General features: G+C 44.3%; 1 protein-coding gene across 7 annotated transcripts; it reads right to left on the bottom strand.

Moving 5' to 3' along the window:
- Positions 1–11,487: 11,487 nt before the first annotated feature.
- FGF1 (fibroblast growth factor 1) lies at positions 11,488–64,710 on the bottom strand. 7 transcript variants are annotated; one of them, XM_082213532.1, is made up of 5 exons: positions 64,620–64,710; positions 58,908–59,080; positions 24,292–24,493; positions 15,338–15,441; positions 11,488–13,760 (listed from the first exon to the last, which is right to left on the bottom strand). In XM_082213532.1, exons 3-5 carry the CDS (start codon positions 24,458–24,460, stop codon positions 13,566–13,568), a joined length of 468 nt encoding a protein of 155 aa, XP_082069658.1. In that variant the 5' UTR covers positions 24,461–24,493; positions 58,908–59,080; positions 64,620–64,710; the 3' UTR covers positions 11,488–13,565. The 7 variants fall into 7 exon arrangements, with proteins under 7 accessions (XP_082069658.1, XP_082069659.1, XP_082069662.1 ...); XM_082213533.1 differs by having other exon boundaries at positions 58,908–59,062; positions 64,616–64,678; XM_082213536.1 differs by lacking the exon at positions 58,908–59,080 and having other exon boundaries at positions 64,620–64,642.
- Positions 64,711–66,367: the final 1,657 nt, after the last annotated feature.

Raw genomic sequence — 66,367 nt, 5'->3', positions numbered from 1 at the left:
TTTCAGCGGGTAAGCGGGAAGTTTGGGCCACGGTGTCCAACTCGATACCCAAATAGACTAGGGATGTGGCTGGGCCCTCTGTCTTGCCGGCGGCTAGGGGTACCCCTAATTCGCCGGCTAGGGATGTAAAAGCCTTTAGCATAGTGGAGCACCGTACTTTACTGTCTGCGGCCAAAATAAAATCGTCAAGATAGTGTGATACACCAAAAGACCCTGTTCTGTTGCGTAGGGCCCAGTCCAGGAATGTGCTGAAAGATTCAAAGGCTGCACATGCAACGGAGCAGCCCATGGGCATAGCCTTGTCAATGAAATACGCGCCGTCAAATTTAAAGCCCAGCCATTTAAAGTCGTCTGGGTGAACTGGGAGAAGGCGGAAGGCGGACTCGATGTCGCATTTTGCTAGGAACGCCCCCTGACCGAATCGACGGATCATTTTTACAGCCTGATCGAAGGAGGCGTATTTCACTGTACAAAGCTCCTGAGGAATCGCATCATTAACAGAACCCCCTCTCGGGTAAGAGAGGTTGTGAATCATGCGGAATTCCCCCGGTGCCTTCTTTGGCACGATGCCCAGCGGGGAAAGGTGAAGCCCCTGAAAAGGCGGTTCAAGAAAGGGACCTGCAACCCTGCCTGCCCGGATTTCTTTCTCTATTTTCTTTCTGGCTATGTCAGGCCGTTCCCTAACAGATTTTTGGTTATCCGCCTCCCTGGAGTTGGGTGGGGTGGCCACCGGGATCCTAAATCCCGTAGAAAACCCCTCCCAGAGGTATTTCCCCGCGGTTTTGTCTGGGTATTGTTCCAACAGGAGTTTGAGGGGCTGCAGGCGAATAGGGGAGAATGCCAAACCTAGATCAGTGTTACTGGCGATTGCCGGGACCTTGACGGGATGCACCGGGGGCACCTCTGGGATTGTTAAGGAAGTACCCCCTGCCCCCCCGAAAGGGCTGAGGCCTATTCTTGAAGCACGCGGAAGCGGGGTGATTACCCCAGCATTGCTCGCATTCATGTATATACTTACAGAAGGGGCGAGAGCACACGCCCCTGTTGAACTCCCAGCATTGTCGACGCTTCTTTGGCTCAATCTTACCCACTTTAGCTGCCTCCTGACTCTTCTTCTCGATGTAGGGGTTCACATCCTCGCCCCAGTAGTTGGGATCTGTGAGGTCCCATCGAGTGGTGGGATGGAGAGAGGCATTCCTCCGGAAGTTCTCGTCGTACGTTAATGCGGCGTTTTCACCTGCCAGAGCCCGAGCTCGCCTCACATGAGCCTGGTAAGCCACTAAATCCATGGCGCGGTGGGGGTACGCTGCACAAACTACACCCATGAAAACCTGGTACCCGTCTAACCAGTTCTCAAATGTGCGCTCTGCCCTGGGTGTTCTATACCTCCTTCTACCATAAGAGCGTCTTTTCTCACCTTTTCCTGTAATTTTTGTCGGGGGGAGCAGGGTAAACATATCCACGTAATCCCCGTTGAGGATCTTATTCCTCTTCCTTTGTGACAAGTGGTTTCCCAGGATGAAGTCCGTGGGCTGATTGGTAGCAACCTTAACGTCCTCTACCAATGCCCCATCCTTCCAATACAGCACCCCATTAAAAACCTTACGGTGGGAATTGGCCCTCCTTTCATGAGCCCATAGGGGGATCCCATGATTGGATTCGCCAATACCCCAGTAGCCATCCATTGGCCCTTCAGAATCAGAATCTGAAGAGGACGTACCTGATTCCTCCTCCTCGGTGTCAGAATGCCTGCTCCTCTTCTTCTTGGCCGATGTGTGCTTCTTTTTGGACTTCCTCTTACCCCCTTGCGGAACACTGGCAGTGGTGTCGGCCGCTGGTAGCGATGGCTGATTCAGACCCGGTTCCCCTTCGGAACCAGAACCCACGCTGTCCTCGGTGGAACTGTGTGTCTGATGCTCCTGAAAGGCACTTGGGATACCTATAGCTTGAGAGATGGTGTTACTGCCCCTCCCTTTCTTGGGTGCCTTCCCCTTACCTTTGCCCTTTGCTGGGGCCTTGGCTTTACTGGTAGTTTGTGTTGCTTTTTTAGGGCGGGCAGACTGCGCCCGCGTACTGGGTCGGCCGCTAGCTGTGACAGCGGCCTGAGCACTGGCTGCCCAGGCAGCCGGTTGGGCACCGGCTGCTGATGCGACCGGTTGAGCTCCAGCCGTCGCTGCAGCCGAGGAATCTGACAGCCCCTGGTTGGGGGGGGGAGTATCAGGTATTACGTCCTGTGATGGCTCTAGTGCGGGCAGCGCCGAAGACCCAGGTCTATATTGCCTATAAAGAGTTTCGAACATCCTGAAAAACTGATGTAAAGATTGGGGATCAGACGGTAAGGCTGTAGTCTGTGCGCCACCATTACTTGTGGAGGGGGCCGGCTGGTTGCCGGCAGTGGAGGGCTGCTGGTTTTCACCGGAAGCCATGACTGCTGAGCAAATTTAGAATGCTTGAGCAGATCAGACACTACCTGCAAATCTTGTGGGCGTGTATGATGAAGAGATATTATTTATCTATCTGCCTCCCGCAGATGGGAGTCGGCCAAGTTCAGTACTTTCTACACTGGCCACAGCTCGGGAGAAGGATCCGACTTCTAACAATTGCAACTTTTTTTTTTTTTAATTATTTATTTATTTATTTAATTTTTTATTAATTTTTTTTAATTTTATTTAATTATTTATTAATATATGTAAATTATTTATTTATTGTGCGTGTGTATATATATATGTATATATATATATATAGGCAGATTAACCCTAAATGTTATTTATTTATTTATTATTTGTTAATTTATTTATATTATTTTCCCCTTTTCTATAATTACTATTTATTTAGATGCACACAGAAACAAGTAAGGATATCAGATAGTTAACACGTTCCCTCCAGGACCTCAATTGCTTGCTGTGTAATTGAAAACAGTGTGATTGCAACTACTACCTTGGCTAAGACTAGCTGTGACCAGACAGGCCCAGCTGTTGATAACAGAGGGATTCAGGCAAATAAAACACAGAGCTCAGACCGATTGTGAGAAACCCCTCAGTCGCCTAGGCGCCTCGAAATATTGATGTTACTATTTATTTAAAAGTATCACTTCCCCCGGCAGCAGGAGCCCAAGGCAGTGTAAAGTTAGTTATTATAATTATTCCTTCCCCAGTCGTGAAACACAGACAGTAACAGAAAAGGAGCAAAAGTTAAACAGAAAGTTAGCTTGCGATCTAAAATTGCCACACCTAAAATGGCCGCCGATACTCCGCCCTTGGGCCTTCCCAAGATGGCTACCGTTAATGCCCTAATCCAAAATGGCCGCCCGCACGAGCACCACGTGTTCCCACCAAGATGCTTGTTTTTCCAACCTTTCCCTGAACAGAAATGGCGGCCGCGGCTTCACCACCCGCCCCAAAGGAGGTGTGCAGCTACCGATGCCCCGGCAACCCAGATCACCAAAAATGCGCGGGCGAATTGCGGGTGGAGGAGGGAGGGTTTCAGAACAGAAAACCAACCACCGGGAAGGGACCCACAGCACAGGGGACAAGAAGGGGAACGCGCGGTACAGGGGACAAGAAGGGGAACGCGCGGTACAGGAGGGGGGAGGTTTCCAGAGAAAGAAAACAAACCGCTGGGAAGGGACCCACAGCACCACGGGGGGGATAGGTGAAAGGGGCACGCCGGGAGCGCGACAGTACGTTACCCCCCTTCACTCAAATTTGGATCGAGGCGCAGTCCGCTCACACAGCCGTAGACCCGTAGGAAGGATGTCGCCTGCTGACGAGTTAGCCGGGATCGAGCGGCTGCCGGCTGCTCACACACGGAAAATATTCGCAGCGCCGCTGCTCCAAGACCTCTACCTTCCTCGCCTGCGCTCTCACGGGGGATCGGGATTCCCCACTCCGGTAAATCCCGAGAATCCGCTAGTGATTTTTTGCTCGGAGAAGCAGAAGGCTGAAGGTGAGGGCAGCCGATCGCGGCTAGAGACAAAGCCCACGCTAGAACGAGTTTGCAGCAAAGACCAGGTGAGCGATCAAACCTCTCAGCTGGTCGGGAGTGAAGAGGGCGGACCCTGGGCGTGCCCGGCTTAAAATACCTTAAGCCACGCCTCCCCCCGGCCCGCCGATAGGCGGGCGGGGTCGCGAGCACGCCCAGGGATTCCCCCAACTCTCGCGGGGGCCAAGGTTAGCCCCCGCGCTTGGGGAGGAGGGGCTAGACCGCAACACCCTCTCCTCCCCATAGTCGGAAATGGCTTTATATTTACACAAACACTCATATGTACACACAAACACAATGAAAAGGTCTTCATGATTAGGGTGGGAGAGAGGAATCAGTTGTGTGTTCTTCCTCAGATCAGAGGACAGCTGGTCAATTACACATTGCAAAAAGAGAGAGGAAATGTCTCACCAAACAAGAGAAATAATTCCTATAATTTAAACAGAAATACAATACATCTCACCATAGTGGGTAAGAGTAGAGATGACTTGTGTGGCTGCTTAGTCACCTGCCCAGTTGCTAACTGGGTGAGCAACGTCAAGGCTGCTGCCCTCCTTTCTTGTGGTTCTTTATCTTTAAACTGAAGCAAACAGTCCTTAAAATAGAAGACTTCCTTAAATAGAGCAGCCCTTCAGATAGGGGACAACTTCAAACTGTCCTCTGTAAAGTAGAAAACATGGCCATCCTCCTAGCAGGGACAGATTTAGGGCTGTGTGATAGGTGTGCATGTACTGGGCACAGAGCAGAGGGTGCTGGGCTTTGGGAAGGAGGCATGAGGGCTCTGACAGGGTCCTAGTGCCCTCATATCTCCTTCCCAAAGCCAGGGGCCTCCTTACCTGCCTTCAGAGAAGGCAGTGCAAGAGCTGGGACTGGGGGGCGCATGCCAAATTTTGGGATCACACAGGGTGCCATAATGCCCAAGTCAGCCTCTGCTCCTAGATGATCAACTAACTCAATCCAGCAACATAGATTTAGTTCTCCAAAGAACTGAAATCCCATAGTTGCCAAAAAACCTCTTTCTATGTTAGGCTCCTTGTTTAGATTTGGTAGATGGCTTTGGTATATAGAAAAGGTCTCACAACATGTTTGTTTGATTAATGTAATGTTTGCCTTCACCATATTCTTATGAATCTATCTGTCTTGCAAGTGGAATGGTGACTGGACCACTTTCAGCAAAGTTTCGGAGAGGAAATTTGATCTTCTTTAAAAAGAGAGAGAGATTCTACACTATCACTGAGCTATGTAGCTCAGTGGCAGAGCATCCAAATAACAATAACAACAATAAAAATAAAATCAAGAAATATTAGGAAAGAACCATAGTTCCTTATTTGATGTGAGGAATTACATTTTGTGTATTTGATGCATAGCCCTCCAGCCAGCCTCCATTGCTCTAACCCCAAGCTCATCAATGCTTTTATTTTCAGATCTGGAAGATATTCTCTGTTTTTCTGGTGGTGTGGTCCCTACATTGAAACAATTTGGATCTTAGGCAAAGGGCCCCGAGGAGAAGGGAGGCTGGGGGGAAACGAGATGGGTTGGGAAGGATGGAGTGAAAGAAGCTCATGGGATTCCAGGTAGAAAAGACAGATTGGAGGGATAAGGTTGACAGGCATTGAGAAAAGTACTGGGAGGAGAGTGTGGATATTATGAGAGGAAACCTGGGAGATTGTGGTAGGAGATTGCTGGGCTGGTAGAAGTAGCATTAGGGGAATATTACAAGCCACAGGAAATGTGTGTGAAGGAAAAATGAATGCAAGCACTGACCCAACACTCTGTCTCCTCCAAGATTTTCTGCATGTGGTCTTTAGGCCTGTTTAATTTTCTTTCCTCCTGACAGCTGAGACTGTATACTGGTTTCCATCCCTCCCAAAGTATGCTTATAACCTGGAAGACTTGAAAAAGAAACGTGAAGATTCTTGCTTCCTGCTTTGGGGAGCCAGTAGGCTGTGAATGTAAAAAGGTCAGGTGTGATGAAGAGAAGTGGGTGGGAGTGGACTCTTGCTAGCTCCTCAGGCTTTCTATTGTGTGTGACAGAAAACAGAAGCTTTGGAAGTGAATGAGGAACTCCCCTCCATTTTCCTAAAAAAAACATAGAGGGCTTCTCTAAGGAAGGTAGAGGGAGCCCCTTTCTAGTTCCCCCTGGAACTGACCTGAGTGTTGCAGTTGTCGCATGCACTGCTTGATGCTTTCCACATACAATGGTACCTTTGGTTACGTACTTAATTCGTTCCGGAGGTCCGTTCTTAACCTGAAACTGTTCTTAACCTGAAGCACCACTTTAGCTAATGGGGCCTCCCGCTGCTGCCGTGCCGCCGCGCAATTTCTGTTCTCATCCTGAAGCAAAGTTCTTAACCCAAGGTACTATTTCTGGGTTAGCGGAGTCTGTAACCTGAAGCGTATGTATCCTGAAGCGTATGTAACCCGAGGTACCACTGTAATGGACTAGCCACCGTGCAGGCAGCATCTCAGTGTAGCAACTGTAATATGTGGACCACCATACCTCAGATTGTGTCTTCCTTGGACTGAGAATCACCTCGTAGGTGGAGGTGTTGTCACCAGTAATGATCAGTCATCTCTCTTTCCCACCCTCAAAATGTTTTATCGGGAAGCTTAAAATGCATTTTCTCTTCACCTGCTTGTCTATCAGCCGGCATACATCGCCTGACAAAATTTTCTCTTGACAGACCACTGGAATTATTTGTGGATTTTTTGAAGGTCTGATTTGCTAGGAATGAAAAGGTAAGGTGGAATTTTTCAACGTAGGAAATAATTAATACTGTCATCAGTTGAGATGCAACTATTGTTATTGTACTTTATTGTGGCAAAATATGTGCTTAAAGGCATAAACTAGTTGGTAACCTGCTTGTGAAACCACAATTAGTTCAATATATGTTTACACATGTAAAGGACGAGCACACTCATGGATGAATGAGTATGGGTGCATTCAGTATGAATGCACCCACCCATTCATGTTTTTTTATTCTTGTAATAAGAGACCTACACATGTTAGGCACTTTCACAAGAGCAGGAAGACTCATTACACATCCACATCAGTTCAAACACTTGGCTACCTAGGCATAGCATGTGAAGGAAATTCAGTTTTCCCATGTGCACATTCACTGAGTAGCCCTAGAGAGGTCATTCTGTGAGTTGCCAGCTGTTTTCTAAAATGGCTCCTGTGCCTTTAACAGGTACATGAGACACAGAACAATTCAGTCTCCAGTGCGGGGGTGGGGTGGGCAGGGAAGGGGGGGGTTCAGGCACTGGTTTTCTGTTTGTCAAGCAACTGCTAAAGGCATGGGAGCCCTGACAGAAAAAAGTCAGCAACCCATATCTTTCATTGCAACTGGTCCTCAAGGTAAGGTTACCAGATTTCTTTCAATTAATCTGGGGACACTTCATTGAAATAAATTGGAATGATAGGATTTTGTCAGCGGACTGATTTGTAAATCTGAGGACTGTGCCCGGGAAACGGGGACCTCTGGTAACCTTACCTCGAAGGCAGGTAAGGGGAACACACCCATCCCAAGCTTAGGGTTAATTTAACTCCTAAGGCTTAGCGGGAGAAAGAGAGGCCTCTTTTTTAATTGCCCCTAGATAGCCTCCCATATATAGGCTGAACAGATATCTGGACCAGCTCCATTTATGTGGATGTTTTGTGTGCATCCAACTGCAGAAAGCTGACCTGTAAGAAATCCCCCCCCCCATGCCAATCCGCTTGAAGTTCTCTGAGTATAGGACCCAGTAATTCTGTCTCTGTGTTCCTTTTCTACAGATTGTTTCTTCATCCTCATTATTCAGTTACCAGCTTGTCATGGGCTTTAGAGCTGCAATTTATATGTCCAGCCAGCTTTTTCTTTATTACACCGAGGGGCCCTCTCTATCCTGGGGCTGTGGGAGGGTGTGTTAACCTCTCTGCAAGAGCTTTTACATTCCAAACATCCTGTGCTGCTGCAGTCTTGTTCAGTTTTTTCCCTTCAGGTGCTTGAAGATCCTCTACCCTCCAACACCCTCCTCCTGTGCCCCATTCATACAAAATATACTCACTTTCTTACCTCCCCCTTCAGCCCAGCAGCTTGAGAACTATCCTGCCCCCCACACCCCCATTTTCCATCATTAACAGATATTTAGTTCCGATAATCTATTAAATCAATTTTTTAAAAGGAAGGTTTTGTCATCTTTCATCTCTTCATCTGAGCTGGAGGAGGGATAAACTCCTTAAAACCGTGTATGGCCATATTCCAGCGCAGATTTAAGCAGCCTTAAACCCATTGAAATTGATGGGCTTAGGCAGGCTTAAATCCGTTTTGGATAATTTGTGGCCTATAGCTTTAGCTGGCAGTGCTGTTCTCTCCTGTTCATCCATCTGGAGCAATTACTGGGGATTATTTTTCAGGCAGGAGTGTTGACATTTCCCCCCAGTTGGGTGTCAAGTATACACGTGAGGTTAGCAATAGCCAGGCTTCAGATGTCTAATGAAAGGAATGCCCTGAGGTTAATGAGGTGCTGGGAAACAGCAGAACTAAATCCGATATTACCGTTTTCCAGCTTTCGGATTTAATTAGAAGTTCCAATCACCTGTGCACACAGACATTTCTGTTTGCACCCAATTGGCAACCTGGTTCTTTGAAAGAGAGGTGTGTGTGTGTGTGCGCGCGCGTGTGTGTGTGATGGTAGCAAAACCTGACTATATATACTGGTTAGCTGTAGATGGCCCATAAACTAGTTCTAGCAGTTTCTCGTGCCGTGTTCCAAATCTGTTAACCTCTGTACTACTACTGTATCTTCCTTTCATAAAGACTTCCTTGCACTTTCCTTTGCCTTTTCCCTGTGGCACCAAGAGTTCCATTTGCATTTTAGTGCACCGTTTTGGTCCTTTGCGAAAGTTGCTGCCGCTGTGTCCTTGCACTTCTTTTAATCCCAGGGCTTCCAGCTATTATCCATCAAAATTAAGCTGTTCCGGCATCAGGTTAATGGACATGAACCTTATCAAGGTGAATGAATTATGGAGTTAAATGCTAAGTCATTTATGTAAAGGATGGCTCATATCCAAGAGGGCTAAGATATTTGGATACCTGCTTTTCTAACTGCACTGCAAAACCGACAGGTGCATGTTCATACAATCACAAGTGTCCTGATGTAAGTCTTCTAGCCAAAAAATAACTGCACTGTGAATGAAGTGATCCATGTTTTTGCTGCTTAAGCATTTTCAAAACATGCCTACAGTCTGCATACATGTATTGCTTTGATCTACTCAGAATAAAGTCTCAGCTCAAGGAAGGCACAGATCAGATTGTAGGATGCATTCTGCACCATTTCAAACCATGGGTTTTATTGACTATTCCTCTACATAAACAAAGCAAAAATGGGCATACAGAAAAGTAGAGGTCAGGGGCAAGGGTTTTTATCTAGCCTTCTCCTGACAAACCATTTTCTTTGTTTAAGGATGTATTGTCATAGGGAAGTTTTCATCTGTGGCCAGAGGTTCCTCATCCTTTTATTGTATAAATATTGTATAATTTTTTGTATAATTATAGTACAACACTGTTTTATTGCATAATTATAGTACAACACTGTTGATTTGGGATTGCCATTTGTTCCAATCTATCGCAAAAGAGCAGGTTTTCCCTTGGAAAGGAGCAGGACAAGGAGAAAATTGCTCGGATCCGCGTTTTCTAGGCAGTCCACAAGTGCAAACATGGACAAGCTCATGGTCAGTTCCCAGGAGTTTGTATAAGACTGTATGGAGGAGCATAAACAGAGCAGGGAAGCTCCTCTTGGTTGGATTACATCAGATGAGAGTCTCCAGCAGGCCAGGTGGAGCAAATGCACATAGATAGAAAAGACAGCTGGGCATTTCAACAGAAACGCTTAATCCCTGGAGAGGATGATGACTGGGAACAGGGAGGGGGTCTTGTACAGAAGGAGTAAGCGAGAAGAAAATTTGGCAGGAGTTTACAAACAGAAGAAAAACAGAATGGTGGGAAAGAAACACTGATCTCATTTGACAAAGGAAGTGCTTGCTGCAATGTAGTACTGTTGAATTGTATCTTATAGCAGTAAAAAGAAAAGAAAAGAAAACCCTGCACGCACACACTGGAGAAAAGAAGTTTCCAGCAAATAAGAAAAGTGCCTTGTGAATCAGAGGCATATTTCTCGCAGACTCTGGTTCTGTGGAACTCTGTTCCTTTGCTGAGGAAAAGTTTCTATCTTGGGACAGGAACGGATTTCCTGAATTGTCCTCTGTCCAAGAAATAACAACATACCCTTCCTTTAGCTGCTATCCTGGAAATACCTCCCACATGCTAGGACTAGAGACAGGATGTTAGGTAAACTGGACTTGCACCCTGACACGTGTTGTTTTTCCCCTTGTAGGCTTTGCTCAAGCTCAGGATAGGAACACAGGGAACTGCCTTATGCTCAGTCAGACTCCTGACCCATCTTGCTCAGGGCTGTCTAAACCAGCCTTTCTCAACCTGTGGGTCCCCAGATGTTGTTGAACTACAACTCCCATCACCCCTAGCTAGCAAGGCCAGAGCTCAGGGATGATGGGAGTTGTAGTCCAACAGCATCTGGGGACCCACAGGTTGAGAACCGGACTGGCAGAAGTTCTCCAGGGTTTTGGGCAGGGAATCTCTCCCAGCCCTACCTGGGGATTGAGCCTGGGACTTTCTGCATGCAGAGCAGATCACCACTGAGCCACGGCCCAGACTATGATCACTGTAGTCTGATCTGAAATCCTTCACAAATACCAGGCTAGTGATGCTGGGAAGCTTTTCCTTGTCACATGCAGCTTAGCTCACAGCCTTGCAACATCTGGAGCTAGTGCTTGGAATGCGAGGGACCCAGGACTGGGGCAATTATTCCAAGTTGTTTTGGGTGGGCTTATTGGCACAGGTGGCTGTCACTTTCCTCCCATTAAAAACGTGAGTATTGCAATGGAAGACGGTTCTCTGTTTATCTCTCTGCCTATCTCTCTCCACCCCTTGCACCTATGGTTGTTATAGGATCCCAGGCCTGTCCCAAACCAAAGCAAGAAAATAATGAGACACAAGAACGCATCCCTGCAAAAAAGCCACTATTTCATCTATTGAGGAATGTTATTAGCAAATGGGCCTAAAGGATTTCAGAAACCTGCAGTGATGGTTTAGGAGCAGATGGTCCAATGGGTAACACAGAGTGCCCTATGTTTGGGTTTGTTCTGGAACCAAGTGTGACTTTTTAGAAACACTCAAGTAATGACATGAATAACCCTTACTGGTGTGAGATGTAGGAACTGACAGTGGGGAAGCACTGAGGGTGTCCTTTGGTAGTGCCAGATATGTTGAGGTACAACAGAAAACAGATTGCCAGCAAATTAGTGTATCACAAAAGCTTTGATTTGAGCACTTTTAGCCAATTGATTTTTGTTTTTTGATACACTTTAAATTTTCTCTTGTATGCTTTTATAACTGTATGCCACTTTGAGATATGTTTGTAGCAAGCGACAATTAATGTAATTAGTAATGATAAAATAAAACTCAGGAAAGGCAGAATGTTTAATCAGAAGTTAATCTGCATGCTTTGCTGCTGTGGAAAACACACTGGGAAATCCGGAAATAAGAACAGCAAGATAGCATAGTTTACCTCCCTTGGAACTAAAAACTTTGGCATGCCAAATATATGGCTGATCAAGCAGCTTTTGAAATTCAGTAAGATAATACAGATTACAGTACTAATACCTAGGGAAGAAAGTGATTCATCTGTCATTTTGCAACTGGTCAATTTGCAATTGTATCCCCAAACCACTCTAGAATGTGCAGATGTTACATTCAGATGTTATGTTTATTAGTCTTGTCCTCTCCTTCAGCATAGAGCTTATGCCTGTATTGTAGGCAGATAAATAGGCTCTTTTCAGAAATGATGCTGAATGCATGTAGCTGGGAATGGGGGGGGGGTTAGGTCAGGGCCAAAGTGCATTATTTTGCTCCCACTTTTGTGTGTTTAGTCAACACTGAATGCAGCATCTCTGCAGCCCCTATAATGATCTAGATTCTGCAGTAATGGCATGCAAACAGGCCCACCCTCCTTCAAAATCGTGGAAATCAATGGAATTTAAAGAGGTCAGGAAACCTGGGATATGACCTGCAAATCACAACAAGGTTCCATGTGTCTTGCAAGGACAGAGAAAAGAGCAAGTTTTCTTAGAAGGTCGTTGGAAATTCGGTTATTTAACCACACAGTCATTGCATACAGTTAAGCTGGTTGTTTTAATGCCTGCAGCAAGTAAATGAAATATGAAATATGTGGCAAAATATGACTGCAGATGAACAATGAATTCCTATCACACTTCTCTAAGTCTGTTCCCTAGGGAAATCTGCTTTCTACCAGAGCTCCTTGCCCCCACCACTCCCCAAAAACATCAGGCAACTAAAGAGCACGTTGTTCATTGGTTCTGACATAGCTGATCATGTAACGGTGACTGGTGGAATAAAGCCCCATCAGCCTGGAGCTCCAAGCCCAGCTGCAACACTTGTCCTAACTGGGGGCTCTTATGATGGCTGCACCTACCCATAAGCAGTGCTGGCCTTTATCACATGGCCTGTGGGCCTAGCCAGCTCCAGATCTCTGGTTTGCCTGGGGTTTTCTGGGGCTCAACAGACTGTGCTGGTCTCGAGGGGTGGGGCTAAGTGTCACCATCAGCACAGTGCAGACCACATCTTTAATGCCACACTGAAATCAGCAGGATTTGGGCTCATGGTTAAACTTTCATTGCTTCCAACTGGAGTTACATTTGTATATAAATGTTCCACTGTGTTTTTATATTTGTTCTGTGTTTGCTCATTTTCCTTGCCAAAGTATTCAAGATCTTGTCTTATGCAGTGCTTTTTTTCTTAAAAAAAAATGTTTAGGGGTACTTTCATTTTCCTGCTCATATTGAAATACTGCCCCTCAACGAGGCCAAACTTAGATTCACAAAATGTTTAGGGGTATGCGTACCCCTGCGTCCCCACCAGGGAAAAAAGCACTGGTCTTATGTAATATACACAATATTGATTGTCTACAGTTAAAATGGCCTAATAATGTAGATTGTATACAGTCTTATTAATAAATAAATATATATTACAGAAATATTACCAAGAACCAGAGCAATGTTACTTTTTAAGAAGCAAGGATCCTGGTATTATAAGCACACAGTTAAATTTGTTTTAAATAATAGGATAGCTTTCAGCATTGTTGGTTATGATTCCATGTGATACACAAGGATTATGAAAAAGCTGTCTGGAAGTTAGATCATATGGTTTAAATGCGGGTTTCAGAAAAAGGGGAGCTTTGCTACATATATGACCGTAGAAGCTGAACACCAAGGCACGTTCTGTTGTATGACTATTAAGTGACCTGGTTCATTTTGGAGGCAGTGCGTCTGAGATGCCTGTGCACTCTGCTTGTATACATGCATGTTTTATGGAATTGCTTTGCATTTCCCCCATCTCCCACATCTTTTTCATGTTCCCCAGCAGGAGGGAGAATCGAAGGAAAGGAAAGGGAAAAGTCTACTGGCTGCTTCGGTCTAAGGAACATATTTTGCTACGTGGGGAAACTATCTAATCAGGTGAAACTGGCAGGGGAAGGAAGAGGATTGCCTTTTGGCCATAATGAGTCCGCGGTCCCAGTTTGCTTTTCCCATTCTTCTTCAAGCCGACAAACCAGTTTTTATCTGCGTGCATCTTTGATGTGTAGGTATTGTAATGGTTTTCTTCCATTCTCTCCAGGAACAAACACTCTTCCGTTGGCAACTGCTGAAGAAAAGAGAAAGAGAGAGGTGCATTCATAATGGGAAGCAAATGAAGCAGCTGAGTTCTCCGTCAGCAATGAAGGATGGTGCTGGCTTCTGCATCAAGCAAGTGCTCTCTCACACTTTTCAGTGCATTTCCCCATCACGTTTTTCATTGGTAAAAGTCTGGTCTTTGGGGGAAAACAGGTGTGTTAATTGTGCAGCCTACATTTGCTGCAGTGTGACTGATAGTGAGAGTCTGGAAGTGCCCTTCTGAGTCAACAGTGCGGTGCAGCAGCAAAAGAAGCTAATGCTGTTCTAGGCAGCATCAACAGAAGTATAGTGTCCAGATCAAGGGAAGTAATAGTACCGCTCTATTCTGTCTTGGTCAGATCACACCTGGAATACTGTGTCCAGTTCTGGGCACCACAATTTAATAAGGATGTTGACAAGCTGGAAAGTGTGCAGAGGAGTGTGCTTGGCAGGGGGTTGGACTCGATGGCCCTTGTGGTCTCTTCCAACTCTATGATTCTATGATTCTAACCAAGATGATCAAGGGTCTGGAAACTAAGCCTTATGAGGAGAGCTTGAAGGAGCTGGGAATGTTTCTCCTGGAAAAGAGGAGACTGAGAGGAGGCATGACAGCCATATTCAGATATCTAAAGGGTTGTCATATGGAAGAGGGAACAAGCTTGTTTTCTCCTGCTCCAGAGGGTAGCATCCAAACCAGTCACTTCAAGTTACAAGAAGGGAGATTCCATCTAAACTTTCTGACGGTAAGAGCTGTCCAGCAGCGGAACAGACTCCCTCAGAATGTTGCGGACTCTCCTTCCTTGGAGGTTTCTAAGCATAGATTGGATGGCCATCTGTCATGGATGCTTTAGCTGAGATTCCTGTATCACAGGGGGTTGGACTGGATGACCCTCAGGGTCCCTTCCAACTCTACAATTCTCTGATTCTGTGTTGATCCATGTGATTGGGAAACCTGGATGGAACATAGGAAGCTGCCTTATAGGAAGTCAGACCATTGGTCCATCTAGCTTAGCGTTGGTCCATCTACACTGTCTGGCAGTGGCGCTCCAGGATTTTGTCAGCCTAGCCCTAACTGGAGATGCTGAGATTGAACCTTGAACCTTCTGCCTGCCACTATGATGCTCTGCCACTGAGCAACAGCCAAGATGGCAGCACTAACTTTTTGGCTCCACCTATCTGTTGTTCTGCAGGGTTGTTTCTTTTCAGCCCCTTCTCTATCCTTCCACCACTCCAGCCTGCTGAGTAAACAGCACATACAACATCTCTGACGCTTGTTTATCCTAGGGTTAAATTTGGCTCAGTGTCCCTAATGGCATCACCCTCTGTGATTTGGCAGCTGGAGGAAGAAGCAGCATTGCTCCTTCCAAATACAAAATCCAATATCTGGAAGTATTTTGGAACATCGCTTCTCATTATTTTATTTATTTTTCCAGAAATAAAGCTGGGCAAAATGTGGCAACCCAGCTGCAAAAACAACAAACAATGTCTATTTGCTGCTCGTGGGCTACAATATATCTGCAAACCTCAAAACCTCCCCCAGTCCCAGTCCCACAGAAACCTCATACTTACCGAGCCATATAAACGGCCATTGGCATCCATGGCCAAGTAGTGCCCAGACTCTGTGCTCTTTATGTACACCTCACCCAAATTTTCCGCACTTAGCAGCAGTTGAACTGCAATAGAAAATAATAGTAAGAACAGCAGCAGGAAGGTAAAGCAGTGGTCCAGAGAAGTAGGAAAGGATGTGCTAGCTTCTCTAAGCTCCTTGGAGGAAAAAAAGAATGTGGCATGGGTGTAGCAATTGAGACCTGCAGCAAACTATTGCAGTGTGTGGACTGTTCCTTGCTCAGCTTTCCAGTCTTTTGTAAAGTCATTCATTACAAATATATCTGTTTCCTTCTTCTCCATGGTTGCATAAAATCCAAATGTGAGGGGATCATTTAGTCTTTTGGTATGACTCCTTTCACATTTCTGGACCAGTCATCAGCATTTAATGCCTCCCCTTAAATATGAACCATCTCACAGAAAAAAGTAAGTTAGAATGGCTAGCCCAGTGTGCCAGGACAAAAGTTATGAAGGGGAATATGCACCCATGCCAGAGGTTCTTCCAGTGGCAGGGAATTATTTTGTTAAGTCACATTCAGATGACTCAATCAGATGAACCATTCCCCTGCTGAAGGAGAACTTGACAACCCTCCAGGATCACTTGGGCTGTGCAGTAGCTCTGAATGCACAGCTACAAGTAGATGTGAGAATTGCAGCCAACAGCCATTTATGAAAACAAGAACTGCTTCCTATGGGAGGTTGGGGGTAACGATTCTTAATTCATATTCATGTTGCTGTTGTTGTTTTAAGAAATGTGATCTTGCAAGATAAAAGATGATGCTGAATCCTCTAATGACTTTGTCTTTGAGAAAAAGTTGGCTGCTCATGCACAACTCATGACAAACACCAAACAGAGAAAGAGAGAGGAAATTACATAATATTGTCAGGGGAAAACTGACTTTATTTATATTAAAATTATTAAACCAATCCTTTATTTTATATAATAAACTCCAGTGGGTAATTTGGGGTCAGTAACAATGAGGTGAGGGGACACAGGTGGCGTTGTGGGTTAAACCACACCAATGAGGTGTGGGTTAAACCACACCAATGAGGTGTGGGTTAAACCACACAGGTGGCGTTGTGGGTTAAACCACTTGCCGATCAGAAGGTTGGCGGTTTGAATCCCCAAGACAGGGTGAGCTCCCATTGCTCAGTTCCAGCTCCTGCCAACCTAGCAGTTCAAAAGCACATCAAAGTGCAAGTAGATAAACAGGTACCGCTCCAGCAGGAAAGTAAATGGCATTTCCGTGCGCTGCTCTGGTTTGCCAGAAGCGGCTTAGTCATGCTGGCCACATGACCAGCTGTATGCTGGCTCCCTTGGCCAATAAAGTGAGATGAGCGCCGCAACCCCAGAGTCGGTCACATCTGGACCTAATGGTCAGGGGTCCTTTTACCTTTACCTTTAACAATGAGGTATGGGGTTTTTTTGCCATAGATATCCATTAGCCACCTTCTCTCTCTGTCTCCCATGATCTTCTTGCTTCCTTTCTCTGTCTCCCATTTTTTCTTTACTTTGCTTTAAAAGGGACACCTAGCAACAATCTGGCAGTGGTGCCACTGGTTGCAATCCACCACCCTGTACAGCAGCCCTGTTCATGTCTGCTCATCCAATTCAGCATGACTTTTTCCGAGGCAAGTGTGTTCAGGATTTGCATGTGTGCAAACACAGACATACAGAGGGGGAGAGAGAGAGAGCGTGCATGAGAGGAAGGGGTGAAAGAGAAGATTATGTTTCCCCTAGTAGCAGCCCATGCCTCATTAAAGAAGACCTCTTTCTACTTTTGTGGCTGTTTTGTGGTGTGAGTGAGAGGATGGACTGCTTATCACTAAAAGAAACAATTGCTGTTTGTACACATCATTCCATGTAAATGGGCTCTGTTCACTTCAACAGAGTCAGGGCTCTGGCCCTGTACAAATGTCATTACAAAGATTAGTTCAATAGGTTGTGGAAAGTGAGGGCACCACCCAAGTTTACTTACGTCGCCAGCTCAAGACTTGTCCTCTGTAACTAGGGTTATTCCGCTGGCACATACCCCTTTAAGGAGTTTCCTCTGTAAATATTTTTTCATCAGGATGTCCAAGTTTAATAGCTCATTTACGCTAAGCTCATTTCTGGCACAAGCTAGCAAACATACACCCTTTAGAAAGCAACACTGGCTACACGCAACATTTTTCCGAGGGGGGGGGAATCATTGAGAAGACTATAGTGCGCCAGTGATGCATGGTGGGAGGGGTGTGTGTGTGTGTGTGTGTGTGTGTGTGTTTTCACATGGAGCTAATGCTTTTCCTAGTTCATAGCTGTTCTTCCTCTTACAGCTTGCTGACCTATTAGGGAGTAGGAATCAATCCTTGTTACAACACAGCTGGACACTGGGAAGGCCTGGAAAATCTTTTGCTACCACAAAAATGAAGCAATGGCTACTGTGTTATATGGCCTTTTCAAAAGGATTAGACAAATTCATGGAGAAGAGGACCTCCAGCATCTGGTGGTGGTGGCTAAATGGGACCTCTGTGTACATAAGCAGCATCCCCCTCAATACCAGATGATCAGAATACACAATAGAGCAGGGAACCTTTGACCCTCCAGATGTTGCGGGACTCCAGCTCCCATCAGCCCCAGCCAGCATGGCCAGTGGTCAGGGCTCAGAGTTCAACAACATCTGTAGGACCACATGTTTCTCACCACTGTAATAGAATAAGGCCCCGCTTTTCTCCCCACTCCATTTTTAAAACAAAAAATATTTGCCAATATAATAGAAAGTAAGAGAAAAATAAACACTGCCAGCTGACTATCTTCAGGGTCAGTTTCAGGGAACAGCATTGGGTGGTTGACTTTTGGCTCACCGGCAGTTGTGCTGTGGGGTATCATAGGGTATTATCTGGTCCCCAATGCTGTTTAACATCTATATGAAGTTGGAAACAGTCATCAGGAGATTTGGAGCAAGGTGTTACGAGTATGCTGTTGATACCCTTTTTGTTACCATCTGAATCAGGGGAGGCTGTGCACAATTTAGTCTTGGTGGTGTGCTGGATGAGGACCAATAAACTGACTCTGAATCTTGGCAAGACGGAGGCACTGTGGTTGGGTGGTTCCCAAGTCCAGATAATTTATCAATTACTTGCTTTGCATAGGGTTGTATTTCCTCTGAAAAACCAGGTTAGTCGACTGGGGGTGCCTCTATATCCATCTTTGTTTCTAGACCCAGGTGACCTCAGTGGCCAGGAATGCCTTCTACCAGCTAGGGTACATAAGATAGGTAAAGCCATTTCTGGACCACAATAGACTGACTATGGGCTGGTAGCCTATTGGACTACTGCAATGCACTCCATGTGTGGCTGCCCTTGTGGTAGGTCAGGAAGCTGCAGCTAGTGCAAAATGCGGTGGCTGTACTGCCCACTGGAGCAGAATATTGTCAGCACAGTGTTCTTAAAATCTAAGTGCAGGTCTTTTGCACCTGCTTCCAGGGCGACTCTTGGAGTTCTTGTAAAACACATAAGTCTAGAGTGGATTCTGTTTTTCTTTGTTCTGAACAATGTTCCCCTTCCCCTTCTACACACACACCTATCTGTGAAATCAGTGCATTGTGAGTGTGTGTTCCAGTGCATAAAAACAATATTGTTGTGAAGTGGGGAAGATCTCAGCTTAAAATATTTATCTATCTATGTGTGTATACTTGCCAACTCAGGATGGCATTCAGGGCATCTGATGAAGTGAACTCTCAACATAAGAAATTTGACTAGCACTACATCCCCTCTGAAGCCTATTCTTGATATATCTGCAATTAATGGTAGAGGAGTTCCTGCCATATTCTTTATGTTCTGCTGTGAGCAGCAAACCTTTTCTGAGGTCCACAGAACTCCCTGAAGGCAGTGGGACTGACTGATGGCTTTACTTTGAACAACAAAACCTATTTCCCCTGTGCCATGTAACTGCTTTTGAGTGTCTGCTAAGTTTGGAAGACGTTATGCCCTTATGAAGGTCATGTTCTGAGCAGGGAGTTGGAACTGGTTGACCTCAAGGATTCCCTGTGGGATGAGGGGGCTCTCTTTTCAAACAGTGCAAGCCCAGACCCCATATTGCATGCTGAGCTAGCTACACAGGGCTGACACCAAAGGTCAGCATCAGGGGCTGTTCAGTGATGATGGCAGTGCAGTGGGGCCACTCAGAAATGTGGCTCTAGAGCTGGTGCTGCCTATGTATTGCAGAAGAGAGAGGTGTTAGCAAATACACTTGTCGGGAGGGGTGGGCCTCTGTATTTCAGAGCATGTCTCTCCTCCTGCATCTTGCCCAGCTTGTTCCTTGCAAATGGCAGGCAGGCAGGCTTGTGTGCCTTCTGCAGATTTCCCTCCTTGTTTGCTTTCCTACCTCCGTTGCTTGAACAGGGTTTCTGAAAGGTTGCATGCCAGTTTACTCTGGGTTAGAGACTTCCCGTCTGTCCTTTGCTATGTTTACTCAGGATGAGATCATCTTCGCTCAGTCCACTGTTGAGCGTGTGTGTGAGAGTGTGAGTGTGTAAATGGCATTTATAATTAAACCTCTGCCATAAACTGACTTCAGAAACAAACCAGAGAGCAAAGTTGGGGCAGGGGAGGGAAACCACATATTCCTGTGGCTTTCCTTTAAAAAAGAAGGAAAAAAGAAGAAGGTGCTTTTCTTAGAATTTGGAGAGCGCGTCTGACTGCCTCCTGTCAGCACATCCTGCAGCAGGGAGCCCAGATGTATTCCAGTAAGTGCACAGCAGCACAGAGTACACACACAGGGCAGGAAGAGGCTCCTCCTGTGAAATCAGTGCATTGCAAGTGTGTGTTCCAGTGCACAGGGGAGCACGATGCATGTCAGAGCTGCTATACCATCACAACAGTTGAGCTTATTGTCCTGTCTTATCTTCCAGAATCAAGCTGCCAATCTCACCCGCCAGTTTCCTGAAGCAAAGGAATTCCACAAGCCTCCCAAGCATTTTGTGACCGTAATAGCATTGGAACTTCAAAACGCAGATTCGCATGGGTGGAGCCGTAAGCCATACATCTGTATGTATGATTTTGTAAAGAAAAGAGCCATTTCTTAATGACATAGATACAGGTAGAGTTCCACAGCTGCCTTGGATCGTAGAATTGTACAGTTGGAAGGGACCCTGAGGGTCATCTAGTCCCGTGGTTCCCAACGTGGGGCACATGCCCCACAGGGGGGCAATTGGATTTTTAAGGGCGGCAATTCGAGAATGAGCCAGGCCTTTTAGGCTTCCGCCACATGAAAAGAATTTCACTTTTTGAGTAATAGGAATTATATGTCACGGAGTGGGGTGGGGCATCAGGATTTTAGAGATGCTTAGGTGGGGCAAGGCCAAAAAAAGGTTGGGAACCACTGATCTAGTCCAACCCCATACAATGCAGAAATATGCAGCTGTCCCATACAGGGATTGTACCTGCAAATCTTGGCATTATCCTCACCACACTCTGAGCTATCCACACACACCCCTCCCCCAACCTGGCATCTGCCAGCTGATTTGGACTACAACTTCCATCAGTCCCAACCAGCCCAGTGAGTGGTGGGCGGTTTTATTCATTCATTCATTCATTACATTTGATTTAATTAATTCTTATAATGAAATATTTTTAGATTGTGTGATTATTTGACTGATTATTTGATTGTTGTTAGCCGCCCTGAGCCCGGCTTCGGCTGGGGAGGGCGGGATATGTACAAGATGATGTACATAGTTCTCGCCCCTCCCCGGTTTTTATCCTCACAACAACCCTGTGAAGCAGCTTAAGCTGAGAGACTGTGACTGTCCCAAGGTCACCTAGTGACTCTGGAAGGATTTGAGTCCTGGTCTGGCAGGTCCTAGTCCAGCGTCTTCACCACGACACACACACGTCTGAAGGGTGTTGTAGGTCAAAAGATCTGAAAGGCATCATGTTGAGCAGGGGTGCCCAACTAAGGGCTGCGGGCCGGATAAGGCCCGAGGGACTCATTTATCCAGCCCGCACCGCCTCCCGCTGCCGCCACCCACTCTTACCGGTGCTGTGCTGTGCAGCTGCCCACTTCCGGGTTGGAGGAGCCCCGGAAATAGCTTGTATGCGCAAGTGTTATTTCCAGTGCACATCCGGGTCGGAGAAGGCCTGTGCACATGTGCACTAGCTATTTCCAGTGCTCCTCCAACCTGGAAGTGTGGCAGAAATAGTGTGTGCGCATGCGTATGGGCACGCGCTCCTCTGCCCTCTGGCCCACTGCGCAATGGGCACTGGAGACACTGGTCAGTAAGTTTGCTGACCCCTGATGTTGAGGAAGGATGCTAAACACTAGGCCATATTCATCAGGCAGCATGGGAAAACTGATTCACATTACAGGGCAACACCCAGTGCTTTTCTTCTAGGAAAAAAATGGTGCTGGCACTGTGTACCCTTGAGTACCCCCAGAAAAAAAGCACTGGCGAGAAGCTCATTTTTTCCCCTGCTTTGCAGTGTTATGGGTAGGAAACAAGTACTTTATTACAATAGTCATGTGACACAGTCCACGACGAAACTGGAAGCAATGCATTTGCTCCTAACATTGTAGTTTGGACATTCATGAAAGGCGAAAGTTTGGGAAACTGCTGCTCTTAACTGATCAAGGATAAAGTCTCTCTTAAAGCCCTGTTTAGTCAGTTTAGGACATTCTTCAGAACACACGGCGCAAGGAGCAAGCACTGAATCCCAATAAGGGAATAAAGTGTTCTTGTCCCAAGGAGGAAACTATTGGCTCCCATGCATTCTTCGTCCTTCCCACTTCCTCTCTCCATCATGTTCAAGCACAGAATAAGCATTTCAGCAGATTCTGTTCCCTCAGGAATCCATTATGAAGTGCTGTGTAGGGGGAGAGGAAAATGGATCTTGTGTTGAGAACACATCCTATACAAAAGAGCGATAAAACACATTCCTTATCCATAGGACCTTCAGTTACTGTAGGGTACTGCATACCGTCCCCAAACATGGAAAGTAAATTGATATGGTCAAGTAGGAAATATGGGCAGGTAAGCTTTAAGTGTTTTATAATATTGTTGGCACCAGTGCCACGACGGCTGTTTCTCATCACTGTGCTTGACCCATCCTGAAGGTCATAAAATCATAGAATTGTAGAGTTGGAAGGGACCACAAGGAGTCAAGTTATCCAACCTCTTGCAAAGCCGGTCAGCTGAAAACTGAAAACTGGGCAAGGGTGCTGGCTTCTATGCGTAAAGTAAAAGGTAAAGGTAAAGGACCCCTGACAGTTAAGTCCAGTCGCGAACGACTCTAAAGTACTCCTCCGTAATTCTACGAGTGTATGTATTTAGTTTTGGGGGCTGGGGGAGAATGCGTTGAAGGCAGTCTGTACATGATGAGAGACAATTTTATTCTTTCCCATATTCCAGGATCCATCACTCATGCTAATTAATGATTTTGAACCTGAGCCCTGGAACAAATGAGGCCCAGGTAAGTGCCTGATTTCCTCGGTGTTCTGGGCATCATTTTTTCCGAGGTTTAGAACAGGCACCATGTTCCCTGTGCTTTGGAATTGTAAATGTAATAATATATACAGGGCCAATGAGGGCAATTATTCAATAGGTTTGATTAAAATGAGCAGGGATAAGGCTATACAATCAAGACTAACAGTACTTGCAAGAGATTGCTATGGTAATGCTGCTGGCTGAAGCAGCATTACGGCTGAGCTCGACTTTATAAGGGACATATCGCTGCCATAGATCTGCACCTCGCCTAGTAAAATTTCTTGTAAAAGGCATGTTCAGTGTAACAGTATCCCGCTGAATTTTCTCCACTTGCAGTGGGTTGAGAAATGCTGAACAAAGAGATCTCACTCCACACATTTCTCTGACTAGATACTGTCTGGGAGAATGGAGGGGAGAGATGCTGATTGGTTGTTACAGAGCAACTTGCAGGACACTAGCTTCTGACTGAGGTCTATGGAAAGAGCCAGGGGATGACCTACAGACTGTGATGCACAATGCAGACATCCTCCTAACCAGCTGCAGTCTTTATCTTGTTGAATCTCAGGCATTCAGGCTATGGGATCAGTCAACACACGTAAGGGAAATGCAGCAGGATGAAGCCTCTGCATATGTGGCTGGACCCACAGCATCCTCTGTCTCCAAGTGCAAGATTCCCAATCATCTGGAAGGATCATTCTGTGCATTGCAGGGACTCTGTTCAGATGTCCTGCACACATGTCCATTGATCACACAAATCAAACCATTATCTCCTGGCTTGCAGTTCTTTTTGGTTTTCAGCTACCTGTGTCTGTGGTTGCAGCTATGATTTATGTTTTAGGGGTGGTGGTTTATATTGAATGGTTTAACTTACACATGCGTACATATTTAATGTTGAATTATCACAGACACACACATTAAAAACACACACATATAGATGGGAAGCCTTTGGCATGCTTTAAACATCAGTGCTTGCTACATTGCCATGTAGAGGAGAATGAGATTTGCATAGCTGTCAACGTTTCCCTTTTTTAAAAGGGAAATTCCTTTATTCCGAATAGGATTCCTCACAAGAAAAGGGAAAAGTTGACAGCTATGGATTTGGTGTTCGGCATGTCCTAGGCTACACTCAGCTCTCATTGGTCGAGTAGAAACCCCCCACAACAGTGCACTCTAGAATGTGCCACCAGGTTCCTTTGCCAAACAGTCAAGTTCCATGGCAAATGATCAAAGGTTCCATAGTGGAGATGTCCAGTGCTGGATTTAGGGTGGTGTGAGTGGTTCCCCTGCACAGGGCACGAAGCACAAGGGGTGCAAAACAGAGAAGATTCATAATTGAGAAGATACATTTGGGGGCCTCGCTCAGGGGCACCATATTACCAAAGTCCACCCCAATAGGCCACCACAATAAGGGTTTCTTTCCGTTTGAGACCTACTGATAAAAAGCAAGTAAAAGCTTACTGTGTTGGTCATTTCGATCCATTGTACCATCTACTTTGCCATCAGGAAGTATCCTCAAGAAATGGCCTCCGTTGCTGCAGTAAAGGAGTTTGGGCTTTTTGTAATTCCCCATCGGGAGATCAAACTTCTCTGTCAGAGCTGTGAATGTCGTGATTTCCCCTTCAGCCATTTCTTGCACGGTCTGGGTGTCTGGGTTTCAGTCCTGAAAGAGAATTTCAACAGGCCCATAGATAATAGCAATAGTCCCCTCCCCCCGCCATTTTCTCCCTCTCCCTCTCACCATTCCTCCATTGCTTCCACCCACCTTGCTCACCTGCATGAAATAAGAGACCAAGGGTCACAGGTTGCCCACCCTGCCTTATGAGAAGATACCAGAAGCAGAGGGGATAAGGGGAAATGTTTTCATTGCTGCTTCTGAGATACGCCTGCAAAACAAACGGGGGTGGGGTGCTCTGCTGCCTGCTGTTTTGGTGAGGTTTTTGAATAGCAGCACCTACTGCCAAAGCAATCACAAATCAAGGGGATGGTTAAAAGAAAGTGAGGGATGGGAATCCTTTTCATCTTTGAAGAATGAACTGGGTTAGACACAAAGCTGTTTCTAAACAGAAGTTCTACTTTCAAGGTATAGGAAATGAACAACTTGAGACAACCCAGAGGGTATTCCTCAAGCCAAGCTCTGCTGAAAAACTACTCTGATTTTTTTTGGGGGGGAGGGGCACCTGGAAGAGCAGCAGCCAGCGCTGCAGCCAACACTGGGTTTGAGTCTCCTCCTCACCCAGTGGATGAGATTCCCTCTTCTACTGCTGGGCTGGAGGCAGCTATCTAGCCGAAAGCCCACAATTCAACTGAGTAGCAAAATTGTTTAGTTTCTTTTTATTTATTTTTCTTTCTGTCCCGAACCGCCTGATCTTAGGGACCTCTGCTGAATGGAGAGACACAAAAATATAAAACAAAAAGTAGGACAGATATTGACAAGTCCAGTTCCAGCTCTTGTATGACCCATTTAAACTCTTGTGTCAAAGCAGACGGTCTACTGACTGCAGGTCATAGAAGATACCTAGGAGGTGTCTCTTCAAGCACCTTGCAGCCTCTTCGCTAATATGCCATCGTCTAGTACAAATAAAATAGAAAACCAACTCAGACCCATTCGTTTTATTTGTTAAAACAGGGAGGGCTTGACCATGATGCTTCCTTCCTATATATACAGTGGTCTAAGGACCCAAGTGCTTCTCCAGATTGTTTTAGCAGAACAGCTCTATGGGACATTTGGAAATGATTTAGTTAATTCCACGTTGCTTCTCTCCTTTTAAGATTCGGCACTATTTTTAGAACCCATCCTTGCTTGCCAGCAGCCTTTGACTCCACAAGAGAAGTTGAATGAATACTATTTTCCACCCCCATTGTCCCGCTGTGCTAGACGTGAACGCTGTTCTCATACTTTTATGACCGTGTCGTTGGTATTCTGCACACAGCTCTCCTCATGGGCTCGCTATTATACTTTTGGCAGGGAGAGGTTGGGTTTTACGGGAATGAAAGTGTGTGTGTGTGTGCACGCGCACGCAAGAGGGAGAGGAGACAAACCAAAGACAACATAAGGGGCCTGATTTTTCTGGTTAGAGGCCTAACCCGCTTAATGATTAAAAAGCTTGGAGAGGGCCAGGAGGCTTCGTCCAAGATGACATCTCCCTTCAGCGCTTTGCAGCAAAGGGGGAATAGTCCAGACTAAGACACCCTGTAAGGAAAGGCTTCTGGCCTTGGCTTGGCCAGGGAAGTAATGAATGGCAGCACAAAAGCGTAGGCATCTCAGGCAATTTGGGAAGGAGTTTTGTCCACTGATTTTAGTCACTTGCACCCAGCTTCAGTTTTATTTATTTATTTGAAAAATAATTCCATACTGTTATAGCATTAAAAGAAAAAAGAAAAGCCATCCAAGTGCTTTACAGCAATAATACATAAAACATGCCATAAAGCCATATAAAAAGTTTAAAAAGAGACATCAATGAACCATTGTGGACTGTCTCATTTGTAGGTAGGCATTCAGCGCAATGTTTACCTAGAAATAATTTGCACTGAGCTCAGTAGCCTTCAGTAGCTCAGTTTCACTGGAACTCTCCTTGGTTGGTTGGCATCCCTTTGTCTTGGGAGAAATGGAAGGGTGTGCCTTTGGGGAACTCTCTACATGCCCTGAAATGATGCGCTTATTTTCTCTTTGCTTCAAACAATGAGTGTGATGCCCTTGCACAGGAGTCAATACAGTGGTGCCTCGCAAGACGAAAAGAATCCGTTCTGTGAGTCTCTTCGTCTAGCGGTTTTTTCGTCTTGCGAAGCAAGCCCATTGACAGATTAGTGGATTAGCACTATTAGCGCTATTAGCAGCTTTTAGCGGCTTATCGGCTTAGCTTAGCGGCTTAGAAAAGGGGGGAAGGGGAAAAAACCCGCAGGAACTCGCAAGACATTTTCGTCTTGCGAAGCAAGCCCATAGGAAATTCGTTTTGCGAAGCACCTCGAAAACGGAAAACTCTTTCATCTAGCGAGTTTTCCGTCTTGCGAGGCATTCGTCTTGCGGGGCACCACTGTACTGTGTAATTAGAGGTAATTAGACTTGGGTACACCCCCATCAAGAGAAGCTGAGGTCTTCCAGCCAAAAAGATAGGGAAATTTCCCCGTGGTGACTGATATGCATAATGAACTATATAAATGCAGGCCTGGTCCCCCCGGAATCTCTGCCATAACTAATGCAAATGGAAATCCTTATTTAGCATTAATTAATTCTTGACAGTTATCAAGGAGCAGTTTCTATCAAGCAACTTCTATCAACCCCAGGTAATTAGATTAAACCGAAATTTACATTTCCTGCAAAAGTCCTCCACCTTTTCCTGACTGACTAATTCATTGCCTTCCATGGCATGTCTTTCACGTGATAATCCTTCACATGATAAATGTCCTTCGCATGATAATCCTTTGTTTCTGAGCCCAGGCCAGTCAGGAAGTCTCCTTCCTATAACTAGGCACCTGTCCCCAAAATGTTCATTCTCTTAGGTCTGACACTCACCAGCCTGATCCACATAACTTACTGTATTTTTCGCTCTATAAAACGCACCAGACCACAAGACGCACCTAGTTTTTGGAGGAGAAAAGCAAGGAAAAAAATATTCTGAATCTCAGAAGCCAGAACATCAAGAGGGATCGCTGCGCAGTGAAAGCAGCAATCTCTCTTGATGTTCTGGCTTCTGGGATAGCTGCGCAGCCTACATTCGCTCCATAAGACGCACACACATTTCCCCTTACTTTTTAGGAGGGAAAAGTGAGTGTTATAGAGCAAAAAATATGGTATTTCAAAGTTTGCCTCTACCTCATGGATACAGACTGGAGTATGACATCTTTTTCTGAGCTGGCCCCTGTACCTTTGACTCCTGTTCCCATTTCCCTGCTTCTGTTTCTCTCTCTCTTTCTTTCAGGTTATTCAGGACCTTTGCAGGAAAGCCCTAGTCAATTCCCACAAGGAGAGCTCTTTCTATTTTCAGACTTTATTGCAGGTTTCTGGCCCTGGATGTGGCTAGCTGAATAAGACTGAACCTCTAGGCAGAACTTGTCAAGTTACAAAGAAGACCCCTTGTAAAAGGCATAGCTGAATTAATGTGCAGACTTAGGGCTTCTCCACACTGGGGAGAACCGCTCTTTAGCACTCAATCAGAGCAAACAGCATACTTTGGATCTGACCCTAAATTTAATTTCAGTCCTTTGTTATTTGATTATTTAAATTACACGAATATAATTTATTATACAAGTGGATTATTTGTAACCATCTCAACATTCTGTACAGTGGTACCTCGGGTTACATACGCTTCAGGTTACAGACTCCGCTAACCCAGAAATATTACCTCGGGTTAAGAACTTTGCTTCAGGATGAGAACAGAAATCGTGTGGTGGCGGCGCAGCGGCAGCAGGAGGCCCCATTAGCTAAAGTGGTGCTTCAGGTTAAGAACAGTTTCAGGTTAAGAACAGACCTCTGGAACGAATTAAGTTCTTAACCCGAGGTACCACTGTACTGTGGATTTAAATATGTGTTTTTCTTGTTTGTTAGTTAAATAAATAGTATTTTAAAAACCACTGAGACTTGTTTCCTCATCTTTATCTACACTGTATTTCACTCTTCATCTGTTTTAAATCTTCTTTTGTAGGGGGGGTGAGGTATAAACCTGAGGGAACTTTTAAAGAAATATTTTTCTTGTTCTTCCTTAAAAACAACACCACCCCCTCACTCTCCCCCTCTTTCAGTTGTCTTGTAAAAACAATACTTTTGTGTCTATCCTGCCCGTTACAGTAACATTTAAGTAATTGCTTATGTACAGACTCCTTGGTTTATGTGGCTGAGCGATTCCTCCTGCCAAGCAGAGAGCTGCCTCAGACATTCTGTCAGGTTATCAATATTTAATACAAAGGGATCATAAAATCTGATGGATTTCTTTGTACTCATCTCATTCTGCATCAAGAGAACACATCGGACAGAAATGAAAAGTACATTGTAAATCTAGTGGGCTGGAAGAACAAGCTAGGGGCGGGGAGAAAATTTTGTCTATATGCTTTAACAGCAAATTATTTCATGTGCTTTAAATATATTGTAGTGCCTGTTTGGGAGGCTTGTCTGGGTTTCTTGCCCATATTTGTCTATTCGTTTCCTCTCCTTCTACCTAGCTTCTTCTAGATCAGTGTTTCCCAACCTTTTTCCAACTGCGGCCCCCTTCTGACCTCATTTCCTTCCTGTGGGCCTGCCCATAGGTGTAGCTGGGGGGGCAGGGGGCAGCTGCCCCCCATAAGTAAAACTCAATACAAATCAATACAAATCAGAGGTTCTGCCCCTAACCAAAGCCTGCCCCCCTAACAAAAATCCTGGCTACATCCATGCTCCCACCCCTACCAGGAGAAAGGTAGCTATTTACCGGTAAGTGTTTTGTTTGTAAACAGAACATGTTTTATTTATATTTTGTATGATTTGCACAAAATACATGGTTGGCCACTAGAGAGTCCAAGTTAACTCTCTCCCTTGCCTTGGGCCCAAACCAGATGTGAAGTGAACTAAACACTTTTAAAAAATGTAAATAGCAGCTGCAATCAGTAGTGGCACTACTACTGGGTTAAAAGAAAATCCCGACTAGCTTTTCAGAAACCCTTTAATTGAATAACATTTCGAGGAAACGCTTCAAGTAACTGATATTATGGTTTGAAGTCTTGTTTATTCTGTTATATTTTACCCCAGGAAGATCCATTCATCCTAAATAGAACCCAATAAGGTCAGCATGTATGTACATATTTTTTTTTAAAAAAAGTGATCCCATTGATATCCCAAGATGAAAAATTGCAGGAAGCTCTTAGAAATATGAAATAATCAATACATTTTTGGGGAATTTTTAAAGCATATTATTATTTTTTAATCACTGCATTAAAAAAAAGGTAAATTAACTTTAAGATTTAAAGTAAGTCCATCATGTGCCATATCATATTAGAGCCCATGAAGTTCTGAAGAGATTGGGGGGTTTTTAGTTTTGAAATATATTAATTCTGGTCTGAGTTTTTAAGGTTTTTGTGTAGTCTGTCAAGGGCAAAATTGTCAATTTTTTGAAATTTCAAACCTTCATAACTCAAAAACTGGATGAGATAAAAAATTAAAAACTGAGATCTGGGACCTTCTCTTACACTGAAGATGAAAGCAATATAAAATAGTAAGATAAAAGTCCCTGGATCACCTGACATGGAATTACCCTATCGCAACATCTCTCTTTAGTGCCCGGGTACACAACCAATGGCTTTCTTTGTAGTAAAATAGTTGACAGTAAGAACATAAAACCACCTTCACCTTCCAGCTGAAAATGGAGCTTTTTATCTTTGTGCCTATTTAGTTTATGTTGTGATGCTTAGCCCCTCTTGGGGTAGAGTTGGGGGCAACAAAAATGAACCTAAGTATAATTGAAAAATAAATGGGCTTTCCGCCTGTTTGGTGATATCTTTGCAACAACTTGGCGAGCCAGTTTCATGTGTTATTTGAATTCAGCTTCACAGTATTTACCTACAACTGGTTCGCTTAGTTTTGGCATGTCCCTTGAATACAACCGAAAATTTGGCTTGCAAGAGTGACACCTGGTGGGTACGTTTGGTGTGGCTGCACTCTCTTCCCTTGAAAAAACCTCCTACTTACTTAAGTGCCGCCCTTCAGATATTGCAGGACTCAATATCAACCCCAGCAGCCAGTTTGGCCCATGTCCAGGGGTGATCGGAGGTGTAGTATAGCAATGTCTGAGGGTCACAAGTTCCCCATCCTTGTGCTGAGGCCATGCCCTCCCTAATGAAGAAAAGTGTCATAGGCCTTGGAATTAAATTTGAGGACAAAAAATAATTCTGAGCAAGCTCATCATTGCACCACTTGGATTTAAGAAAATACCAAAGTTATATTTTTATTGGGGGTGGGTGGGAATTAAAAACTTCATTGCAGTGTCTTCTACTATTTATTATCATCTCAGATGCAATTTGAGGAAAAGTGCAACTTTTTCAAGGGCTGGAGCATCTCCAGGTCAGAGGAAAAGTGACAATATTTGAGGCTTTTTCGTTTACAAAGAAAGGCAAGAAAGAAGGGGCATGATAGAGGTGTTTCAAATTATGTGAGATACGGAGAAAGCTGGTCGAGAGGGATTACCCGCCCCCTCATAATATGAAAACTCGATGAAGCTGAATTTTGAAAGATTCTGGACAGACAAAAGAAAGTATTTCTTCACATAGCATGTGACCCTTTGAAATCTGTCGACATAAGCAACTCCAGTTCATTGATTTTAACAGCTCTGCTCTGACTGTGTCTTGGATAACAATGGATATCATTTGTATCTCACAGCTATCACAAAAATCAAACCATCGCAAATGCAAAATCCCAGTACCAGAAACATCCCCTTACCTATTTATAATGCCAAACTAAATTAAGTGCATCATAACACACTATATTATATATATATATATAATGTCCTCTTCATGAACTTAGAAGAGAAAGCCATGTTTCAGCAACCTGTCGCACTTCTGCCCCAAAACACTATGAATTGCAAGTAAGGAAGAGAACTTTATTCAGGCTCTTAGCAGCATGGGCTCAGTACCTGAGCAAGGCAAGAGATCAGGGGTGCCAACTTGAATAAAATATTGTGGGGGCCCAGGTAAGCCCCGCCCCACATAATCAATCACATGACGCAATGCACACACACCATTTGAATAGGAATGCCCATCAACTTTGTGGGGTCCCGGCCCCCTCAAATATCTTATTGTGTGGGCCGAAGCCCCCATGGCCCCTAGGAGTTGGGTCCTCTGCAAGAGATGCAATGGGCAAGGCTGACCAAAGACGTTTTGGCACCTGAGGCAAACCACAAAATGACATCCTCCCTCAGTCAGGGAGGAAGGGATGAGGGAAAAGTTACATCAGGAAGAAGTGTGGAGAGGGGGATAAAGCTCTACATCAGGATGGCTTTAAAAGAGGATGAGACAAATTCATGGAGGATAAGGCTATCAGTGGCTACTAGTGGTTCCCTCACTGTGAAAAGTGAAGCTACAGGGAACCAGGCAGAGGGCCTTCTCGATAGTGGCACCCGCCCTGTGGAATGCCTTTCCACCAGATGTCAAGGAAATAAACAACTATCTGACTTTTAGAAGACATCTGAAGACAGCCCTGATTAGGGAAGTTTTTAATGTTTTATGTTTTGTTCTGTTTTTAATGTTCTGTTGAAAGCCGCCCAGAGTGGCTGGGGAAATCCAGCCAGATGGGCAGGGTAGAAATAATAATAATAATAATAATAATAATAATAATTATTATTATTATTATTATTATTATTATTATTTTATTATTATTATTATTATTATTACTAGTCACAATGCCTATGGTCTACCTCCACTGTCAGAGTCATCAAGCATCTGAATACCGAGTGCTGCTGCACCCATGTCCAGCTTCCAGGCTTCCCGCAGCATAACTGTCAACGTTCAGATTTGAAAATAAGAGATCAGCAGCCTCGAAAATAAGGAATCAGCAGCCTCACCTGTCCTGGGGACAGTCTACGGGATATCTAACAATCTGGGATAGCAGCAGGAAGCAGCGGGAAATGGCACTGGAATAAGGGAATTTCCCACAAAAAAGGGAAGGTTGGCAGCTATGTCCCACAGGCATCTGGTTGGCCACTGTGAAAACAGGGTGCTGGATGAGATGGGCTTGTGGCCTGATCCAGCCGGGTTCTCCTTATGTTCTGAATTACTTTTGCATCCATATTCAAATAAGAAAATTGTTCATTGCAGAGAGACAGTTCTGACATCTATACAGAGGAGAAATGTTTTGCATTAAAAACATACTTCTTGTTTTCTCTGCCTAAAGCAAGCTGCTTTTCTAGCATTGCCAACCTAGAATCGTAGACTTGCAGAGCTGGAAGGGACTATGAGGTTTATCTAGCACAGCCCCCTGCAATGCAGGAATCTTTTGCCCAAGGTGGGGCTTGAACCCTGACCCTGAGATTAAGAGTATCATGCCATAATCTATTTTATCATAGAAGAGGGTATGAAATATTTCTTTTTTGCAATTAAAAATGTGTGATCTAACTACAATTACTGTTCTCTGATTAATCCCCAAACGGCTAGAAAGACTCTCATGATTAGAGGCAAAAATGCAAACCAATCTGTATTCAAACTATGTTTGAATTATACTCAAAAGGAAATCACAATACTTATGGTACCTTTTGCCAAACACAGAGCAATTCTAAAACATCTGCATTAATGTTGCTTGCTCTTTATTGCAGTGCCAGTACTCATCAAGTTAAAAATTTACTTATATTTCAAGCATGTAAAGGCTTCTTCTTTTTTTCCTGGACCGATCTTAAACCTTATATCAAGTGATGCAAATTGAATTGCCCCCCAAGCCACATTTTCATAGCAGTGACTGTATATTAACTCCTGGATCTTTTATTCAGGTTTATTAAGCATTTAACTTTTCAATAAAGTTTTGAAAATTAAAAATCTTTCCTTTTTTAGGTGAAATTGTTGCAGTAAGGCAATAGAGTGGTTTAATCCACTTTAATTGTGCAAATGTAATTTTCCAATGTGCATCTGAAGTCCTCACACAGAATACTGACAGTCTGAAGGTACCTTCCTTGGCACAGCTCCTGACAGCATCCTAAAGACCCCTCTGCTTGCTTTAGGATTTTGGCTGTAATATGTTGGCATTAACTGTCTGCGATAAACTAAGAAGGCCCTCAAGTTCTGCAGTGTCCTTGCTGACTTCCTTTATGTGTAAAATCAAAATAGATCAAACTGGATTACTTATGGCGTAAAGAGATGCAAAGAAGTGATGCGAGGTGAATAGTGTTTGGGTCTGAATAATCTAAGACATACCGGTAAAAATAACAAAAATGACCAATGTATTTCCAGTGAAGGGATTTTTATAATAACCATCTTACGAAACACTCCTTTTTTAAAAAAGTATCTAAGTTCAAAACAATTACAGAAGCTTTAAGATTACAAAGAAATTGTTGCCTAAAATGTATTCTCTATTATTGGAACCAGAATAGCATACTGGAAATAAATAAAAGGGAGGAAAGGGAAAGTGTTTCCGCCCTTGAAACCTACCATTGTATCAGTCTTAAAGAAAACATTATAAAATTTTATATTGTTAGAATTTTATCCCATGGAAGATAAACAAGATTGCAAAAATGAGAATGAGACATTTTTCTGCTATGGTAGACAGGAGTTTCAGAATATCTGCTGCTCCTGTCCTAAAATCCCTCTATATTGGAAAATAAGAGTGCATGCACATTATTTACACTTCTATACAATTTGAACAGATCATGTAGAGCCTCAAAGCATCACCATCCCAACAGACCTTGCTTCCCCATTAGGGTTCCAGGGAAGCCTCAAGTCACAGCTTTGGGACCAGGTCAGAGCAGAGATGCATTTGTCCTCCAGCTTCCAGCATCAGCCAAACTTCACTCTCACAAGCAAGGTTTCTCTCAGGGACTCTAGCCTCACATATACAGGATCACAGGTTTAGAAGGGATCCATATGTATTATCCAGTCTGACCCCCATGACCTCTCTCTCTATATATATACTGGTATATATATTTCTGTTCTAAATAGGCAGGGATATGTATATGTATGTATGTATATATGTGTGTGTGTGTGTGTGTGTCAGGGGTTCAGGGAGAGAGGCACAGGGGAGGCAGGAAATGGAGAGCGATGGAGATGAATCCCAGGACAGCGAGGAAGAGGATCACAATGACGCAAGGGATTCTATGAGTCTCTCCAGCAAATCAGAGGATTCCCAGAAGGGGGCGCCGGTGGCCAAGGCAAGGGGAGCCCCAGGGGGAAAGTGTCAGGAGCGGGGGGCCAGCAGGGGGTCCCAAAGTGGCAGCTGGGCGTCAGGACCAGCCACCCCGCCAGAACGCAGCGAAGGGGGTGGAGGTTCCAGTGTATCAGAGGAAGCAGCTCCAGCAGCAGAGAAGGAAGGGGGGTCGGAGCAAGCCACTCTCCCGGAAGGGGAGGGGAGTAGTGAAGGGAGTAGTGTAGCTGTCAAGAGGAAGGTTAGAAGTTGGGCGCGCGCGCCAAGTTCAAATGTACAGGCGCGCGGAAGAACAGGGAGCCCGGAGGAGGAGCCAGGTCCCAAAGCCCGCAGGAGGGAGGGAGAGCAGTCTGAGGATTCAGCGTCAGGGGAATCCAGGAGGGGCGGAGCCCCGGCGGGCAGGAAGATCCTGCGGAAAAGGAGAGAAAGGAAAAGGTGGAGCAGCGCAAGCTTCTTAAACTGGTGTAGGGGAGGGACCGACTCAGAGGGGACTTCAACGGTCTAAGGCTAACAGACGTGGGGCTGCACGCCTCGGTTGTGGAACCAATAATGAACTGCAATAAACATCCTTGTATATAAGAAGAACTTGGCGTTGGTCTTTTGTGAGCTGAGACCTGAGGCAGCCCTGACAATATGTATATATATGTGTGTGTGTGTGTGTGTGTGTGTATCCCTGCCTATTTAGAACAGGAATTGATGAATTTGTGTCCCTCCAGATATTGTTTAACTACAACTCCCATAATCCCTGGCCATTAATCCCTGGCCCTCCAGATATTGTTTAACTACAACTCCCATAATCCCTGGCTGACTAGGGCTGATGGGAGTCGGAATCCACAGGGCTAGCCATCCCTGATTTAGAGCTAAGCAAAAGTACTTTGAAACAGTTTGCACATCTGTATGCTTCAGGAATAATTCATATATCCCTATCTTATTCCTTCCTTTGTTCCTAATGCTACCTTAATAGAGTGCAGTCAAGAGAGCAGTTAATTCCATGTGCTTCTCTTCCTCTCTGCTATAAAAAGATGCAAATCTGTACAGGTAATTCATGCTGTGTTAATGATCACTGAGAACTAGTTTCTGTATTAGGAGTTAACTAAAATGTTCTTAGCCTTTGTTAGGTGAAAACATGTTATGAGTATTTCATCCACTATGAACTCCTTCTGTGGAATCAAACCAAAGAATCTATCCCACAAATCATGAAAAAATATTTGCTCACCTGGTGACAATGGTGTCCCAGAAAGAAATTGTCTGCTGGAGTTTAGCATTTTACAGGTAAGGTTCTCACAATCAACCTGCTGAACTAGCAGCCGTCATATGAATCCATTGATTCATTTGTTGATCAAGAGAAAACATCAGACCCATCTGCACCTTTTGCTTCAGAGTTCTGTCAGTATGCATCAGTGGGGTGTAACCATAAAGTTGCCTGACCATTTCCTTCCACGTGGACAACGAAAAGAAATCCTGAGGCAGGCCGACTGGTCTCTGTGGTGTTCGTGTTTGGTGAGTAACTTAATCATGATACAGTAACTGGGAACATTTAGTAGTTCTAGTGGAGAGAAGTTTACATTATCTGTAGACTCCAGAAGAAAAATAAATTACGGCTTATTAAGCAGAGGCAAAAGAATGTTGGCTTCGTTTCACTGTTTTCTGAGTAATCATGTGTCCACATCAAACAACATAATCTTTGCTTGAGTCTCTTTGGTTTAAAATGGAAAGTGTCATTAGTCATCATGGTCAACAGAAGGCATCAAGCATGCAGGCAGAGGCCATATACCACAACAAAATTAATCATCCCATTCTTCTAACACCCACGAATACTCACAAACACACACACTACAGCTTCTGCACCTGAGAACACGAAAAAGGTGTCACTTGGATTGTTATTGATCACTTTTGATCGTTCTAAAGAAAATTCAGAAATGTTGACACTCAAAGGAGACAGCTTAAGCCAGCTGAAAGAGATAGTGCTTAGAAGGCTGGACTTAAACTGGGGAGAAAGAAAAGTGAGTGATTGTGACCTTAGGCTCATCACTATCCCTTAGATTTGCAGGGTGTTGTGAGGAGACACACAATATATGCCATGCTGAGTTCTTTGGAGAAAGGGTGGGGAAGAAACCAAATAATTGGCTTCAACCATCCCACAACCTCAACCAACCACTACTGAAACAACACCCAAGTATTCATGGCTGTATTATTTGCTCACATTCATCCCTTGTTCTCCATGTCACTTCTGTGCCTCTCCTGTCTTTGAAATGTGGTACCCTTGTATTGTATCTCCCCTGTAAAGTGTCCAGGGTATCTTCAACCACAGTCGCAAAATGATCCCACCCAACCCCAATCAATGTAAAAATAATTAACACATCTTGCTTATCCTATGAATTCACCTGAGGGGATTGCCACCGCTGAGGTGTGGTAATATCAGTTTACAGAACGCAGACTCAAGTTGCCTCACATCACTGAATAGTTTGGCTAGGACTTCAGCTGCTTGTGTTGAGATTCACTGATCTTCCCAGCTTTCCCCAGCCAGTGTGGTGTAGTGGTTAAGAGCGGTAGTCTTATAATCTGGTGAACCGGGTTCGCGTCTCCGCTCCTCCACATGCAGCTGCTGGGTGACCTTGGGCCAGTCACACTACTCTGAAGTCTCTCAGCCTCACTCACCTCACGGAGTGTTTGTTGTGGGGGAGGAAGGGAAAGGAGAATGTTAGCCGCATTGAGACTCCGTCAGGTAGTGATAAAGCAGGATATCAAATCCAAACTCCTCCTCCTCCTCTTCTTCTCTTTACTACTTTGGTAGGAAAATAATGCATAATAACTTTCTCTTGCTGGTTTTTTTTTTTTTTAATGATACAGCAAATGCCACACGGAAGCTGTGTCAGAGTGATTTGGATTCCTTTTGAGATCCAGGTTTAACCATTGAGAAAGGCTGATATTTTTGAACAAAAACCATTGTAGAAAAACAAAATATTTTATTCCTTATTGACAACCTTGTGAGGTTAAATGGGGCCAGATATTCACCCCACCTTCCCCTTCTCCACCTCCTCATTCTTTTTTCTGTATGACACAGGCCTAAATGTCAGACCACAAAAACAATACTGCTGAGGTTTGTTTGGTGTCTTGCTGCAGGTGTGGCTTCCTTAGCAGAAAGATCCTGTCCCGAACCACCTCCTACAGAGGTAGTTAGCCATTTCCTCCTCTGTATTTCAGAAAAACAGACCAATCTCCCCTGGACCAAGGCGAGGCCTTTAATACGTTTATTTCACCATGCCATTTATAGACACCATTCTGTCCCTTTTCCTCTGTCTCTTTATTTGTGTCTTTGGGGTCCGAAAATATAAATGGCCAGTTGTTTGTGGTCAGCAGGCCGGACACTCACAGCTAGGCCCTGTCCGCTGACCCCAGGAGTTGACGTAATATGGGACATGCTCCGTCTTGTGGATTTTGCTGTCTTGCGTGGACATATAGGCTCCATCCAAGAAGAAGGCGTTATGTTTCGTTTATTTATGGCATTTCTTTATCATAAAGTCCGCTATGTCAGTTTATGGCATTAATGCCACAAAAACCAATTGATTCCAAAATAGAAGCACAAAGAGAAAAACAGAAACAGACCAGCACAAAAAGCAGCATAAAGCCGCCATAAAAACAACCCGAGAGATGACACTATTTGTGTAATAGTCCAGATTTAGGCAACTGAAAACAATCGGTTTTCCCTGAACACCACCTTGAGAGGCAAAGCCAAACTAATGCAGCATCCAGCCCTGGAGTCCATTTCTGACACAGATTTAGAAAAAAAGGGGGGGGGTCTGGTACTGCATACCCTTGAATACCCCCAGAAAAAATGTGCTGGTTTTCACTGTAACCAGCAGGCGCACCTAATGGCTAGGGCCAGGCTTAGAGGCAGGGCCAACCCAAGACATTTTGCTGTTTGAGGCAAAGGACAAGACTGTATACTCACACACCCAATTCTACATACAGAAGGCAATTGGACAGATAGTGGAATATCACTTATATCCTCCACAGCACCTGAGAGCCACTCTGCTTTAAAGCATGCTGGTGGTTTTGCTTCCTCCCTCTAGACGCCTAAGTGACCCTCTTGGTCTTCCCTGATCCTACTGACAAAAACAAAACAAAGCACAAAAGATTCCCACAGAAAAGCAAAGGAGTAAATGAAGGGTTTTCAGTGCTATAACACCGGACAAAATTATAAGCTTGAGTCGCCAGTACTTTTAGCCCAGGCCTTTCTGCAAAAAATAAAATAAAAATAAAATAGTCTGGGTGCTTTTGTAATTGAAACCTGTGAATAGATGCACTTTTTCAGTTGTGAAAGAAACTTTACTGGGAATAGAAATCTGCTCCCATGACTACATACAGTGCTCTATTCCCTCATACCCAAGCTACCCTGCACAAACACACAGAGGGGTGTCATAATGATAAAAACAAAAACAGAAATAGTTAGTAAGGAAAATATTAAGTACTCTTCCTGTGCCCTTTTTCTGTTTAGAATCTTCCCTCAAAGTATTTTTCCCCTTTTAAAAGGGGATCTATTTATGTTTGCATGGAATATGCAGCAAGCCCATAAGTTTCTACTTGCTAGTGGAAAGAAAGATACATGTTAAGCTACATGTGTGAAGCTATGTGAACTTAAAACCACAGACAGCCACGTCTTCTTTTATGGTGGCCAATATGATCACATTCAATTGCCCTTCTGCCTCTCTCCAGTGCAATATGCCATCTTCCTAAAGAAATCCAAGTTCTCCCGAAACTTGCATTGTACAATTGTAGAATTGTCTCCATGAGCCTTTAGATTATTTGAGGGGAATCTGGAACATTTGAGAGGTTGTAAAACTGGATCCTGGGAGACTCATCAGGGATATTTCAGAGCATAGCTGTCAACTTTTCCCTTTTCTTGAGAGGAATCCTGTTTGGAATAAGGAAATTTCCCTTAAAAAAAGGAAAACATTGACAGCTATGTTTCAGAGTTGACTATCCATTTAACTAAGAAACCCAGTATGTTCTTCCTTCAGTATACTTTAGCAACGGAAATGTCTGTATGTGCCAAACTCAAGCTATTTCATATATATATAAAGTAGACTCAAAATATTACACTGCTCCAGTGTACCATGCCTACTTATCTTAATCCCAGCAAAAGGTCACAATCAAGAGGGTTTTGTCAAGGAGCCAGATATACCAAATGATGTGGCAAACTCCTGGTGACTAAAATTGCGTATATGTATTTCTGAAAGCTGGGTCTCCCCATCCCTATCTGACTTGATTCATACCCCTGCCCTTCCCACAGCATTTAAGGGACAAGTCACACTTCAAATGTAAAAGGGACCCATTTTTAACTGGTAAGATATATATGCACAGTGAGCACCATCAACTGTGAATGGCTCATGAACATTTAAATGGCTGGATTTCACATGGAAATTAAACTTGATTGCTGCTCCTGTGTGTTTTGCAGCAAAACCTGCCCATTTATTTAAAATGTATGTGTTTCATGATTTTCCACCACTTCAGTTTGTGTTTGAATATGGTTTGATATGTTAATTTGAGTACATTTTGCACCTGATGTTAGTAAACACGGAAAACTGGCCCTAAGAGTTTCTTCCCTTATGATCAGTGCTTAAAACAACAATACGTGGCACTTCTAGATGACCTGAAATTCACATTTTGCACCTGGCTATTGGCCACTTGAGTGAGGTCAGGTGATACAACAGCTTTGTCTGATCCGTGATTGCTCATTCACACATGCAGGTCATCACTCAATATTGCATCCTTCAAGCAATAAACATGCATATCTGAATGAGTTCTTTATTTCACTTCATATATACAGCACGGTATTCCCACCATATGCATAGCCAGCTTGACATCACATTGTTTGTGGATCAGAAAAGGTTGGATAGGCACTGAGCTAAACAGACACAACAAACAGCTTTAGTGAAATGATGTTTCTAAGCACATAGGCCAGCTGAGAAGTGGCAGAAGACAGAATGCTGAGACTGTATCATTCCCAAAAGAAGCATGGGCTTCGGTTGATTGACAGAAAATGAACAGCTCTCCAGCAGAGGGTGCTCGAGGTGAAGCTGAAGGACAGGTTTGTTGGTATAACAGTTCCAAATACCCAGCTGCTCTGATAAGAATCCACCCAGCTTTCCACTGTGTTTAGGCACCATGGGAAGAAAGGATGAGGAACGGCTATAGCATTCCCTGGCACTTGATGTTGCTGGAATTTACTGACTTTGGCACAGTCTGCCTGGAATGAGGAGTTACTGTGTTAAATAGTATCAGCTCTTAAATCAGAGTTTTCTTCATATCTTTCTTGGTAAACCCTTCAGTTCTTTGGATTCTTATTTTGTTTCCATTTGTTACTGAATGCATAAGCCACCTTTCCTCCAATAAAGCTCAAGACATCATACATATATGGTTCCCGTGCCTGCGTTTTGTCCTTATAAAACCCTGTGCGGTAAGCTTGGCTGAAAGAGTTACTGCTCCAAAGTCACCTTTTTGGCTTGCCTGACATTTTCAGACAGCAGATACTGGGAGGGACGGGGAACGAGACAGAGCAAACAGAGCTATGTGTCCACCTTGTCCTCTCTAAGGTAGCTCTCAGGTACTGTGGAAGGCACAAGTAAGAGTCAAGTATCTGTCTGGTTGGCATTTATATGCAGAATTGGTGGAAGTAACCATCTCATCCTTCACTTCAGGTCGCAAAAATGTATGGGGTGGGGAGCGCTGCCTCTAAACCTAAGTCATGACGGTGCACCTGCCAGTTGCAGAAAAAAGTCCAAAGGCTTGGCTTCAGAGCATCCAATCTATTTCCACCAGGGACGCGGACTTATAAAAAATATTGGGGGGCCCCGGGAAAGCTCATGAATAATAAATAAGCTCATGAATATGCAAATAAAGTGACATCGCCTCCTCGTGAGCGAATAGGGGAGAGCGTGCTGCGCCTATTAATCAGCTCCGAAGGAAATTGGGTGGAGCTTTTGCTCGGGAGGGAAGGCAGGAGGCATGCAGCCCGACCCTGTGCATTTTGGGCTGGGGGAGGGGCGGCGATGGCACTCTGCTGGAGGGGCGCCGGAGATTATTGGGGGGGCGGAGCCCCCCAAACGAATTTTTGAGGGGGCTCGGGCCCCCTCAAGCCCCATGGAGTCGGCGCCTATGATTTCCACCCGGGATAAGTAAGCACTGTGATTCACTTTCTCTCTGCCTCCTGTATTTTCCTGCCCACCTCTAGCTCGCTTGAGGCAAGAACATGACTACTTTGCGTGTAACCACTTACCCTTCATGAATCTTTCCCTTTCCCAGTAGTAAAAGTCAGACCTTAAGGCTCTGGCTCACAGTCAGTGCTGGATTCCACCCCACCCCAACCCCCTCACAAAAGTAAGCAAAGGCTACCAAAGCCCATGCATCTACTTTTGTGCCCAGTTGTCTCATGTAAAGACTCCAAGAGCAGTATGGCCAATTTCCCAACACTAGCTTTTTCACCAGAACACATAAAAGATATGTGTTCATGAACAAGTGCGTAGAAACAACAAGCAGATTTGGAAACAGGAGGCCTTATGGATGAGGGGCTCTTAATCGTCCCCTCCCCCTGCTTCCTGAGTGGGACCCCCTCCTTCTTTTAATTAATTTTTTTAAATTTATTATTTATACCCTGCCCATCTGGCTGGGCCTCCCCAACAACTCTGGGCGGCTTCCATAAAAACAAAAAATACAGTAAAATATCACATGTTAAAAACTTCCCTGAACAGGGCTGCCTTAAGATGTCTCCTGAATGTCAGGTAGTTGTTTATCGCTTTGACATCTGCTGGAAGGGCGTTCCACAGGGCGGGCGCCTCTACCGAGAAGGCCCTCTGCCTGGTTCCCTGTAGCTTTGCTTCTCGCAATGAGGGAACCGCCAGAAGGCCCTCAGCGCTGGACCTCAGCATCCGGGCAGAATGATGGGGGTGGAGACGCTCCTTCAGGTATACTGGACCGAGGCCATTTAGGGCTTTAAAGGTCAGCACCAACACTTTGAATTGTGCTCGGAAACGTACTGGGAGCCAGTGTAGGTCTTTCAAGACCGGTGTTATATGGTCTCGGCGGCCGCCCCCAGTCACCAGTCTAGCTGCCGCATTCTGGATTAGTTGTAGTTTCCGAGTCACCTTCAAAGGTAGCCCCACGTAGAGTGTATTGCAGTAGTCCAAGCGGGAGATAACCAGAGCATGCACCACTCTGGCGAGGCAGTCCGCAGGGAGATAGCGTCTCAGCCTACGTACCAGATGGAGCTGGTAAACAGCTGCCCTGGACACAGATTTGACCTGTGCCTCCATGGACAGCTGTGAGTCCAAAATGACTCCCAGGCTGCGCACCTGGTCCTTCAGGGGCACAGTTACCCCATTCAGGACCAGGGAATCCTCCACACCTGTCCGCCTCCTGTCCCCCAAAAACAGTACTTCTGTCTTGTCAGGATTCAACCTCAATCTGTTAGCCGCCATCCATCATCTTTCATCTTCTTGCCACCACTGAGTGGTGTAGCATGGGGACCACAGAGCAGGTCGCCCCAGGTGCAAAATTTCAACACTCAGTACTGCCTTGATACAGCTTCTGTCGCTGGGCTCCGTTGGAAACAGCTTCTCCATGCGAACCAGAAAGTGACCTCTCCAGACAACAGAATGACTCTTCTTTTCTTATCTTTGCGGCTGCAATCTCCTATGTGACCTGGATGTTAGGCAATTAAATGTGCATGTGTACTCTCTTTGTTTCTCTCCCACCCACCCCTCTGTTCAACTCTGGGTGCTGGAAACCCATGCTAGGCCACGGCCACCATTGCAATTTGCCTGTGCCCATTCACTTGCCTTTCTATGAGCTTCACAGGCAACACCTCCCAAAGGGAGAGGACAGGGGAGAACGAGGTTAGTGATGCTTCCCCCCCTCCTCTCTCTGTTCCCTTGGAGGGTGCAGATGGACAAGGTGACAGCAGCAAGTAGGGAGGACCATGGGGACAGGAGACACCCAGGATTGACAGTGGGCCCCTACTGAGGCATGGGACTCAGCAGGTGCCTAATGATGCCAACTCAGCAGAAGTGAGTCTCCAAATTCAGTCTTTCATCACAATTAAACTGGCCTGAACAATGCGGTGGGGTAGGTGGAAATAAGAAAATCAAATGCCTGCTTGGGAACTCCAAGTTCTGTGCTTGGAATAAATCATGTAAATAAAAAAATAGGCACAAATGTTTAACCTGCATTATCTATTCCAGTTATAAACATTTGGGAAAGCTGGCAAGGCTAAGAACGCATGGGGTTGTTTTTTTATTTACTTATGTTTATTACAGAAAGTGCTGGCTAGTCCTAAGGGCCAGGGAGGGTTAGAAGGAATTATTTTGATAAGGCTCACCTAGATTTTTGAGATTCCAGAAACAGATTCTATGCTGAACGCACAGATGATGAATAACACTGACCACAAGGTTATCAAAATAAAAATGTCCTTAAAAACCCATCACCTACAATAATCCTAGACAAGTATGCAGATGGAGGCATCAAGAGAACTGGTTTAATAATGTAAATCAGCAATTTATCTGAGATGAGAAAACAGTTGGCAGAATGGGGTCAACAGCGTGTCAGAGAAGGGCTGTCCCCAAGCTATTTATATATTGAAAGGCTTATGTTGCTTTCCGGTAAGCTGCTGTTCCCAAGCAACTTCTCCAAGGCTGCCAGGGGAGGTTCAGATCTTCAGACCTAATTATCAGGCGCAGGACATACCAATCAAGGAAACTAATGAAGTCTCAAATGTCGCTCCTTCTGACATTCAGAAGGAGACGCTTTCTGCCGTGCAATTGGAACTGTCTATCTCCTGGCTACCAGTTGATGAACCCTTTCCTATATCTTCCTATATCTAAAGGAAGAAGTTCCAAGTAAACACAAATTGCCCTAAGATAATCATTTCTATGTAGGGATAGTTATTATGGTAGCTTACTACCAAGGAGATATGCACTTAAGGAGCATTTATCCTGTGGTTCTCTCTCTATGTGGGAACTTCTCACAGCTACTTGCAGTAGAACAGTAGATCAGTGGCAGAGAACATTTTGCGCATGCAGAAGGCCCCAGGATCAATCCCTGGCCCTCCTGGTAGGATGGGGAAAGACCACGGCCTGAAACCAGAAGGAGCTTCTGTCAGTCAGTGTAGGCAATACTGAGCTCAATCAAGCAATGATCTAACTTGATGCAAAACAGCTTCCTTTGGTTCCTAAGAGCTTAATCCTTTAAATGTTTGTTCTTAAGTCTAACAGAGCTTAAGTATACACAGGCATGCAGCTTTTGTCTTCAAGGATGACGATTGTACAACGCATTGTACACACTTACCTAGGAGTAAGCATTTCACCATCCCTGAATATTGACCATGCTGTCTGCAGCTGATGGGAGTTGCGCCACCCTGGCGCCCCTGCTATAACATATTCCCCTGTTCATGTGAGCAGACCTGAACAGACCACTTGTGCAAATAATTTAATGTGCAGTAAGCCCAAAGTATTAATGCTTGCAACAGCTGTCAGAGACAGGCTTGCCTCTTGGCACTTCTCCCTCTCGGTTCTCACATACCTTCACACCGGAGTGTGCCCTCTGAGTCTATGACACTATGCTAATATCTTTAAGGAGTAACATGAGAATCAGCCCACAGAAAGCCATTTGTTCCATTGATGGTGAAAGAGGTCAAAAATGGTAACTAAACAAATCTATGCTACAAGCCAGAACTCTCAATGAACTAACACCCATCTGCCCTATAATGTGTGATGAAATCTTTATTGCCACAAAGAGTCAGGCCTCGGGGTGTATATCTCATCTATTTATGTCTCTTTAAGGAGTGGTTACATCTGGTTTAAACGGACACTCTCTGAAAACCCTTTCCAGCAAAATGTTATAAAGAATTAAGTAAAAATGGATTGTTAATGGGCTAAAGTGTAAAATTTAAGGTCAGATTGGGTTAAGGTAATTTATAGAACAAAAATTGAGAAAGATGGAAAGGATTTGCTGAAATAGCTAAATTGAATTAGAATACAAAAAAGGGAGGTGCGAGGAGGTCGATGAAACAAGTAAATGAAAGACAAAGACATGGAAATACTGGATGTGTTTTTAAATGTTTTGGGGTTTTAAATGTTTTTGTTTTGTTTTTTGTTTTGTTTTTTATTGTTGTGCTGTATTGTTTTTTATTCTGCTTTTTATTTTTTTGATGTATTGTAACTCTTTATTGTCTCTTTTTTCTCTCTTTTTTGTAATTGTTAAACTTTTAATAAATATCATTTTTTAAAAAAAATGAAAACCCTTTCCAGCACCCCTAAGATATCACAACGTATCGCAGGCCAGAGAAACAACAGACCCAGGAGATGTTTTTCCCCTCTTGATATGCTTGCTTCCCACCCAGTGGAAAGTATACTGTCATCACAGCTGCTACAACATGTATGTTCTCTGTGAATTTCTTCCACATAAAAATTACATCTTCTTAGTAATGATTTGCTTGATATTGTGGTTTTGTAGGCTTCACAGTAGCCTCCGCCATTCTGGTGCCCTCCAGATGTTTGGGGCTGCAACAGGTGCAGAAGGCAGTTCTAGCCCTAGACAACTGAGGTTTCACCAGATAGGACAATCTTTCCAAAGGGGCCTTCATGTATACAGAGACATATGGTGAAAGCTGCTGATCCTCACCACTCCCCCTTCTCCTTAGCACGTTCAGTATATGAGTACACACATCTTTGTGGCATGTCTCTGATGTACAGTGGTACCTCGGGTTTCATACACTTCAGGTTACAGACTCCGCTAACCCAGAAATAGTACATCGGGTTAATAACTTTGCTTGAGGATGAGAACAGAAATCGTGCAGCGACAGCGAAGCAGCAGAGGGAGGCCCCATTAGCTAAAGTGGTGCTTCAGGTTAAGAACAGTTTCAGGTTAAGGACGGACCTCTAGAGCGAATTAAGTACTTAACCCGAGGTACCACTGTTGTTCATATTAGGGTATTGGGCTGTAACAGAAATGGCACCAAACAGCATGATTGTAGTCAGCACTTCTCTCCCTGCAAGCGTGCATTCAATGAATCTGAGTGAGGGTAGGAAAATGGTGAATCTGATGATGTCACATTATGTGTTTCTTTTGTTAAACATTACAGGTGCCTTTTCTGTGTGGTGGCTCTCCCCAGGGAGGCTCACCTGGCGGCTTCGTTGCATATATTCAGGCACCAGGAAAAACATTCCTCTTCTCCCAGGTCTTTGGCTAATTAAAAAATCTATGGTCTTTTAAACTGTGGTAGAGTATTGTTTTGTTTGTTATTACATTATGTATTTTTGTGTTTTTATACCATAAACCACTGTGTAATCCTTGGATGAAGGGCAGTTATTTTCCCGGGCACCGAGTGTATATGTGGAATTGCATATATTGGGGAACACCAGCTAAAAAGCCTGTCAACACCCTCTAAAACCCTTTTAAAAACCCTTTAAAAAAGCCAGAAGCACTTACCAGACTGGCATGAATGGTGGCGATGGTGGCTCTCAGTCCCCAAAGGTTGGCGCAAAGGCTCCCAGGATTGCTAGCTGCTTTCCCGCTCTTTTCACACCATTTTTGCCCTTTCCATGCCTTTTTGCAGTTTAAATTGATTTATTTAATTATGTCCCACCTCCCATTTGTTATAGTACAATACCCTAATGAATGGGGTGGGGAGCCCTTTTGGCTCTGTGGGCCAGATCATTATCAGTAGTCTCGTGGGCCAAATTCACCCGAAGTCCCAGTGATATCAGAGGACTGGGCAAACTGACTTTAGGGCATCCAATCATGCATTGGTAGCTGCCCCTCTACCTGCCCCCACCTGATGTCACCTGGTGTTGTTTGTTTATTTATAAATTTATGTGCTATGTCAAAAATGTGCCATGCATGTGCATTTGACTGCTTCTCCCTTTAAGATGCATCTGAGAAAAAAGCTGATTCTTTCCCAGGACTGACTCACATATAGGGAAATGAAGAAGGAAGCCATAAAAAATAAATTTGCACAGTGAGTATGAGAAATCAAGTAAAAGAGCACTGCACCTTTTTGGGAGGGGCCCAAACTCAATTATACACCCTACATTTTTTGCATGATTCAATCTCATTCCCAGTTAACATAATTTCCCGTAGCAGAGTTGGGGTAGGACTTTTGCCTGGAATACTGTTGCTGTCACTGCTGCAGTCAGAATAGATTGAGCTGGGCTGTGTGAACCAGCATTTTGGCTCAGCAGCATGTGTGTGCTGTATCCTGTTGTGTTTATTCTATTTCTTAGTTGCCCAATAACAACTATTCTCTGGTTGGCATATAAAAATAATGCAAATCCCAGAGAAAGAAAATTCTGCACAAAAGCACTTAAAACATGGTAAAAGTAAATACAATTATTTTTAAACCAGGAAGTCTAAAAATCATAGCAATCTCTAAAATATACAAAAAAACAAACCCTTAAGAACTCCACAGAATTATAATGACCACAACATAATACTACACAAGGCAAGTACAGAGTTTAAAAGGCCTGAGCAGATCAAAGATCTTTGCTGCAAAATAATAATAATAATAATAATAATAATAATAATAATAAAGTAGGTGCCAGGCAAGCCTCTCTGGGTAGAGCATTCAACAACTAAGGGCCAGTACAAAGAAGGTCCTTTCCCATTTGACCACCCGCTGTATCACAGCTTGCTGGGAAGCTCAGAGAAGGGCCTCTGATGATGCTCTTAAGATTTAGGTAAGTAGTATATGAAGAGACAAAGTACAAAAACAGGCCTTATGAATCAATGCTAAAGAAGAGTCTATATTTGCTTGAAATGCATGCCTATTATTCCAACGCTAATGACAGCCATCTTCAGATATCTGAAGGGCTATCACATGGAAGATGGAACAAGCTTTTTTTATTTCTGCTTCAGAGGGTAGGACCTGAACCAATGGATTCAAATTACAAGAAAGGAGATTCCAACTAAACATTAGGAAGTTTCATCTAGAGTGTTCTTCTTATTACATAGGTGCAATTCACAAAACTCCTACCTTTGGAATTCATTTCAAGAGGACCTATACAGGACCAGTTGTCAGTAGATTTCATTATTTGTTGTCACTGGTTTAACTAACAATTACCTAGGACAATCTCTGGAAGGTGAGGAAGAAGAGATGCCCCATGGTCTTTCCTGCAGTTAGGTGCACAGCTTGTTCACATTTTGAATCTTGGCCTGAAGTAGGGATGGGTGTTGGCCTTCTTGGAAGTTTCCTGTTTCTATGCTGTATTATCATTGCAATATTATACACCCAAATTACTTCAGACCCAGGGTGTTTTTGGCTGGTTGGGTATCACTTGGATCTGGAGCTATTGCAGTAGACTAGGAAGTCAAGGTGTCAGTGTCTTACCTCAAGTGGTTGAAAATTCAGTGGAAAAGACATATTTGTAGAATTTTCCTAACCATGCAGAACACATTTTTTCTCCATGCCCTTGCCTAAACTTGAACCAGTGAAATACCAAACTCATTCAGCTTATTGGACTTCTGAAAAGCGCCTAAAAGAGAGACTCAAAGAATCTGCTGCTCCAGAGAGTGAGACCCTTAAGTGATGTAAATAGATGTGGCGCCATTTTTCACTGCTGGATAGAGAATGTAAATAAATGTAGGGCAGACTCTCAAACAAGATACCTGCTATTTCTAGCCAGACTATAAACAGGGTAAGAACAACTTCTTTGCTGTTTTGCCCTTCCTCTTCTGTTTGCAAAAGAGAACCCACAACTTAGTCAGGAGAAGCACCATGAAAATGAACAAAACGACCAGTATTTGGATTCTGTTTGTACGATGTGTGTCCGGATGATTGCGTAAAAGAGAGAGAAAAGTGCACCTTTCATCGTGCTTAGCAATAGCTAAGGCCGGGAACAACCCCCTGCTTATTGGTCCCTTGATAACAGCAAGCCAGTTGATGACTTCTACGTGTGAATGGGCCATGGCAGGTATTTCTCCTCACACTTTAAACCCAATGCTTTTAAGTGAAGTCAGTTTCGACTTGGTCCAAACTTGGTCCACTTGGTTTGATGCTGGTCAAAAAGCGGACAACAGACAAGTGGTGTACAGGCACTTTATCAACCAGCATAAGGAGAGCTTCAGCTTGTGTCAAAATTTGAACCGTGGGGTGACAGCGTGCATTTATATTTTCACAAGAATATCATTTTATCACTTTTTTATACTGTTGGAAAACTACGTTTGCACTGCCTCGAGTGATGAGTATATGACATCCTAAGAAAGTTATTTCCTTGTAGGAAACTATTCTGAATGAAGCATCTCTTCTGGTGAGTAGAGTGAGCTTGCACCAACATGTCCATTTGCAATTGGGTTGCTTACATCCTAAAAGAAAAATGCTCTGCTTTGAGATTTGCATCAAGGTTACTGTTCATTAAGGCACTGTATATGTGTGTGCATATATAAACTGTATAGAAGAATTTAGTTTTAAAGCCATCTACACACTCTGTAGTGCAAGGTGAGGAACCTGCGGCCTTCCACATGTTAGACTACAACTCCCATCAGTCCTCAGGGATGATGGGCACTGTAGTCAAATCTCTGGAGAGCAACACAGTGGCTATCTCTGCTGCATGAGAAGGAAGTTCTATACTTATGCTACTGCTATTGAGGGCCTGGGCAGATTTAATTCTCTGAAAAACATTTTAACAATTATTACGGGATCAGGAACAGACTATCCCTGTGTACACATGGAGTCATTTTTTCCACAGTGTACTTTGTACAGAGTAGTTTGCAATTGTACACACCTTCTCATGATAATGTCATTTAAAGTTGTAACTGCTATCCCTGTTGTCTGTATACACAGGTGGGCAAAATTTCAGACTAGTACACAGTCGTCTTCTCTATTCCCTTCCCCTCAACTAGTGTTTCCACAGGTCTTTTAAAAAACTGTAGTCTTTCAAAAGAGGGACTTGAAATGAGTGTGTGGATATACTGGTATATAGAGGATATACAGTGGTACCTCGGGTTACATACGCTTCAGGTTACTTACGCTTCAGGTTACAGATTCCACTAACCCAGAAATATTACCTCGGGTTAAGAACTTTGCTTCAGGATGAGAACAGAAATCGCGTGGTGGCGGCGCAGCAGCAGCAGCAGGAGTCCCCATTAGCTAAAGTGGTGCTTCAGGTTAAGAACAGTTTCAGGTTAAGAACAGACCTCTGGAACGAATTAAGTACTTAACCCTAGGCACCACTGTAAACCAGTATACAGAGGCACCTCAGTCACTTCCTAGTTTGCCTATTTTATTCATAAACCATTTAAACATGGCGAGGCAGAGCGCCACAGCCCTGCAATGTCAGGAGGTCTGCCCAATGGGAAGTGACCTGAGAAAGTGCCCTCTATGTACACATTAAACTTTTCAGAAGAATGCACTTTTAGATTAACAAATAGTGTGGGGTGGGGGTGACATCATGTTTAGGTAAAGGGTAAAGGAGACCCCTGACCATTAGGTCCAGTCATGACCGACTCTGGGGTTGCGGCGCTCATCTCGCTTTATTGGCCGAGGGAGCCGGCGTACAGCTTCCGGGTGATGTGGCCAGCATGACTAAGCCGCTTCTGGTGAACCAGGGCAGCACACAGAAACGCTGTTTACCTTCCCACCAGAGCGGTACCTATTTATCTGTTTGCACTTTGACATGCTTTCGAACTGCTAGGTTGGCAGGAGCAGGGACCGAGCAACGGGAGTTCACCGCTGACCTTCTGATCGGCAAGTCCTAGGCTCTGTGTGCAAGAATAGAGTCCTAGGCACCTGCATTCAGCACTGAATGCACACTATCATGCAGTGTGTACATGCCCTATGTACATTCCGTCCTCAAAGTTTCTCTGTTCTTGCACACAAATTTCCCTCACACTCTCCCTGCCTTGTAAAATTGGGTACCATTTTCACTGGCATTAATCTTAACCATGGTTAGCACTAACCTTAAAACATAAAACTCTGGCTAGTGTTAGCCACTGTTCAGATGGGTGCCACTGGAATGCTGAACCACTTGGACAATACATGTACAAAAGACAGGAGGTGCTATAGGAAGGCAGCATGTCGGCCTGCAGTTGTGGCATGGCATCGGGAATAATGCACAGAGATGCAATCTGGCCCTACCACGTGAATGGCCAGTTCAAAATGGCTTTTTCCAGACCATCACGGAGAGTTGGTGGTCCCTTAGATATGTTGGGTCAAAGGCTTTAAGGGATCTATGGCTTTCCTCCTTCTTTTTCAAACTTTGAATCGTGCCAGGAAGACAATAGGAGACAATGCAGATGATGAAGTACTGACATAATAAGCTTCCAGTGACTCACTCCTATGGGGAGGCAGGCTGACGCATTCGTTGCTGGCCGAAACCTCTAAGCTATCATTAAGAGCAGTTCCACTTTAACACCTGCAAGTAGGCAAGGCATTCAATATGAAGCATGTTGGGCCAGATTCAAGCTCACAAATACAAGGTACTTAAGGGGAAATTCCTTGAATTGTCATGAAGTACAAAAAAGACTAATACCTACCCTTTCAAGGTAGCTAATTCCAGGCTTGCAAAGAGATCAGATCAAACAATGGGTTCAGCTGTAATGAATGAATTTTACTATTTAAGCTAAAAAATAAGATGCTTATAATAGAGCAGGGACATGAACAGTTAGTTTTTCCACAATTTTTTAAACTGCACTTATTCACTCAGTGAGGCTGTGATCATATAACATTGGTTATTCACAAAATAAGATTAGCAGAGTCTCATGAGATTAGTAAACCAACCAATGCCTTAAGAAAATCAGTATATCAATCGCCTATTATTTTATGTTGGAAAAATTATGAGTCACATCAATGCAAAATTGTTTGCATTGTTACTTACTAACTAAGCATCTATGAAATTGACACACCTAGGTGAATGCCACACACATACAAGAAGCATCATTCCTTCACACATATTATTGAAGGCAATAATGTGCTCCCATCTGTACTTAAAGCTCAGTATTTGGACTGGTCCAATGAACAGGAGACTGGGCAGGCCCCTCCACCAGTGTTCTGGTCTCCATGTCAGACACATACAGATAATGTTTTAGAAGCTAGCAGGCAGATGGCTCAGTTGGTAGAACATGAGACTTTAAATCTCAGGGTCATGGGTTGTTTGAGCCTCACGTTGACAAAAGATTCCTGCACTGGAGGGGTTTGGATTAGATGACCAGGGCTCCAGGGCTGGCTGGTAGCTTCTCCAGGGCTACATCAGGACATCTGCCCCCAACATGCCTCATTTCTGACCCTGCTGCACTGGCAGTGGAGGTTTCCGGCACTGTACAGTACTATTGAGGCCCAGGCTCTACCTCCAGAACTCCCCCTTTGTCCATGGAGAGAAAGGTCCACAACATCTTGCAGCTCCTCAACCACCCTCCCTGGAAGAATCTTGGGGAAATATAATGAGCCATGCACGTGAAATGAGGAAACCTTCCCCCAAGACTATACTTACATACATACACCATAGATTTCAAGTTTGCAAATTAATTCCATGCTGTAATACAAACAACTTTTCAATCACCTGAGATTCTTATTACTTTTCCTTTCATGATTCAGCCAATATTGGCTCACTTCTATATACCCCATGTCCTGAATACTCCTCCAAATTTAGGCAATCTGTTCATTAGATCAACATATGGAATCTACATATCCATACATGGTCACTTCTCATGTGTTCTCCCCCCCCCATCCTGCCTTACCTCAAATGAAGACTAATCTATGTGTCAGCGGGGTGCAGCATTACCTCATAATGCATATGAATGGTAGCGCGGACGTTTCTCTGTGAGTCTATGTTAATAATCAGCCAGCTGCTCGCTTCCAGAAATAATTACTCACATGAACTTTCTACTCTCGTGAGCCGAGTAATGTGGAAGCAAACAACTCAAATGTGATCTCCCCTGCACTTTTCTGAGCTTTCCCCCATTCACAGAAGGGACAAGGCAATCTCGTGCGTGAGTCTGCACTTGGAAGCCTTCTGGAGAAATCATCAGACCGCTCAAAATGGGCTCTGGAAACACAAATGGTGATGAGGAAGGTACCTTGCATATCAGGATGGGTGTGCGTACCTGAAGCTGCTTTTGCCAGCCTGGTACCTCTAGCTATTTTGAACTATAGTTCCCATCAGTCCAAGCATCCACCCTGTGTTCCTTCCCCTACCTCACTGCTGCCTCCCCATGTTCCTGTCTCAATGAGCTCAGCGCTGCTGCTGCTATGGAACAGACTGGGGACAGAGCGCTGCCGTGGCTGCTTAAATACAGCTAACCCCACCCACCAGCCAGCCCTATTGGCCGGCTGAAGGGCTTGGTCGCTGCAGCAGGGCAAATCAGAAGCAGGGAGCCGAATACGCCTCCCTGCTGCTGCGGGAAGCTGCTCCCACTCACAACCCCTCCCCTCCGGGAAGAGGAGAGGCCTTGCCTCCACCCTATCACAAGTCACAGAACCACTCAGGGACAAACTGGGTGTTAGAAGGTAGACACATATAATAGTTTCACAGTTGTTGTATTAAACTATAAGTAGCCCTAAACGCTACAATGGGGAATGAAGAAATGGCAGCAGGGGGAGAAGCTGCTTAAGTCCTCTGTGACTATTCCTTCCCAATCACACACTCTCAAAATGGCTTCCCAGTTGCTTCTCCACCCACACAGAAACGATCCACCCATTTCCCCCAGGAGGTGGAAGAGAGAGTTTGATTTTGAGCAGGAAAGCAGATGGAGAAGAAAGGTTTTCGCAGCTGGTCCTTCCACTGTTTCTCTGCTCCTGATTGCAGCTGCAATTGCTTTTCCTCTTAAAAAAAGAGTGAAGGAAGTGGTATCCATGTCTATCATGCTACATCTATTATGACTGCGCTTTTCAGTCCCTGTTGCCCTGCCTGACACATGTGTCAAAGCGCACTTCTTCACTGTGAACACAAGCACATTTCTCCGCCTCACCAAAGAATCCTAGGAACTGTAGCTTAACCCCCACTGAGCTACAATTCTCAGCACCCTCAACAAACTACAGTTCCCCAGGATTCTATAAGAGAGGAATGTGCTTTGAAGGATACAGTTTAAAGATCTAGTATGTATGCAGTGTCTGGCAGCTCCCAGATAGGATGTATCATATCCTGTAATCAAGCACCTTGAAGCGTTACCTAATGATACTCATTACTGGAAGTGCAGCAATGCCCATGGGGGCTTTAGCAATGTGATTTCAGCAGAGCTGGAAAGAGGGCTTGGTTTTAGCTGCATTGAGACACCCAAAACATTACTGCATTACTTCAGCAAGCAGTTTAACTCCCAGGGATTTCAAACAAAGATACAAATGTAGTCAGATGGCGGGGCGATAAATACACCCTCTTTCACACTGACAAATACCATTAGTGACAACTGATCTAATCCTTTAAAAATAGTGCTTTCAATGGCAAAAAAATATTTATTGTGTCAGTAGTTCCTGAGCTTGTTTTCTATTGCATGTTTATATCATGTATTTGGACTCTACTAAAATTGATAGGTACATCTGCCATTGTGAGTGAGCCTCCATCCACACACCTGGCAACTAGATCCATTCAGCAGAAACAACTAGAACTACAACAGGGCCAAAGTTCAGGAAAAACCACCCAGTCCTTCAACTAAGTTTACTAGACATTAAGACACGAATGATGTCAAGCACCAAATAACTATTTACCTCAATATGTCCAAACTTAAGTATCTTCATGAGTCAGACAATCACCTAGAGGGGGCTTGGAAGAACCAGTTGGGGGCTCCCAAACACTTTCTAGTAGGAGCTATGCCAATTCTTCTCTCAGTGATAACTAATTCATAGAGCAATTTGATGTGAGGATATATCACTGACAACCAAAAGGCCCAAGAGAATGCCATCACAATGGCACTGAAAATTATCCCCCTTCACATAGCGCTGTTATTTTGGAGAACAAGTTAGGAGAAATTAATATAAGGCCAAGTCTTATTCCCATAGGCTGTAGTTATTATTATGAATTAAAAAATTTTATTGCCCTTCATCAAGAGAGCACTGGGCAGTTTTCAGTTCTTGTTTCCATCCTCATGTTCAGAACCTCACCAGGCCAATGAATGATTGCTTTCCCTGATAAGCTTGAATCAAGCACATAAGTGGTTTTTACCAAAATAGCAAAGCAATAAATGGTATGGTTGTTCAAAAATTGGAATAAAAAGAGGAGACATGTCCATATTCAGCACTTTAAATCTTGCTGTACATTTGACCATTTTTATTGGATGAGTTTGAAATCTCAAACATTTGTAGACCTCATTAAGTAGAACATGTTTGCCTAGCTATAAGTCACTAGCTCAACAGGTGTTATTTTTATAAACTACAAAAGGTTGAGGTGTATAGTGGCAGAAGATTTTAGATACCTTACTGTGCTCCTTTACCTTGAACTCAATAGTACTGCTTGGTACTAAATTTAAATTTAATCAAATATTAGTTTTGGCCAACCAATGGCATATTAAACGGCATTCCATTTCAGGTAGCTTTCATTTCAATATCTAAGTAGGGAAACTCCAAATTGGGGTACTTGATCTCTGGATTTGCATGATGTGTCTGAAATATGTTAATGTGTGAAAATGCACTAGCAAAACCTGCAGCAGTTCGTCTCTGCTATACCACCATAAATCTGACTGAAAGTTTATTGTTGTAAAATTTGATATTTGCCCAGAAGAGGGTTAATCTCTTTTAATAAAGAGATCATCTGGAAGCACCCAGAGAGAGCTGAGTTTGGTCTCCATAAACATCTCAGGGTGCTGGCCGCTTCCCTGGAGCAATGGACCTTGGCTGCCTGCTGGAATTTTTAACACAAGCCTCCACCTATGCTTGACCTGCGTGTTTGTAAAGAAGTGCAAATATTACACAATGCCAATAGGCCTTCAGTGTCCTCCTTCCAAAGGAAACCAAAGCACCGCACCCTTAGAGCTTCTCTCTGTTGGTGAAGTGTGGTGAGCATCACAATAGGCATGTGACAGGATTGCAATATGAAGGCAAGAAAGGTCTATCAAAGATCATGACTGTAACAGTATAGTACTCTGTAGGTTGGAATGGTAGATAGATATCCTCCCCACCCCCACCCCAGGTGTGTGTGAATGTGGGAAATTCACATCATGGAGCTATCATATCTCAAACAAGCAAAACAAGCAGATGGAGAGACAGGCAATCAGGCAAATATCTGCTTCCACATCCCTGTCCTATAGCCATTTGTATCTCATGTGGTCAAATGTAACAGAGTGGAGATGTTTTCCAGGCAATGGTTTTGGGGACAGAATTGTACTTTGCTTTGCAAGCCAACAAGCTAACAAGACGACAGGCACCACCACCATTGTCACCATCCAAACAACTGTAAGACTTGGTTTTAAAATGCCAACTGAGATTTAACATTAAAATGTTGCATCTTCCTTCACAAACACACAACACCAGAAAGATCATTCTCTTTTCTATATCTGTGTAAAGCTGTGTAAAGCTGTGAGCAAACATTTTACCACACAGCAATTAAAACATGGAGAGCCACCAGGGACCAGATAAAATCACTCCAGAATCTGCAATAAATAGTGCAGTAACAACCCCCCCCCCCAAATTCTTCACCTCATCCTATATTTCTTGTACAGCACTAGAGATGATTGTAAGGTAAAGGTAAAGGGACCCCTGACCATTAAGTCCAGTCGTGGCCGACTCTGGCTCATCTCGCTTTATTGGCCAAGGGAACCGGCGTACAGCTTCCGGGTCATGTGGCCAGCATGACTAAGCAGCTTCTGGCAAACCAGAGCAGTGCACAGAAACACCGTTTACCTTCCCACCGGAGCGGTACCTATTTATCTACTTGCACTTTGACATGCACTCGAACTGCTAGGTTGGCAGGAGCTGGGACTGAGCAACGGGAGCTCACCCTGTCGCAGGGATTCGAACCGCCAACCTTCTGATCGGCAAGCCCTAGGCTCTGTGGTTTAACCCACAGCGCCACCCGTGTCCCTGTAGAGATGATTGTAGTTAAGTGCTATATAAATTGTGTAAATAAATAAATAAATAAATAAATAGATAGACAATGCTTTAGGAGATATGTTGAGTACATAAACAGCACACGTAAGGCTCCTTTAGAGCCCCATCACTCAGGGTGCTTCCAAACCAGGGCTTAATATTGCAAAAGGGTCAAACAGATATCAGAAATGGGTCGTTGGCAACAGGTTTGTTTGCTTTTTAACTTACCAGCTTTTTCACAGAAAGGGTAAATCAATAGTTAAGGGAGGACATAGGTTGTCAATGATGCTTTCTGGGTGCTTTAAAAAATTGCATGTAAGGGCAGCACCAATCCAACAATAGATCCTGTCTGGAAGCACTCTCAGATTGTGGCATGTCACAAGCAGAAAGGAAAGAAGAGGCATGAATAATGGCGGGAGGCAGGTGGTGAAGACACCCCAGCCTCCTTCAGCTAAACTGTAGCTTCTATCCCAAGGGCCACCTACCACCTACTGACCTGTGGGGAAAAGAGGACCAGGCCACAGTATTGTTAGAAGTCTTCTTCTGCTTCCACTGGATGGTTCCCCATCCCCACCCCATCTCCATTCTCCATAGAGCCAACCGACATCAACTGGGAAGAAGCTGGATGGATTTTTATGTTTTGGTATTGTCTGCTCATTTTTTTAAATGTGTTTTGATTTCGCTTGTAAGCTACCTTGGAAGAATCTGTATCCTTAACAGTTAGAGTGATATGGGGGCAAAGGAAACTAAACAATGTATATTTATTAAATGCATTACTCAAATAAATTAAATAAATACACAACTAGGGAACTACATTGCTACTGCTGCTATGACGGAAAGCACTAAGCATACAATTAGCATCCAAGCTAAACTCATCCAGCAAGCCCTCTTTTTCTTAGGCAAACATACAGCGTACAGTTCCTATCATTTCCACTGCCGCAATTGATGGTACGGGAAGGGGAGCCTTTCCTTCCTGGCCTCCGAAGACTCTTACTCCCTGACACCCTCCAACCTGTGGGCCATGCTATTTGCACATAAAAGTACACCGTAAGTCTTGCTCAGCCAAGAGCCCCAATTCACTGCCTTAATGTCAACATGCAGAACAATCTTGGCAACTGCTGTCTTTTCTAGAGCCAGGAAGCATCCTCTGCATTGCAAGAACCACAAACTCCTTCTGGAGTTGCCGCTTTCCCTCATTTATCTTCCCTCTCTCACTCAGTCCCTTCTTGGCTGGGATCCTTATCCCAGGCTCACACCGGATGGTTTTCCTCTTACCTGCTGACGGCTGTGGGAGCTTTTGCCAGGAAGCAGAGTCCTTGCCTGTAGCAATCTGGACAACAGGGAGGGAGGTGTGCCAGCCCAGTATGCCTGCAGGTTTCCCTCTCCCACAGGATTCCTGTACAGTTTCTCTTGGATGCTATATAGCTTTCCTCCTCTTCCTTCAGTGACTGCAGAGAACAGAAGTGACAGGTCACAGCATGCAGATCAGGTCATTGCAAGGCTTCCCAAAACTGCATCCAGAACAGGGTGCTGCTACCAGAGAGGAGGAAGGCTCTGTCTGTTCAGTGCTGGCTGCTGTCCGGCTCTCTCCAGCTGCCTCAGAGACCTTGTCTGATGGAGCGGTGGCAGACAAACCCCTTAAATCTAAAGCCACAAGTTGACACTGGCAGGAGAGGAGGGAGGGTGGAGGAAACCCGAGACAATCGTCTGACAGACAGCGGGACCGGTAAAGAAGAAGAACAGGCTCATCTGATCCGCTAGCACAGTCATTGGCGGGCAGGAGGCACTGCAACTGCAGCAGCAGCAGCGGCAGCAGCAACAACAACACAGCCCTTAAGTAAATCATGCTTCTAATGGGTTTCCTCTCTAGACAGATGATTAAACTAGATGGACCCACTCGACTGAGCCGGAGAGAGATCTGTATTTATTTTGAGGCTTCCATTGCTAAGGAAAGGGTGGACTGCACTAGAGCGGGATCGTAAAAATTTGCAAGCGGTAGGCAAATATTTTCCCCTCTTCGTTTTTGTGTGTGTGTTTTTTTACTTTTCACGGCATGAAGGCAAAACTGGACGTGATGGTGACAGACCCATTTCTTTAAAACACCCAGGGCTGGACACACTCATGTAAAGTGGAGCACTGGTGTGGTGGCTGGTTTTGAAAAAGGTTGCTTGATGGTGGGGGCGCACTGGATACCCCTTGGCACCTGCTGCCCTTCCTTCTCTTGAAGACACTCCCCACCTTACTTTGCCCACCAGGTGCTGATATACTCAGCTGAGGAAAAAGTGACATTACTGGCATCAGTTTCTGGGGAGCCCCTTGTGGAAAATGCCCAGTGAGTCCCTCTACACCTCAACAACCTCTTCACTCAGTCAGTCTCTCCCTCACATCCCAATCCCCATCACCACATAGAGAGAAAGGCCTGGCCTTTTTCTTCCCTTCCCTCTGGGCCCCAGGGCCAGAGAGGGTTACAAGAAGACACTGACAAATAAAAGCTGCAGCAAGGCCAATGGGTTCTGTGGGGCTGGAAGTGGGGGCCCTGAAGAGGTTTTGGGCTTCGGCAGGTGCCTGGTGATGCTGATTTGGCCCTGTTAAAATGGAATCTGCCCATGATTGGAGCAGATCCTCATTTATAACAGGCAGGTTTTTCAGCTGTCTCATCCAGTTTATTTGCCTTTTCAAAATATTGAAAGCTACTTTTTGGAGTTATGTCCTCACAAAGCAGCTTACGAAAGAGTGAGAGACAAGGTACAATAGAAGAAAAGGAAAAAGAAATGCCTTCAGAATATATTAGGGGGGGAGGGAGAGAAAAGTAGTCAGAGCAGAATTTGATGTAGAAATTAATATGAGATGGTGCCCTGGAAACACAAACTATTTATGGTGTCTGTTAAAAGGAAGAGTCTCCAAAAACCCACAGTGCTTACTGTCCTATAAGTGCACCATAAACAAATCAAAACAAATGCTCAATAAAGAGCAGACTTAGTCTAACCACCACATACGTTTTGTCCAAGAAAATGAGAATGAATGCTCCATAAATGGGTCATCTGGAGCACCTATAGTACTAAATTGGAAGTTTGGAGAAAACGTATTTCAAGGAAAAGAAATGGATTAGAATAACGATTTTGTGCAGTGGCCATTGCTGCCTAACAGCCCCAAGACTGTAGGCCACATCTGGAATCACCAGGGATTATGGGTCAGGTGGAGGGATGAAGCAGCAAACCCAGCCAGAAATAGAGGGGAAAGAAGAAGAACTGAAGGAGCAGTGGTGGCAGGGACTGGGAGTGGTTGCTGAGGATGAATGAAAATCTTGTTAGAAAGGATATGGTGATTTGAGACTGCCAGTATCTTCTTCTATATATTTTGGAAAGTTGTTTGAACACCTTTTAACGTACCATAACCAAATTTTGCATTATAATTACTGAGAGCAAAGAGCAGCTTTTTGTCCATGTTTGGATACAATTGGGTGACATTTTGAATCAAGATGGTGGACTGAATCCTTCAAAACTTTACCGATGTTACCCAAAATTGGCACAATGGTTTCTGAGGTTTTTATCCATTTGGATACAGTTGGGCACAATTTTGAATCAAGAATGAAGCTTCCCTCAAGATGAAATGGCAATTCCAAGAAGATTCCACTGAACTTGTGTCCCAGGATCTCCCTCTCCTTGTCCTGGTGTCCTTTCAACTCCATTCTGCCTTTTTATCAGGGAGAAGCCACAGGAACGTTTTCAGGTTAGCAAATGAAAAACCCTAGGTCCTTAAATGGCCTGATGAAAAATAAGATTTTAGGTTAATCTGTCCTGGAATACATTTTCCATTTACAGTATTCAGTAGCATGGATATCTTATGCCAGTATGTGATATAAAGAGATAGCTTTTTTTCCTATCTTCCTTAAATGCAGTGCTTGCCCACATAGCAGACAGCATGGGCTGTTGCTTCCCAGTACATTGGCAGTGGTGTACAGCACTTCGGGAGTGGAGAACATGCTGAACAGACTTGCAAAAAGCAGCTGGCAATCAGAAATAAGGTGGTAAAAGCAGAAATGCTACTTCAATGCTTCCCAAATGAATGAACGTTCGCTATTCCATTCATCAGGGTCCTCACAGTAAGTTAGCCTTTGCTAAACTGGGGCCCTCTTCATGTTTTGGACTACAACTCCCATTAGCCTCAGCCAGCATGGCTGATGGGAGTTGTAGCCCCAAAGATCTGAGAGGCAACAAATTGGAGAAGGCTCTGTAAGTGTTAGGAATGGGATTGGGGAGGAGGCGGAGGAATACAGGATTGTGTGTGAGCATGCATCAGTGATGTGGGGTGGTAGTTTTTACTAGGGCTTTATTTTTCCATGGAAAAATTTCCACATCATAAGTTCATTGATAACAGTGAAAGAAGGCCAAACACAAATGCATTATTGGTAAAGCTTGGGAAGTTTTAAACTTTCTAACACTTATTAAATGCAAGTAAAGTAACCATACTCTCTAGCATATGAGAATTTTTCTCTGATGCAAACTGAAAAATTTCCAATGCAAACGAGCCTAGTTCAAAATTTCCCCAATTTTTTTTTTTTTAAAAAAAGGTTATTCTAGTTTGCTGTTAAGAGTGCAGACTCTGGATTTAATGGTCTTATTGGGCGGGGTTGCTCTTCGTTTACTTCAAAATGTGATAATCCAACCCTGCTGCATTTTGGAGCTCATCTGCCCCTTGTGAGCCCTAGACGTCTGCTCCAAATTCCTGGCCCCACAACACCACTGAGTTAGTTAACAAATCTAAAAGAAAAAAGAGTGCACTGGTTCCCCCTCCACGCAACACTATTACTACATGATGAGTAGTAATGTGACCTCATGCATATCTACTTCAATGGGAACTACTTCCAGGTTAATGTGTACGAGGATTAATACATCCTATATATACATCTCACCAACCTGTAGTTCACTGGCTTCTGCTCTGCTCTCAGCACTTTTACTAACATCTTCCCTTCTTAAGAGTCACAGGGTTTCTCCCACATAAGACTTTTTGTTCATCATACTGCTCCGTAAGCTATTCTCAAGGTAAAAATTAAAGCCCAGGGAGGATTAGTAGCTGTTGTGTCTATTGATGAGTTACTAAAAATCTGGGTGCGGTTTGATGCCCCCTTCTGTCTGACTCACAAGTAGGTTCCAGTGTAAATATTTTCCCAGCATCACAAGGAGCCTGTGAAGAAAAAGCTGTGATTGTGAAGCTACAGTAGATATCCCTGTATAGGCGTTGAAATGCCCTTCATTGTGTCAGTGGCTTTGGAAAGAATAGGGACTTTGGTTGGTGAGGGGGAACAAGCCATCACTTTTCATCTTGTGGAAACCATGTGGAATAGGAATGTGAGCTACAGAGAGGCAAGGAGGCTAAAGGAAGCAGAACAGGGTCTTGGGATGCAAGTCCCATGAAATCTTTTTTGCTTTGGAATGGTGACTTCATTTTGAGAGAAGACAAATTTTCTCTTTGCTCAAATCGTAGAAGACAAAATCAGTCAAAGAACCTGAGATTTTAGCTTTGCTGCCAAACTTTTGTGAGATTCTCACAGAATTTCCGTGAATCCCTTCTGTCCCGTACCCTCCAACATTTCTCCGATGAAATTACGGACGTCCCATTCCATAATGATAATTTTACTATTTATACCACACACATCTTACTGGATTGCCCCAGCCACTTTGGGCAACTTCCAATATATACAGTGGTACCTCGGGTTACAGACGCGTCAGGTTATAGATGCTTCAGGTTACAGACTCTGCTAACCCATAAATAGTACCTCGGGTTAAGAACTTTGCTTCAGGATGAGAACAGAAATTGTGCCGTGGCAGCAGCGGAAGGCCCCATTAGCTAAAGTGGTACCTCAGGTTAAGAACAGTTTTAGGTTAAGAACAGACCTCCAGAATGAATTAAGTTCTTAACCACTGTATATAAAATAACAATAAAACATTAAACATTTTAAAACTTCCCTATACAGGATTGCCTTCAGACGGCTCAGGGATCGGATAACTCCATACCTTCCAACATTTCTTCAATGAAAATAAAGACATCCTAAGGAAAAGTGGGACATTCTGGGATCAAATCAGAAACCGGGATGGCTTCTCTAAATCAGGGACATCCCTGGAAAGTAGGGACATCTGGAGAGTCTGCTCTTCTCCCCAACTCTAATTTACATCCCAAATGAAAAAAAATAAATAAAGATCAATATATATATATTATAATTTAAAAAAGGCCTGAAGTCCAGTTCTCACAGCTTTCAAAAAGGGACTCACAAAGTTCTGTGTTCTCATTGCTCAGACAGTGTAATTAAGTTAAATTCCATCTGGTATCAAATAATCCAATATGAAGCAGAGCTATTGCCTTATAAAGATTAGGTCGTGCCCCTCCCCCATTTTGCTGGAGGAAGTCTGCCTCAAAGCTTGACGCACATGGGTTAGAGAGAGAAGGCTGCCAAGCACACCCGAGCTGTATCTGTATACCATGCTGTGATCTTTAATAACCACAGACATATTGCAGATCGTTTGGGATGGAGGTGGGGAAAACAAATGGAAAACCCACTATGAGGCTTCCTTCAACTGCAGGAAGTCAAGAGGAAAAATTAGAAGAAATCCGCAAAATCTGAAAGACCACAGTGAAGACTTGAGAGGTGCAAAAGTTCCTCATTGTTTTAAACTCTGAGGAATTGGGGGGCTGGCTAGTCCATGCAAGAAAGGATGCCAGAAGTTCAGAAACTGAAGCAAGTCCCTTCCTTCAGGAGCACCATCTCAAACTGCTAAACAGGGAATTAATTTGTTGAGGGGTGTGTGTGTGTGGTTCATTCCTCATTTCACATATTGGTGCAGCTGGAAACAAGAGAGTCTATGGAAAATAGAATGGGAAGTGGGACAGATTCCCCCCCCCCAAACTTTCTACATGATTCAAATCTAATAAATAATAAACATAACACATTAAATAGAATAGAAGCCCTAGTAAAAATTCAGCATCACTTACCAGGATCAAAAGTTTGCAGGATGAGACGGAGACCTTGAAACAAACGTCTTTCTGAAAGCACAAGTCACTGCAATGACATCCGCTTTCAACGAGCTAAGAAAATAAGAGCAACCATTGGCATTTCTATTCCCCCCCCTCTTGTTTTTGGATGTGGTACAAGAGATATTTTAAGGCTGGCCTGAAGCCCAGGTGAAAGGACAAAGATTTCATCTGGTTTGCCTCCTTCACATTGTTACGGAAGAGGGGGGGCATGTCTTCTTCACTACAATATATTTGCTCAATTTCTCTAGGACTCCATCACCCCTCCCCTGTCCTCCATAATCTCTCAAGTAATCCTGTCAAAATCACTCTGCCAAACCTTTCCTCGGGCAATGCCAGGTGACAGACTATGCGTACATGGACCATTGTCTTCTCAGGATGTGCTTATCTGCGCATATCTCCAGCTCTGCATATTCCCCCCTCCCTCCTCCATATGTTAATCCAGTGTAACCCAACCTCTCCTTAATGTATTCATGATGTAATCTGTGTAACCCAACCTTTCCTTAATGTATTCGTGATGTAACTGGGATGTATTTTGCACTGTATTCCGGGACATGGAGGGAAATTTCAAAAGTTCATGTCACCCCTTTCTCTCTGTTCAATCTCGCCTTGAACCTGTTGCGCAATAAACTTGGATCTTCTGCAGTTTGCTCCTGCGTCCGGCTGAGCTCATTTTCTTCCGCAGGGACCCACGGACTTAGTCCGATGAGCTGGGTGGCAGAGTAACCCCGCACCCAGATTTTAGCCGTAACAACATATACACAGAGAGTTCTTGAGAGTGATAAATGCCTGTCTTTGGATATGAAGCTGAAAAAGCTTGAGACAAGGCTTCCCTAATAAGTGTGGCCCAGCCTTTCACAGATTCCATTCCTCTTCATTATCTACCAATGGACCATAAAATCCCTCTGTCCAAAATGCCTTGCTGAAGTTAGGGGTTTCATTTTGAACTTTTGCCGTTCTCACAACATTGGAGTAGGAAAGGCAAGCCATCCAGCCTTGTCAGTCACAGAGCATTTTGCTGTGCACACTCCCTCTTGTTTACATTGAAGAAGTGCAGCTGAACACATGATAACTAACCATGCTATGCTGTGAAAGAACCAGTGGTACAGTCAGGCAAATTTAGACTCAGGGCTTACTATTACATTTATATATCACCTTTCCTCCATGGAGTTCAAAGTGGCATACTTCCTCTCCCCACCTGTGAGGTGGGTCAGGCTGAGAGATAGAGACTGGTCCAAGATAACACAGTGAGCTTCATGGCAATGTGGGGAGTTGAACCCTGGTCTCCAACATGCTAACCATTGCCCCACACAGACTCCTACAATGGCCAACCAGTTGGGAAACCCACAAGCAGGACAGTTTACTGCCCATTCACCCAGTTTGGCAAGATCCTTTTGGAGCTTTTAACAATCCCTTCTGGTTAAACCACCCTAAACAATCCGGTGTCATCAGCAAACCCAGATCCCCCACTGCTCACTCCTAGCTCTAGATCAGGCTTCCTCAACCTCAGCCCTCCAGATGTTTTGAAACTACAATTCCCATCATCCCTGACCACTGGTCCTGCTAGCTAGGGATCATGGGAGTTGTAGGCCAAAAACATCTGGAGGGCCAAGGTTGAGGAAGCCTGCTCTAGAATAGATCATTTGTGAACAAGTTTTAAAGCACATGCTCCAATATTGATCCTTGGGAGACTATACTTTCTCTCTGTT

The sequence above is a fragment of the Podarcis vaucheri genome, assembly GCF_965113315.1.
Source record: "Podarcis vaucheri genome assembly, chromosome: 2".
Classification (NCBI taxonomy): Eukaryota; Metazoa; Chordata; class Lepidosauria; order Squamata; family Lacertidae; genus Podarcis; species Podarcis vaucheri.
The sequence above is the reverse complement of the archived record's forward strand: the minus strand, read 5'-3'. Positions and strand labels throughout refer to the sequence as shown.

What these genes read in the sequence shown, in the direction of transcription:
- FGF1 (XM_082213532.1), bottom strand. Translation starts at nt 24,460, where the DNA reads ATGGCTGAAGGGGAAATCACGACATTCACAGCTCTGACAGAGAAGTTT. An exon ending in GGATCGAAATGACCAACACA is followed by an intron (nt 15,442 to 24,291) that starts GTAAGCTTTTAC and finishes TTTCTATTGCAG; the next exon opens with TTCAACTGCTGCTAAGTGCG. An exon ending in ATGGCCGTTTATATGGCTCG is followed by an intron (nt 13,761 to 15,337) that starts GTAAGTATGAGG and finishes TCTTTTCTTCAG; the next exon opens with CAGTTGCCAACGGAAGAGTG.